This window comes from Dendrobates tinctorius, unplaced genomic scaffold (assembly GCF_039654945.1).
Source record: "Dendrobates tinctorius isolate UK_male_01 unplaced genomic scaffold, ASM3965494v1 ptg000090l, whole genome shotgun sequence".
Classification (NCBI taxonomy): domain Eukaryota; kingdom Metazoa; phylum Chordata; class Amphibia; order Anura; family Dendrobatidae; genus Dendrobates; species Dendrobates tinctorius.
In genome coordinates, this window is record NW_027361758.1 from 10,699,527 (window position 1) to 10,771,615 (window position 72,089).

At 44.1% G+C, this 72,089-nt stretch overlaps 2 protein-coding genes across 2 annotated transcripts; one reads left to right on the top strand and one right to left on the bottom strand.

Moving 5' to 3' along the window:
* Positions 1-17,654: 17,654 nt before the first annotated feature.
* Positions 17,655-23,209, bottom strand: SNRNP35 (small nuclear ribonucleoprotein U11/U12 subunit 35). The gene is made up of 2 exons (XM_073586109.1): positions 22,945-23,209; positions 17,655-18,858 (listed from the first exon to the last, which is right to left on the bottom strand). Exons 1-2 carry the CDS (start codon positions 23,192-23,194, stop codon positions 18,077-18,079), a joined length of 1,032 nt encoding a protein of 343 aa, XP_073442210.1. The 5' UTR covers positions 23,195-23,209; the 3' UTR covers positions 17,655-18,076.
* Positions 23,152-38,596, top strand: RILPL2 (Rab interacting lysosomal protein like 2). Its single transcript, XM_073586110.1, has 5 exons — positions 23,152-23,287; positions 27,180-27,508; positions 29,683-29,834; positions 29,955-30,068; positions 36,494-38,596. The coding sequence occupies exons 2-5, from the start codon at positions 27,203-27,205 to the stop codon at positions 36,531-36,533; spliced, it is 612 nt and encodes a 203-aa protein (XP_073442211.1). The 5' UTR covers positions 23,152-23,287; positions 27,180-27,202; the 3' UTR covers positions 36,534-38,596.
* The last annotated feature ends 33,493 nt before the right edge of the window (positions 38,597-72,089 follow it).

Sequence of the window (72,089 nt, forward strand, 5' to 3'; positions counted from 1 at the left end):
AATGAAGTGATTAAACAGAGTCAGCATGGGTTTGTAACTAATAAGTCATGTCAGACTAACTTAATTTCCTTCTATGACAGAATCACTGATTGGGTGGATCAGGGAAATGCTGTAGATATAGTATATCTTGACCAGCAAAGCATTTGACAAAGTATCTCACACAATCCTTATTGAAAAAACGGCTAAAGGGGGTTTTACACATAGCGATATCGCTATAACGTCACCGATTTTGTGACGTTATAGCGATATCGCTAGCAATATCGCTATGTGTGATACTTGCCTCCGACCGGCTCCCCCGCGGGTTATCGCTGATCGCGTGAGAATGTCTGGCTCCATTTCTCGTCGTCAGCTTCCTGCTGTGACGACGAGCGCCACGTGGAGGCGGGCGGGAGGACGTCAGGATCGCTGTGTGTGAAAGGTGAGTATCGTGTGCTGCGTCGCTGCTGCATCGCTGTGAGATCTTTCTGTGTGAAAGCTCACTAGCGATCATTTAGCGATGCACCAGCGATCCTGACCGGGTTGGATCGCTGGTCGGATTGCTGGTGCATCGCTAAATGTAAAAGGGCCTTAAGTATGGAATGGACAAGGCAACTGTTAGGTGGATTCATTACTGGCTTAGTGATCGGACCCAAAGAGTGGTCGTAAATGGCTGCACATCCAGTTGGAAGAATGTCTCAAGTGGGATACCACAGGGCTCTGTCCTGGGCCCTGTATTGTTCAACATCTTTATCAACGATTTAGATGAAGGAATTGAGGGTAAACTGATTAAATTTGCTGATGACACAAAGCTAGGACGGATTGCTAATACTAGAGAAGAGAGCGAGAGGATTCAAAAAGATATAAATAAACTGGAGCAGTGGGCAGCAACTAACAATGGCTTTCCCTTCACCCATGACAGCACACCTGAGAGAGGGATCCGCCCCGCCATGACAGGAACCTACTGAAATATAAGGGGCGGCACCTCTCCCCTGCTTCAGTTGGGTTCCTGTCCTGGAACGGAATCCCAGTCTGACAGCGGCGGTGCCTGTCATGGATGAAATGGGCCCAAGGCCGTCCCGGCGCGGGATGAGCAGGTCAGCTTACCTGCAGCGCCGGCCGTCGGTTCCTGGAAGCGCATTCACCCGGGATCCTCCTGCAGGCTCCGGGTTCGTGCGGGTGCGGCTAGGCGGCCTCTGTAGCGGGGCACTCCTCCGTGCCTCCCTCCCCTTGCGCGCGCGCCCCCGACCCTTCTCGGACACGTCAGGGAGAGCCGGGGGCGGTTTCCGACGTCAGCGGCACGTGGCACCCTGGGAGCGCGCTGGCTGACGTCACAGACGCGACGGCAAGATGGTGCCTGGTGCGACGCCGGCCGCATTAAGATGAATGGCGGCGGCCGGCGGTCGCGGGGGGAGGGGAAGAGAAAACGCTCACCGGACGGACCTATATAAAGGAGGAAGGGCGGCAAGGCGGCCAGGTAATACAATGGGGTCACAGCAGGAACATTCACCGTCTCCACCGTCCCTGCCCCCATCGCAAACCTCCACTTGGAAGCATGGCAGCCGTTCAAGCGGCAAAAGCAGCAGTCGCCTGAGCCACAGATCGAGAGATTCTTCGAGGTCGAGAGAGCACAGGCCACATGCTCCAACACAGCCTTCGAGTCCGGTACCCGACTTTATGGGTGGTGAGTGATCTCAGTGAATGCTAGACTAATGTTAATAGAGTCCTTCTTGTGTGTTATTTTTCCTTAGGGAAAAGCCAAAAAAGCCGGGAGCAAGAGAAATAATAGGGAGTGTGCCATATGTCAGAGCCCCCTAGCGAGAGATTGGCAAAAGGACCTTTGCGCCAGCTGTATCCAGCGAACTATGGCGGAGGAGGTGCCGAGCTTTGCAACTAACCTCAGATCAGTCATCAGGTCTGAGGTGGAAGGCTCACTTAAAGTGTTATTAAAGAAAAAGAGTAGGAAAGACTCCCCTAGTTCTTCATCAGACTCCTCCTCGGCTGAATATCAGGCCAAACACCTGTCCTCCTCGGATAGTGACACGGGTGGCAAGCCGTGTTTTCCGGTAGAGAATACGGATGCTCTCCTTAAAGCCATTAGGACAACCATGGGCCTACAGGAAGAGAAAACGACTAAGTACCTAGAAGACGTCATGTTCGGGGGGTTACAGAAAAGGAAAAAGCGCAGCTTTCCAGTCAATGAGAAAATCCAGGCACTCATTGAAAGAGAATGGAAGAAGCCTGAAAGATCAGGAAGCCTTCCTTCCTCCTCTAAAAGGAGATACCCCTTTGAGCCTAAAGACACGGAAATATGGGACAAGGTCCCAAAGATTGACGCAGCAGTGTCTAGATCGTCCAAAAAATCGGCCCTGCCCTAGGAAGACTCAGGTGTACTGAGAAACCCGCTAGATAAGAGGTAGGAGTCTGCTTTAAGACATACATGGGAAGCCGCAGCAGGAGGATTGAAACCGGCAATAGCAGACACCTGCACAGCTTGATCCTTAATGATTTGACTACAGCAGCTGGAAGAGAAACTCGCATCCAAGGTCTTGAGGGAAAAAATTCTGGCGGATATGTATCTTCTACATGGAGCAGCAGCTTTTTTGGCCGACACCTCTGCCGATTCCATGAGACTGACGGCGAGGGCAGCAGGATTATCAAACACCGCAAGGCATGCATTATGGCTTAAAGGTTGTCCAGGAGACCTACAATCAAAAGCTAAGTTGTGCTCTCTTCCATGTGATGGACAATTTCTATTTGGAAAAAATTTAGATGACATCCTGGAAAAAGCAAGTGATAGAAAGAAGGGCTTCCCCAGATTTCCAGGAGATCAAAGAAGGCCGTCCTTTCGGAGAGGAAAATTCAACAGGGGCCGTCCTCCGGGGGATCGGAAAAGATGGGAGGACAAAAGGAAGAAGGAGTCTGGATTCATGTTCGGCGGAGCGACCTCATCCGCAAAAAAATCCCCACAATGACGCCGGGATCCCGGTAGGGGAGAGACTGATGCTCTTTGGTCAGGCCTGGGAAGGTATCTCTTCCAATGCCTGGATCTTAAACATTATAAAAAAAGGCCTCAAAATCCCGTTTTTTTTCAACGGCCGAGAGCATCATTTGTGGTGACCCCCGTCAGGAAGGGGATAGATGAGCAGTTGGCCCTGGAGTCAGAAATCTTAAGTCTGCTAGACAAACGCGTCCTGACCGAAGTCCCAAGCGGACAGGAGAGAACGGGGTTCTACTCACCCCTCTTCCTAATAAAAAAAAGCCGGACCAGTCAATCTGGACGATTATAAACCTCAGAGGCCTCAATGGATAGAAAACCAGACCTTCAAAATGGAGTTGGTAACGTCGGCCATAAAACTATTACACCACAATTGTTTTGTGGCCATAGTCGATCTAAAGGATGCCTATTACCACATCCCGATCCATCCAGAGTATCAAAAATACTTAAGAGTAGCTCTCTACATCTAGGGAAATCTCAGGCATTTTCAATTCAGAGCCCTTCCATTCAGCATATCCATAACCCAGAGGGTGTTTACGAAAGTAGTAGCGGAGGTGACAGCCTTCCTCCGAATCCACAACACAATTATAATACTCTACTTGGACGATTTTCTAATAGTGGGCAACTCGGAACATCACTGCACACAGCAGGTAGAAAGGGTAACAAATACCCTACAGAGACTTGGCTGGATGGTGAATATCAAAATGTCAAGACTTCAACCCCTAAAGAGGCAGATATTTCTAGGGTTCATCCTGGACTCGGAACAACAAACTTGTCTGTTGGCAGAAGCAAAAGTTGAAAAGGTGAGGAATATGACCTTGGCAGCCCTAGACCAACCTCACACGACCCTGAGGGGCGCGATGTCCTTACTAGGCACCCTGACAGCTTGTATTCCAGCGGTCAGATCGACACAATTTCATACCCGTCAACTGCAGGCAGAAATCCTATCAGCACAGAAATCGCCAAGAGGGCGTTTGGAAGGAAGGCTGGAGCTTTCCTTAAAGGTCAAAAACTCTCAGATGGTGGTTAGACAGGACAAACCTGGTAGCAGGAACGTTATGGCACAGACCAGTGTCCGACGTGATCCTGACGGACGCAAGTTCCTCGGGGTGGGGGGCGCACCTAAGGGGACAGGCATCCCAGGGACCTTGGGGACACCAAGAGAAAAACGCATCCTCCAACCGAAGAGAACTACGGGCAGTAAACAAAGCCTTAAAAATCTTTTCCCAGCCTAGAAGGCCGCAATGTCCGGATCATGTCGGACAACAAAGTGACAGTGGCGTATATCAACCACAAGGGAGGGACAAGGTCACACTCCTTAATGAACGAGGCCAACAAAATCTTTCAGAGAGCAGAACGACCTCTACTCTCCCTAATGGCACTACACATAAGAGGGGTAGAAAACGTACAAGCCGACTTCCTAAGCCGCAATACGTTGAGGCAAGGAGAATGGGCCCTAAATCACTTGGTGTTCCAGAAGATAGTACAACTCTGGGGAGAGCCGGTAGTAGACCTCTTTGCCAACAAAAGCAACAGACAGGTAGAGAGAACCCAAAAGAAAAACCATGGGCGGAGGAAGCATTGCAAATTCCGTGTAATTTCAAACTTGGTTACGCCTTTCCTCCAGTAGCTCTAATCCCAGCAGTGGTGAAGAAAATAAGAGATGATCACGCCAGAGTGATCTTAATAGCCCCGTTCTGGCCGAAAAGGCCCTGGTTCTCGCTACTGCAAATGATGTCCCTCTCGGATCCATGGGTGCTACCAGAGATCCCAGATCTGCTAGCGCAGGGTCCAGTATTCCACACGCAAGTCAAGGGGTTCCATCTGACGGCGTGGAATTTGAAAGGTCGCTTTTAAGAAATAGAGGGTTCTCTCCTGGGTTGGTGGCTACACTGATGAAAAGTAGGAAGCCAGTAACAACTAACGTATACGGTAGAACATGGAATATGTTTCTGCAGTTCCTGGTGGAAGCCGTTAGACCAAAAACCCCCGATTAAGGCCATCTTGGAATTCTTACAGGCAGGACTACAGCTAGGCCTAGCAGTAAATACCCTTAAAGTGCAGGTGTCAGCACTAGGCGCTCTATATAACTGCAACAGAGCAGCAAACAGATGGGTAGCCAGATTCATTAAATCCTGCCATAGGTCTAGACCAATTCCATTACCAAGAATAGCCCCGTGGGATTTAAACCTGGTGTTAGAGGCTCTTATGAAAGAGCCATTCGAACCGGTTCAACAACTGCCAGTAAAATATCTTGCCCTAAAGACCATTATTTTAGTGGCCCTTACATCGGCCTGTAGAGTAAGTGACTTGCAGGCCCTCTCAGTGAATCCACCTTATACCCAGGTATGCCAGGACAGGGTGGCTTTAAAAACAGACCCTGCTTATTTACCGAAAGTGGTATCAGATTTCCACCCTAGCCAGGAGATTATCCTCCCCTCCTTCTGTGAGAATCCAAAAAACCCAGGGGAGGAGAAATTCCACAAACTAGATGTTAAAAGAGCCCTGTTAGACTATATATCAGTGACTAGCCAGAGGAGTATCAAAAGGGACTATTGACAGATGGATTAGGGAGGCCTTTAAGGGCCTGTCACACTAAGCGATATCGCTAGCAGTATCGCTATAACGTCACAGGTTTTTATGACGTTATAGCGATATTGCTAGCAATAACGCTATGTCTGATACTTACCTCCGACCGCTCCCCCTTTGGTTATCGCTGATCGCGCGAGAACGTCCTGGACCGTTTCTCGTCGTCAGCTTCCTGTGGCGCCGACGAGCAACGTGTGGACGCGGGCGGGAGGACGTCAGGATCGCCTCGTCTGACAGGTAAGTAGCGACCCCCGACCCCTGCTTTGTCGCCGGTGAGATCTGCCTGTGTGGCAGCTCACTAGCGACCACTTAGCGATGCACCAGCGATCCTGGCCGCGTCCTATCGCTGGTCGGGATCGCTGGTGCATCGCTAAGTGTGACAGTACCTTTAGTGTAGCCTACTCAGCTAGTGGTGTTCCGATTCCTGACGGCATCAAGGCTCATTCCACCAGAGCCATGGCGATCTCCTGGGCTGAAAAGGCAGAGGTATCGATTGAACAAATCTGTAAGGCTGCTACCTGGACCTCACCATCAACCTTTTTTAAGCACTATAGATTAAATCTATCCTCCTCTGCTGCTTTAACCTTTGGTAGAAGGGTGCTGCAAGTAGTGGTCCCTCCCTAAGGTGTTTCGAAGTCTCCAAAAATCTCTCAGGTGTGCCGTCATGGGTGAAGGGAACCCATGACAGCACCCGTATATCCCCCCCCCTTTTTCACCGTATGGATGTGCACGTTAGTAGGGTGTATTTGTGTGATGTGGTGTCGGGTAAACATGTGACTAACCGGGAAGTCTTCTCAATGCTCTGTAACCAACTGAAGCAGGGGAGAGGTGCCGCCCCTTATATTTCAGTAGGTTCCTGTCCTGGCGGGGCGGATCCCTCTCTCAGGTGTGCTGTCATGGGTTCCGGAAAAACCGGCTACCGGTAAGTAACCATGGTGGTTTTTAACAGGGAAAAATGCAAAGTACTACAGCTGGGCAATAAAAATGAAAAAAGCATATACAGAATGGGAGTAATAGGGCTAATCACCAGCACATGTGAAAAAGACTTGGGTATACTAACAGATCACAGACTGAATATGAGTCAACAGTGTGATGCAGCAGCAAAAAAGGCAAATGCAATTCTAGTATGTATTAAAGGAAGCATACAGTCTAGATCACGTGAAGTCATTATTGCCCTCTACTCCTCTTTGGTCAGACCTCATCTGGAATACTGTCCAGTTTTGGGCGCCACATTTTAAAAAAGACATCAACAAACTGGAGCAAGTTCAGAAAAGCGCGACCAGAAAGGTGACCGGTCTGCAAACCCTGTCTTATGAGGAAAGGTTGCAGGATTTGGGAATGTTTAGCTTGCAAAAGAGAAGACTGAGAGGAGTGTTATGAATGGGTCACCGAGGACAAAAAAACCTAAACATGCTAAGCCCAGAAAAACCAGAGAGGTTGGTAACTATGCAGATTGCAGATCCCTGATCCTACCACGCAACTAGCAGCAGCCGTGGAGCGTGCCTTCGATGAACCTAGACGCCTCGTCACGGCCGGAGGACTATATAAGCTTAACCCCTTCACTACCAAGGGTGGTTTGCACGTTAACTACCGGGCCAATTTTTACAATTCTGACCACTGTACCTTTATGAGGTCATAACTCTGGAACGCTTTCATGGATCCCGGTGATTCTGACATAGTTTTCTCGTGACATATTGTACTTCATGTTAGTGGTAAAATTGCATTCAAATAACTTGCCTTTATTTGTGAAAAAAACGGAAATTTGGCGAAAATTTAGAAAATTTCGCAATTTTCCAACTTTGAATTTTTATGCCCTTAAATCACAGCGATACGGCACACAAAAAACTTAATACATAACATTTCCCACATGTTTACTTTACATCAGCACAATTTTGGAACCAAAATTTTTTTTTGTTAGGAAGTTATAAGGGTTAAAAATTGACCAGCGATTTCTCATTTTTGCAACACCATTTTATTTTTAGGGACGACTTCACATTTGAAGCCACTTTGAGGGGTCTATATGATAGAAAATACCCAAAAGTGACACCATTCTAAAAACTGCACCACTTAAGATGCTTAAAACCACATTCAAGAAGTTTATTAACCCTTTAGGTGCGTCACAGGAATTTTTTTAATATTAAAAAAAAAATGAACATTTAACTTTTTTTCACAAAAAAAATACTTCAGGTTCAATTTTCTTTATTTTACCAAGGGTAACAGGAGAAATTGGACTGCAAAAGTTATTGAGCAATTTGTCCTGAGTACGCTGATACCTGATATGTGGGGGGAACCACTGTTTCGGCGCATGGCAGAGCTCAGAATGGAAGGAGCGCCGTTTGACTTTTTCAATGCAAAATTGGCTGGAATTCAGATCGGACGCCATGTCACGTTTGGCGAGCCCCTGATGTACCTAAACAGTGGAAACCCCCCCAAGTGACCCCATTTTGGAAACTAGACCCCCCAAGGAACTTATCTAGATATGTGGTGAGAATTTTGAACCCACAAGGGCTTCACAGAAGTTTATAACGTACAGCGGTACAATTAAAAAATCATATTTTTTCCACAAAAATGATCTTTTCACCCCCAATTTTTATTTTTCCAAGGGTAACAGGACCCTAAAAGTTATTGTGCAATTTGTCCTGAGTACGCTGATATCCCATATGTGGGTGTAAATGACTATTTGGGCGCATAGCAGAGCTCGGAAGGGAAGCAGCGCCATTTGACGTTTTTGGCTAGAATTGAGATCGGACACCATGTCGCGATTGGAAAACCCCTGATGTACCAAAACAGTGGAAACCCCCCACAAATGACACCATTTTGGAATCTAGACCCCCCAAGGAACTTATCTAGATGTGTGGTGAGAACTTTGAACCCCCAAGGGTTTCACAGAAGTTTATAACGTACAGCAGTACAATTAAAAAATCATATTTTTTCCACAAAAATGATCTTTTCACCCTCAATTCTTATTTTTCCAAAAGTAACAGGACCCTAAAAGATATTGTGCAATTTATCCTGAGTACGCTGATACCCCACATGTGGGTGTAAACCACTATTTGGGCGTATGGCAGAGCTCGGAAGGGAAGCGGCGCCATTTGACGTTTTTGGCTGGAATTGAGATCTGACACCATGTCGCGTTAGGAAAGCCCCTGATGTACCAAAACAGTAGAAACCCCCCACAAATGACACCATTTTGGAAACTAGACCCCCCAAGGAACTTATCTAGATGTGTGGTGAGCACTTTGAACCCCCCAGTGCTTCATTGAAGTTTATAACGTCCGGGCGTGAAAATAAAAAAATCGTATTTTTTCCACAAACATGATCTTTTAGTCCCCATTTTTTTATTTTCCCAAGGGTAACAGGAGAAATTGGACCCCAAAAGTTGTTGTCCAATTTGTCCTGAGTACGCTGATACCTCATATGTGGGAGAAAACTACTGTATGGGCACACGTCGGGGCTCGGAAGGGAAGTAGTGACGTTTTGGAATGCAGACTTTGATGGAATGGTCTGCGGGTGTCATGTTGCGTTTGGAGAGCCCCTGATGTACCTAAACAGTGGAAACACCCAACAAGTGACCCCATTTTGGAAACTAGACCCCCTAATGAGCTTATCTAGATGTGTGGTGAGCACTTTGAACCCCCCAGTGCTTCACAGAAGTTTATAACGACCGGGCGTGAAAATAAAAATATCGTATTTTTTCAACAAACATCATCTTTTAGTCACCATTTTTTTTATTTTCCCAAGGGTAACAGGAGAAATTGGACCCCAAAAGTTGTTGTCCAATTTGTCCTGAGTATGCTGATACCTCATATGTGGGAGAAAACTACTGTATGGGCACACGTCGGGGCTCGGAAGGGAAGTAGTGACGTTTTGGAATGCAGACTTTGGATTGGTCTGCGGGTGTCATGTGCGTTTCGAGAGCCCCTGATGTACCTAAACAGTGGAAACCCCCCACAAGTGACCCCATTTTGGAAACTAGACCCCCTAATGAACTTATCTAGATGTGTGGTGAGCACTTTGAACCCCCCAGTGCTTCACAGAAGTTTATAACGACCGTGCGTGAAAATAAAAATATCGTATTTTTTCAACAAACATCATCTTTTAGTCCCCATTTTTTTTATTTTCCCAAGGGTAACAGGAGAAATTGGACCCCAAAAGTTGTTGTCCAATTTGTCCTGAGTACGCTGATACCTCATATGTGGGAGAAAACTACTGTATGGGCACACGTCGGGGCTCGGAAGGGAAGTAGTGACGTTTTGGAATGCAGACTTTGATGGATTGGTATGCGGGTGTCATGTGCGTTTGGAGAGCCCCTGATGTACCTAAACTATTGAAACTCCCCACAAGTGACCCCATTTTGGAAACTAGACCCCCCACGGAGCTTATCTAGATGTGTGGAGAGCACTTTGAACCCCCAAGTGCTTCACAGAAGTTTATAGCGCCTGGGCGTGAAAATAAAAAAAACATTTTTTTCCGCAAAATTATATTTTTGCCCCCAATTTTTTATTTTCCTAAGGGTAACAGGAGAAATTGGACCCCAAAAGTTGTTTTGTAATTTGTCCTGAGTAGGCTGATACCCTACATGTGGGGGTAAAACACTGTTTGGGCACATGGCAGAGCTTGGAAGGGAAGGAGCACCATTTGACTTTTTCAACGCAGAATTGGCTGGAATTGAGATCAGACGCCATGTTGCCTTTGGAGAGCACCTGATGTGCCCAAACAGTGGAAAACCCCAATTATAACTCCAACCCTAACCTCAACACACCCCTAACCCTAATCTGAGCCCTAACCCTAGCCCTAACCCTACCCCTACCCCTAACCCTAGCCCTACCCCTAACCCTAGCCCTAACCCTAGCCCTAACCCTAGCGGGAAAATGGAAATAAATACATTTTCTTTTAGTTTTATTATTTTTCCCTAACTAAGGGGGTGATAACGGGGGGTTTGATTTACTATTTATGGCGGTTTTTATGTTTGGCGGCTGTCGCACGCTAAAAGACGCTTTTTATTGTAAAAATAGTTTTTGCATCACCACATATTGTGAGCTATAATTTTTCCGTATTTTGACCCACCGAGTCATGTGAGGTCTTATTTTTTGCGGGACGAGTTGACGTTTTTATTGGTACCATTTTCGGGCACGTGACATTTTTTGATCGCTTTTTATTCCGATTTTTGGGACGCAGAATGAACAAAAACCAGCGTTTCATGAATTTCTTTTGGGGGGTGCGTTTACACCGTTCCGCGTGCGGTAAATTTGATAACGCGTTTTTATTCTTCGGGTCAGTACGGTTACAGCGATACCTCATTTAGGTCGTTTTTTTATGTTTTGTCGGTTTTTTGCAATGAAAACAATTTTATATAAAAAATAATTATTTTTGTATCGCTTTATTCTGCGAGCTATAACTTTTTTATTTTTTTGAGGATGATGCTGTATGGTGGCTCGTTTTTTGCGGGACAAGATGACGTTTTCAGCGGTACCATGCATATTTATATGCGTCTTTTTGATCGCGCGTTATTGCACTTTTTGTTCGGTGGTATGATAATAAATCATTATTTTTTGCTTCGTTTTTTATTTTTTAAGGGCTTTGCTAAAGGGGTTAACTAATGGGACAGTTTTATAGGGCAGGTCATTACGGACGCGGCGATACCAAATATGTGTACTTTTATTGTTTTTGTTTTTTTTTATTTTGAAAAAATGGATTTATTGGGGAATATTTTTTTTTTTTTTTTACTAATTTATTTAGCGATTTTTTTTTAAATTATTTTTAACACTTTTTTTTTGTTACTTTATTACCTTGTCCCAGGTGGGACATCACTGTCCTGTGACAGATCGCTGATCTGTCACATCACAGATCACTGTGACAGATCAGCGATCTGTCACAGGCACTGCTGCAGACTTCCTCATGCCTGTGCTTTGCAGGCAGTGAGGAAGTCAGCTCCCTGCAGGCCCCCGTCGCCATCTTGGATCCGGGGGCCTGTAGGGAAAGAGCCCCCCGCAGCAGCGCTGCACATTGCGCTGCCGTGGGGGGCTCAGGGAAGCACGGAGGGAGCCCCCTCCCTGCCGATGCTTCCCTTTAACCCCCGGTACACCGCGATCGCGTTTGATCGCGGTGTGCAAGGGGTTAACGTGTCGGGGGCGGTCCGTGACCTCCCCTGACACATTGTGCCGGGTGTCAGCTATGATAATTAGCTGACACTCGGCCGCGATCAGCGGCGCTCACCACGTGGGCGCCGCTGATCGCGATGACGTAATATTCCGTCCATGGTAATTAGGTCCATGGTCACATGGACGGAATATTACGTCAATTGTAGGTAAGGGGTTAAAGCAAGAAAAGGGAAAACTGCCCCAGAGCAGACCCCAAAGGAATAGACAGCCCCCACACATGTATTGACGGTGAAACAAGATGAAAACACAAACACGGGTAGAAAAATAGGCTGAGAAAACGATGGGGCCCAAACTAACTAGAAAGGAGAGGAAAGGACAGACACTGTTTGCAATCTGCCCAAAACCCTACAAAATAATGTCCAACACTTCTGAAAACAAAATTAACCCTGAAGTCACTAGACTTCTGCCACTATATCAGCATTCTGAAATATTCTGAGACAGAGCAAAAAGAGGCCAATCTAATAAGGGACAAAAAGCAAATTGGCAAATACAGATAAATTAGAGTGGAAATTCAGCACAGCCCAAGCCGGGGCTGGCTGACCACACAAAAAACTGAATAGAACAACAAAATCAAGTGTGAACATTAACAGAGAAACTTAGCTTCAGCTGACTGGAACAGAGCTGAGAACCAAGACCTGACAAGCAGAAGGAATCACCAGCAACTGAATAGGGCGTCGGCTGTCTTAAATCCAATCTGAGACTCCTGAGATCCAATCGTCATCCTCATTCTCAGGTGGCAGATCTCCACCGATCAAAGGAGAACTCACAACTGGTGAACCAGAGAATGAACTCACAACAGAGGAGACTTAATAACTCTACAAATATCTCAAGGGCTGTCACATTGTAGAAGGATCATCTTTATTCTCATTTGCACAAGGAAAGACTAGAAGCAATGGGATAAAACTGAATGGGAGGAGACACAGATTAGATATTAGAAAAAACTTTTTGACAGTTATCAATGAGTGGAACAGACTGCCACAAGAGGTGGTGAGTTCTCCTTCAATAGAAATCTTCAAACAGAGGCTGGACAGACATCTGTCTGGGATGATTTAGCGAATCCTGCTTTGAGCAGGGGGTTGGACCAGATGGCCCAGGAGGTCCCTTCCAACTCTACGATCCTATGATTCTATGAAACAGAAAAAGTATCCTTGTTATCTGGTTTACACATTTTGTATTTTGTAACCTCTCTACAAACCATATCAAAACATTTAAAGAAAGCCAAATAATTAACAAGCCTTAACCATTCTACTGGACAGTCCCAAAAGCAGTGCAAAACGTCCCCAACGTGTGTTTCTTTTATTTATTCCATAGCTTTGTCAAGGGGAAGTAACTGGAGAAAGAAGCCCTGCAGGACATTATAACCCAGTGAACCATGGTGACATGGCCAACCATTCGGATCGGACTGTCTGCACATGAGCAGATCGCTACGCACGCCTCTCATCCACGCCCAGCCATCAAGGCGCATGTCTGGGAGCGAGTATGCACTACGGAGGCTCCCGGATAATCCATTATTTTTTTTAGGGGTGTGATCATTTATGAATTTAATCCTATACACTTTTGTGATCGGAGTGCGTGTGCAGCCTTTGCCGCTCTGCTCCCTTGTTCGTATCCCATGTGTGCTGCTGTGAGCATGTCCGGAAACCTTAATAATGTGCCCTCACTCCCGGACATGCACAGTGTGCAGCAATCTGCGCATGCGCCGACAGTCCAATCCGAATAGTTGGCCCTTAGCCATGTGATCGGGGTTCATGGGTTATAAGGTCCTGCAGGGCTTCTTTCTCCAGTTACTTTCCCTTGACAAAACTATGGAATAAATAAGCGAAACACACGTTGATGACGTTTTACACTTCTTTTGGGACTGTCCAGTAGAATGGTTAAGACTTTTCTATTTGGCATTCTTTAAATGTTTTCATATGGTTTGTGGAGGAGTTCAAAATACTATAGTGATCTATGTGTATAACAGAAAAACTATACTTTTTCTGTTTCCACCTCACCCAGTCATATTCTTGGACCATTCTTCTGGTACATCACCCTCTTTTTTTTGTATTGTTATGTGTCTGTCTTTTTCAGTCATTTGTTTTAATAATTTTTTTTGTACCAATAAAGGAAGTTTTTAGCCTTAAAACTCGACTTTATTCTCCATTTCTATATGATAGAGGAGTGGCTTTTTGATTTATGGTTTATTGTGGCCTGATATCTAGTTGCCATTATGTGCCTGGTTTTTGTGTTTACAATAAAAAATAATAAGACCAAGTCCCCAAGAATGGCCAAGCTTTACATAAAGTGCAAATCCACACTTACTCCAATTGAGACTCTGTTCTTATTTTGCATATTCAACCTATTTAGAAATGTGTGGGCATGTGTTGTCTGAATGGAGCCCAGAAGGGAATTAAAACTGGATTAGAAGTATAAAAGGACTTAGGTATTTTTAGAACACCTGCAGTGAGGGTCATTCAGATGTTTGTTTTTCGCATATGAGTGCTTGTGGCACTGGTACCTGTGATGGTCTATGAGGCCACTCACATGGCCGTAGCTTTTCGCTGAAGAAAGTCGCAAAGACGTGCTCTATTTTGATTTGAGGGTTGGATCAAAACCTGCAATACAAGTCTATAGGGCTGTAAAAAAAAATTGGACCTCACTTAAATGTCATCTAAGCGCGGTCAGATTTTCACGGACTGTCAAATGAGAACTTTTTTTTTTTTTTTACTCCCCACGTATAAGACATGATGACACTGAACAATCACTCTGATCAAAGTCTGGTCAAAATAATAATGTTTGAATCGTACGTGAGAGAAACTGATGGCCGACTCCTTAGGCTACGTTCCCACAATGAGTTTTTGGTATTTTACGCTGAGTACTTTTGAAAATATTTCACGTCACCTGTTTGACTTAATAGGTGGAGAAATGGTGCAGGAAATCTGCAACACCAAAAGGTCATCATGGGAACGCAGCCTTTATAGTCTTAATTATTGGGCAGAATGTTTTGCTGCATAGTTCTCCCTCCTAGCAATCCATTCAAGGTGCGTCTCGAAGATGAACACTGAAGATTCCTGTATGCCCGGGGCACACCGATAAGACAAGTGGCATGGGTTGGTAGGACACAGTGATCGCGATGGCTATCATAGTGTGGTTACAACAAACCCTGCGGTAAGCAGTTTCTCAAAGGCAGTGATGCAGCTGAATTTTGTGCTCCACCAATACAAAAATCAACCGCTGTTGTAGCTGCCTCTGTCCACGTGCTCTCTTTACACTTTACCCTTAGGAAGCTGGAAAATATCAGAATATAAGGTAGCTCTCGTCCCTGCTATGAGCCCACTTAGTCATTTTGCAAGTCCTGCTAATATTAGTTATGACCGCTAAACAAGCACATTAGGATGCCTCCTAAAATACTCCGGTGTGTAGTTCCCAAATAAAGTCCATGACGACAGGTTTAGCAGTGCTGTGCTCGGCCCTTCCACAATGCTAATATTTCAGTCTCCTCATAATAAGTGTAGAGAAGTCAGTAAATGCCGCACCTCCTCCACACATCAATTTGTCAAGATACAAAGATTTTTTTTTTTTTTAATATTAAACATTTAAAGTTTTAAATATCTTCCACATTGAAACACTAAGGAGAGCAGCTGCTGAAATTTACCATGACAACCGAGTATACGCTGGCTCGTATTACAACGGCAGTAAGTGTGGGCGGGGTCTGCGCACATGTGTGATGTCACTCATCTCGGCCCCCCCTCCCTTCTGGGTGTTTGCACATGGATAAAGGCAGGATGAAGTTTAGGATCACTGTGCAGAGCCATTTTGTTGGTGACTGTAAAGTAACACTGAGATGTGGATAGTGTCACTGAGGATGACCAGCAGCACCGATTCTGTTAGTTGGTGCTGCTCGCTGTATCACACTCTGGTATTAGATAAGCGGAGTATAATCACCCATGATGAGGATTAAACATGTGGCTCTGAAGGCTGCATCACCCATGATGGTTATTGCATACGCGGCTCTGTGGGCTGTATTACCCATGATTGGCATTGGATACGCGGCTCTGTGGGCTGCATCACCCGTGATGGGCATTGGATACGCGGCTCTGTGGGCTGCATCACCCGTGATGGGCATTGGAAATGCGGCTCTGCGGGCTGCATCACCCGTGATGGGCATTGGACACGCGGCTCTGTGGGCTGCATCACCTGTGATGGGCATTGGATACGCGGCTCTGCGGGCTGCATCACCCGTGATGGGCATTGGACACGCGGCTCTGTGGTCTGCATCACCCGTGATGGGCATTGGATACGCGGCTCTGCGGGCTGCATCACCCGTGATGGGCATTGGATACGCGGCTCTGCGGGCTGCGTCACCCGTGAAGGGCATTGGATACGCGGCTCTGCGGGCTGCGTCACCCGTGATGGGCATTGGACACGTGGCGCTGTGGGCTGTATCACCCGTGATGGGCATTGGATACGCGGCTCTGCGGGCTGCGTCACCCGTGATGGGCATTGGACACGTGGCTCTGTGGGCTGTATCACCCGTGATGGGCATTGGATACGCGGCTCTGTGGGCTGCATCACCCGTGATGGGCATTGGATACGCGGCTCTGTGGGCTGCATCACCCGTGATGGGCATTGGATACGCGGCTCTGCGGGCTGCATCACCCGTGATGGGCATTGGACACGCGGCTCTGTGGGCTGCATCACCCGTGATGGGCATTGGATACGTGGCTCTGCGGGCTGCATCACCCGTGATGGGCATTGGACACGCGGCTCTGTGGTCTGCATCACCCGTGATGGGCATTGGATACGCGGCTCTGCGGGCTGCATCACCCGTGATGGGCATTGGATACGCGGCTCTGCATCACCCGTGATGGGCATTGGATACGCGGCTCTGCGGGCTGCGTCACCCGTGATGGGCGTTGGGCACGTGGCTCTGTGGGCTGTATCACCCGTGATGGGCATTGGATACGCAGCTCTGTGGGCTGCATCACCCATGATGGGTATTGGATACGCGGCTCTGCAGGCTGCATCACCCATGATGGGGGTTACCGTAATTTAGATGTGCGAGTATCATGCTCAGACACTTACACATCAGCCCCCAACGGCTGCAGAAAAAGTTAATAAAGTCGCAACATTTCATTCTGTGTAAATTCTATAATCAATATTTCTTATCCTGAAGATTGTGACATTTTCCCCTTTAAATAAATCTGCTTTCTTACGACCTGGTATTTGGCTTTTACAAAACCTTTTTATTGATGCAGTCATATGCTAATTTCAGGAGTTTTTAGTGCATTTCTGCAGTACAAACACGTTTTTTTTCCTTGTAGATTTTCCGCACACAATGTAAATCTATATTGAAAATCTGCATATAACTCCGTGTACCCTTGAGAACTGGACACGTTGCGGATTGCTAAGGCTATGTGCACACGTTGCGGATTCTGCAGCGGTTTTGCCCCTGCGGAAACGCAACAGTTCTGCAGACATGGTACAGTACCATGTTAGCCTATGGCATTTCAAATCCGCTGTGCTCACGCTGCGGTTTTGCTGCTGTTTATAAACCGCAGCATGTCAATTCTTTGTGTGGATTCCGCAGCGGTTTCACACCTTTAACCTAGTAGAGGTGTGAAACCGCAGGTCACTTTATCTGCGGTTTTACCCGCGGATCCGCAGCGTGTGCACATAGCCTAACACGCACCGCAGGTTAGTTTAATCGCACAATTAGCGTGGGATTTCTATAAATCACATCTACATTGCTGGAATGATAAGATACAGTGTAATTTTGGTGAACAAAAAAAAAAAAAAACACAGGGTGGGAGCTTAACCTTTTTTAGTCTTAAAATTACAAGGAATAAAAAAAAATCCAGCTCACCATGATTGCATCTTGAGGGTGTTTGAAGTGCGCAAATGCCTTGTCAAGGCATGAAGAATGCAGAAATGAAGAAAATCCAGAGCCGTTTTGATGAAAATTTTTATTTTGGAACTCCACAATAGTATATGCAGTATGTAAAATAGGGGCAATGACCTGTCATACCCATGCACATGAATACCTAGTCACAGCACCACATGAAGCCCCCCCCAACAGTCCGCCCCGGAGCACAAGCATATCATAAACTGAAAATAAAGATTAAACAACAACCACAGACGAATTTCATCACCCAGGTATTATTTTAATCAGTAGAACGTTGCCAACCTGACCCTGTGTGTAGGTTACTGTGCACAATCCTGCTGACAGGTTCACTTTAAATATGGTGCAAAGGCATGTAAGGTGACTGGAACATTCAGCATACGTCTCCCCTCCTTGTGTGAGGCCACCCTCGTATGAAGTCTCCAATTTGTAGTTGTACAGTAACTGTACATTTGCATATACAAAACGTCTTCATGTTCTATTGTCTCGCTCTCCGCTTCGTTCCCTTTTGCTTTCTCTTCTTCTCCTGGTAGTGTCCTCTCTCTCGCGGTCTCGGCTCCGTTCCTCCTTGCCATGTCTCTCTGCAGTATGTTCTCTGTCGGATCTTTGTGACCACCTCTCTCTTCCGCTGTCTTTTGCATACTCTGCCCTCCTTTCTCTCCAGCCATAAGTGCTTTCTCTTGAGTGGAACCTGTGTCTGTTTTCTCCATAACCTTCTAGGCGGGCGTTACTTGGAAAAACTGGCAAATTAATTGGTTTCCTAAATGGTCTGTCACGGCCTCCAAACCTCAGCTGGCCTGACTCCTTTTTCCCACCAAATCCTCCTCCTAACCTGCGGGGCCTCCATCCCTTCAGAGATCTTTCCAGTTCAAAGTCCACAAAGACCTCCCGCTGGTCTATCACGAGTCTGTTGGCGTCTCTGTACGCTTTCTTTATGGCGTGGTCTTGTTTATATTCGACGAATGCATAACCCTTGGAGAAACCAGTGATGAAATCCCTGACCAGTCGGATCCTCTGGATGTCTCCATAACGAGAGAACACTTCTTTTAGTTTTTCCTCAGTTGTTTGTTGGCTTAAGCGGGCCACAAACAAAGTCAACTGGGGGTCTCCGACCACCCCTTTATTGGGAACATAACGGGACAACATTGCCCGAAGCACAGCACGGTCGTGAGGTTCTTCATCGGTGCCATCGATACTGCCAGCTTTAAGCGGATCATAAAACTTGGCTATAGGTGTCCATTCATTCATAGTTTCTAAAAGAAGGAAATGGAAATATTAGACAACCGAATAATCTATACCTGACTACTACAGATACAATGATTTTCGACAGAACGCCACTACTAATAATCAGCTTTTTTTGGATTGATGGCCGAAATTAATGTGGATATGATGCCTTAAAGGGATTGTCACTGATGAAATGAAAAGTCTGCAGTCATGTGCGTGGTCATGTCACGTGACCTCATGTATGTTATTTGCATAACTTCCATCACGTGCCGATTAGCCTCATCTCAGCGTTGAGAGACGCCAGGCGAGTCTAGTCAGGGCTCAACTGGAAATATGGAAGTCTCACGTGTGAGGTCACATGACAGACCGCAAGGGGACAGCGACCGCGCGCACATTATGTCTGCAGTCACACAGAGTGACTGCAGACTTTTCATTTCAACCTGGACATCCCCTTAACCCCTTCACGACCTTTGATGCCACGTAGGCGTCATGAAAAGTCGTGCCAGAACGACCCATGACGCCTATGTGGCGTCATGACTTTAAAGCCCCCCTGCGGGTCGGGTGACCTAGGTCACTGAAAGGTCACCCGACCCGCAGATACAGGGGGCTTTGTTCTTCACCACAGGGGGCGCGGCTTCGCCCCCACGTGGCTACGATCGCTCTGATCGGCTGTTAAAAGTGAAACAGCCAATCAGAGCGATAGTAATATTTCCTCAATGAAAATTGATGAAATATTACAATTCAGCCATGGCCGATGCTGCAGTAGCATCGGACATGGCTGGAGACCGTGATCCGACCCCCCCCCCCCCCCCCTCACGGGGCCGATCGGCCCCCGATACCGCCGCCGTCATCATCGGCCCCCCTCACCTTCCGACCCCCCCCGGTACCTCCTTTGATAAACTCTCACAGTGATCAAAATAGAATGAAGAGTAAATAAACCCCCCGTTTATCACCCCCATAGGCAGGATCAACTAATAAAATAAAGAAATTATTTTTATTTTTCCATTAGGGTTAGGGTTGGAAAGAGGGTTAGGGTTGGAAAGAGGGTTAGAACTAGGGTTGGGGTTAGGGTTATGGTTAGGGATGTGTTGGGGTTAGGGTTGGAGTTAGAATTGAGGGGTTTCCACTGTTTAGGCACATCAGGGGGTCTCCAAACGCGACATGGTGCAACCATTGATACCAGCCAATTTTGCGTTCAAAAAGTCAAACGGTGCTCCCTCCTTTCCAAGCCCCGACGTGTGCCCAAACAGTGGTTTACCCCAACATATGGGGTATCAGCGTACTCAGGAAAAATTGCACAACAACTTTGGTGGTCTAATTTCTCCTGTTACCCTTGGGAAAATAAAAAATTGGGGGCTAAAAAATTATTTTTTTTCAAAAGAAATGATTTTTTTATTTTCACGTCTCTGCGTTATAAACGTCTGTGAAGCACTTGGGGGTTCCAAGTGCTCACCAGACATCTAGATAAGTTCCTTGGAAAGTCTAGTTTCCAAAATGGGGTCACTTGTGGGGGTTTCTACCCGTTTAGGCACATCAGGGGCTCTGCAAACGTAACGACGACCGCAGACCTTTCCATCAAAGTCTGCATTTCAAATGTCACTACTTCCATTCTCAGCCCTTACGTGCGCCCAAACAATGGTTCCTCCCCACATATGGGGTATCAGCGTACTCAGGACAAACTGGACAACAACTTTTGGAGTAAAATTTCTCCTGTTACCCTTGGGAAAATAAAAATTTGCGAGCTAAAAAAAATAAATCATTTTTTATTTTCACAGCTTTGCGTTATAAACTTCTGTGAAGCACTTGGGAGTTCAAAGTGCTCACCACACATCTAGATAAGTTCCTTGGGGGGGGTCTAATTTCCAAAATGGGGTCACTTGTGGGGGGTTCCACAGTTTAGGCACACCAGGGGCTCTTCAAATGTAACATGATGCCCGCAGACCATTCCATCAAAGTCAGCATTTCATAATGCCACTACTTCCCTTCCGAGCCACGACGTGTGCCCAAACAGTGGTCCCCACCCACATATGGGGTATCAGCGTACTCAGGACAAACTGGACAACAACTTTTGGGGTCCAATTTATCCTGTTACCCTTGTGGAAAAAAAAATTGCTGGCTAAAAATCATTTTTTTTAGCAAAAAAAATGATTCTTTGATTTCACGGCTCTGCGTTATAAACTTCTGTGAAGCACTTGGGGCTTCAAAGTGCTCACCACACATCTAGATAAGTTCCTTGGGGGGTCTAGTTTCCAAAATGGGGTCATTTGTGGGGAGTTTCCACAGTTTAGGTACATCAGGGGCTCTGCAAATGTAACATGATGCCTGCAGACAATTCCATCAAAGTCTGCATTCCAAAACGTCACTACTTCCCTTCCGAGCCCCGATGTGTGCCCAAACAGTGGCCCCCACCCACATATGGGGTACCAGCGTACTCAGGACAAACTGGACAACAACTTTTGGGGTCCAGTTTCTCCTGGTACCCTTGTGAAAATAAAAAATTGTGCACTAAAAAATAAATTTTTGAATTAAAAATATTTTTTATTTTCACGGCACTGCGTTATAAGCTTTTGTGAAGCACTTGGGGATTCAAAGTGCTCACTATGCATCTAGAAAAGTTCCTTAGGGGGTCTAGTTTCCAAAATGGGGTTATTTGTGGGGGAGCTCCAATGTTTAGGCACACAGGGGCTCTCCAAACACGACATGGTGTCCGCTAACGATTAGAGGTAATTTTAATTTCAAAAAGTCAAATGGGGTTCCTTCCCTTCGGAGCCCTGCCGTGTGCCCAAACAGTGGTTCCCCCCCACATATGGGGTACCAGTGTACTCAGAACACATTGCACTACAACTTTTGTGGTCCAATTTCTCCTGTTACCCTTGCGAAAATAAAAAATAGCGTGCTAAAAAAAAATCATTTTTGAGGAAAAAAAAAAGATTTTTTATTTCCACTGCTCTGCGTTATAAACTTCTGTGAAGCACCTGGAGGTTCACAGTGCTCACCACACATCTAGAGAAGATCCATAAGGGGTCTAGTTTCCAAAATGGGGTCACTTGTGGGGGTTTTCACTGTTTAGGCACACAGGGGCTCTCCAAACGCGACATGGTGTCCGATAACGATTGGAGCTAATTTTCCATTCAAAAAGTCAACTAGCGCTCCTTCCCTTCCGGACCCTGCCATGCGCCCAAACAGTGGTTTATGACCACATATGAGGTATCGGTGTACTCAGGAGAAACTACCCAACAAATTTTAGGATCCATTTTATCCTGTTACCCATGTGAAAATGAAAAGATTGATGCTAAAAGAAAATTTTTGTTGTAAAAATTAAAATGTCCATTTTTCTTTCCACGTTGCTTTAGTTCCTGCGAAACACCTGAAGGGTTAATAATCTTCTTGAATGTAGTTTTGAGTAGCTTGAGGGGTGCAGTTTTTAGAATGGTGTCACTTTGGGGTATCTTCTATCAAAAAGACCCCTCAAAGTGATTTCAAATGTTATGTAGTCCCTAAAAATAATGGTGTTGTAAAAATGAGAAATCGCTGGTCAACTTTTAACCCTTATAACTTCCTAACAAAAAAAAAATGTTTCCAAAATTGTGCTGATGTGAAGTAGACATGTGGGAAATGTTATTTAGTAACTATTCTGTGTCACATAACTCTCTGGTTTAACAGAATAAAAATTCAAAATGTGAAAATTGCAAAATTTTCTAAATTTTTACCAAATTTCTGATTTTTTCACAAATAAATGCAAAAATTATCAACCTAAATTTACCACTAACATGAAGCCCAATATGTCACGAAAAAACAATCTCAGAATCGCTAGGATGCGTTGAAGCGTTCCTGAGTTATTACCTCATAAAGGGACACTGGTCAGAATTGCAAAAAATGGCCAGGTCATTAAGGTCAAAATAGGCTGGGTCGTGAAGGGGTTAAAGGCCTTCTACAGATCTGAGAACAGTCGGGCATTCCTGAGAGGCGGCCACAGGCCTTTCTGTAAAGATGAAGGCGATGATAAGCCTAGAGAATGCCAATGTGGAGGGAAGGGTGGCGGGCGACTACAGAGAAAGCCAGAGCGCCGCCACTGCTGCAGATGGTGAGGAGCCGGAATAGCAGGCGGAGCTTACCTGTACGGTCACGGTGTGCCCAGCGAGCAGAGGGGAAGGTCAGCAAAGTGTTAACAATGCGCCTAAAGAAAAAAAAAAAAGGGTTTGGTACCGTGCTAACACGGCAGCACCGTGCCACTGACGCTGGGAATGTACCAATCAGAGCCTTACGTAACCCCCAACGCGCGCAGCTATTGGATGGCCTATACCGAGGCGTGGAACGCATGACTAACCCGGTGATAGGGCGTGGACTAAAGCTTGCCGTCTCCATGACAACCGCCAGCAGAGTCACCTGCTGAGTCTAGAAAGTGACTTGAGGAAGTGACCGAGCTGGGGGCTCAGCGGAGGCGACTGCGACATTGTGGTAAGAGACTTGTCCACGTTAGCGAACATTAGATATCAATCCTGGGGAATGGAAAACACAACATGGCTGTTGCCTGCCCTCCTATCACTGGAGGTATAGCGTGTGTATATATATCAGCTCTGCATGGAGTCACCTGCACCATTGCACTGGTATATATATATATATATATATATATATATATATATATATAATGTGTATCATATCTATCAATCTGAAATAGCATGCCAATATATATCTACACATATATATATATCGTGTGTGTTGTATCTTCCATGAATGTACAGGAAATATCATCAGCACAGTGTGGGGCCGGCGTCACAGCGGCGTATAACATCGGATGCGATCTGCTGCGAGTGGGATCCCAGTGTCAGTGCTCTGTGCTCTCACATGACAGGATGGGAGCACAGGTAATGTCTCCATCTCCTCCATGGCCTGACTCTGCATAGATCAGACGCATGGGGGCGATATCCGAGTGCACTGCGATGTATCGCACGCACCTGTAGACTTGTATGGGTGCGAGTGAGCCGAGTCTCGCTGCCAATCACAGCCTGATAATCGCAGCCATGATCTGCCCCATAGAGTAACATTGGGCCAAGTGCTGTGCGATGTTTTATCACATAGCGCTCGGCTGTGTTATACGGGAGTGTGACTCCAGCCTAAGGGTGCAAATCCAAATGTGACCTCAAAAAGGTCTATAATAGATAATATCCAAAAAGCAGCAGCACTTCTCCAAGATGTGAAAAAACATAAGGTTATTGTGAGCTGAGACAGCTTCTAGGAGGAACTGAAACCTGGTATTGGATATGCACTAATAAAGGCTCCTTAATGTTCTCATTTATTGGAGGAGTGCTGCCATTTTTGCATATTATCTATCCATATATACTTATCTGTCTGTAATCGTATGCGGATATATATGTGTGTGCACGCGTTTTATACGTATGTATATATACCGTATATGCATATATATGTGTGTGTGTGCGCGCGCGTGTGTGTATTGTGGTAGATTGGCTCACCGGGCTCTCACAGTGGTAGACACAGGAACACTTCTTGGGTTTGGGTTAATGTTCTGCTGGTTTATTGGAACATAAACATGGCCTTTCTGGCATGATAAGATCTATCACACTCCATATGCCAGCAGGGTTCACCTAAACACTTGTATGGAGCTTCAGGCCTCCACACTCAGACAGACAAACAATTCAGTTGCAGGACATTGAACTAGCTGAACCACACCCTTGGGGTGGACATATGGTGAGTGGTGGTCCCACCCATCTCTTACAGCTACTCACAAAAAACCCAACCCTGTCATGGCCGATTAATCCCTCTCAACACACAGTATGCTGGAGAGAAATTTCTGGTTTTCACATCGCAGAAGATAGCAATCTTTATGATGCATATTTTCCCTCGCATACATTGCCAGTGACCCTGTCACAAAATATATATGTATATAATGGTGCATATGACATAATGGAACGTTGATCGTGTAAATACTTGCCCTTTTAGTGCAGGTATAACAATAAGCAATCAGTTTCCACTTAATTTCTAATAATCTGTTTGGCCACTGCAGCTTTCATGATGTGTTTGCTCCTTCTTTACACTCCAGGCAACTGCAGTATAACATATCACTGGTAATATACCTTATAAAGACCCTATAAAAACATGGAGCTGCTGTCTGTCAATAATGATTGTATGCCGCCATAACCGTTCTGATCGTCTGACAAGCAAGAAGCTTGTAGTCATGAGTGATTTTTCTTACCAACAACATTGCTTTTCAGCCCATCTAAATAAATCTTTAATGAGCCGCTATGGACACAGAACAACTGTTGTAACCAAGTACCAGCGTTCGGTGCTTCATGGCGGGGCCAGTCACTTATACATGCCTTCCCATCTGATTGTTGTCCCGCTATCTCCGCCCTCCCCCCTTATTTGATTGACAGCTCTGGCTTCATAGACCCCGAGAAGTGAGGAGATAGATGGAAAACAAGCAGGTGGGAAGGTGTATATAAATGATTGGCCACACCAAGGGTGCACCAAGCGCCTGTGTTTTGAACAGCTGACCGATACAGCTCAACCGGAATCAGCGTAGGGTTTAATCAAATAATTACCAAATTGCTGAATGGGAAATAGACCCTAACTAAAGCTCCTTAGATTCTAAAGTATGACTTTTAATGACTAATTATAATAATAATAATAATAAAAAAGAAATTGTGCTCATTAAAAATACAGAGTCCACAACAGTTATTGATGTCCTGATTTGGTGTGTTGCTAGTATACATCAACGTAATACCTCCTCAAGCAGTGTGATTGTAACTGCTGGGGGCTATTACTACAGTGGTAGATATTGGGAAGTAGTTCCCCATTAGTGTACAGATCTAGTTATGATAGCTGGTCTCACATGAGGGTAGGTTTTATTCAATTCCTCCCTTTATGCGAGTTATAGTAAATCAATTCAATGGCTATTAACCTTTTATGGGGCGCATATTTTTAGTGCTTCCCCATGTGAAACCTATCATTAGCTTTCAGGACATAAATTATTATTATATTTTAGCCTTGGTGGCCACTGATCACTCTGGCACTTTGCTATGGTGTGGACTATCTGATCTAATAACAACCTGCTGCGCCCCCCCCGACATGTTCCGCCATTACTGGCTTCTTCAGGGTATGGGACTGTAAAGGTTGCAAATGAAAGACTTTCCCACAGGCAGAAGCAGTCTGTCTATGATGAGAAACATGTTTGTGCTTCTGTGCGGCCTGTGGGCAGGTCTTTCCTTGGTTTCTGTGGCTTAGAGCAGGAAGATAAGACTCTGCCTACAGTCCCGCCGAAGCTCGAGCATCTCATTAACTGAAAACGTCTAACACTGATTATACGAGAACCACAAGACGGATTTCTTCACCCCAGGTATCATTTTAATCAGTGCAACAACGCCAACGTGACACTGTCTGTAGTTTACTTAGCAGAATCCTGCTGACAGGTTCCCTTTAGGGTCCCGTTTCACTTAGCGACGCACCAGCGATCCCGAAAACGTTACGACCTGGTAGGGATCGCTGGTGTGTCACTAAATGATCGCTAGTACGCTGCCAAACAGGCAGATCTCTTCAGCGACTCAGCAACGATCCAGCGATCAAACACAGTGATGCGTGCTGGCCAGCTGGACGCCGACGACGGAAAATGGCCCAGGACATTCCTGTACGATCATCAGTGATATCCAGCAGGGGGGCCGGTCGCTGCTGCGTGTCACATGTGGCGAGATCGCTGTTGTGTCACAAAATCGGTGACGCATTAGCGTTCTCGCTAGCGATCTCGCTATGTGAGACCGGGGCTTTAAATGTGTAAAAAAGAAATAAATAAGAAGGTGCACAATGTGCTTAGTAAATGAAAAGCATTAGATTTGTATTTGAAATAACATAGATTAGGCGTTATTCACACAGGAGCTCACTGCTCTTATCCAAGAAAGATGGGAAGCATTAGGCTGAATTCACATGTGTCCAATTTGTCGCAGACATTTCTGAAATTGAAATTCAGTTCCATTCACCTGAATGTGGTCATACAGTTGGATGGGGAAGTTGCAAAAATTTGAATACAACCACATGGGTTGAAAATGGTAGGGATTTTTTAGGCAACTTTCCATGTGGAAAATCTACCGAAGAATACAGCTGGCATGTCGATTAGATTTTAACCAGCCTCGTCCACATGCTGCAGATTTTTTCTACACGGCAATAAACAAACAAAGCATACTTTCACATCGCAGCATTAGTAACAAAGGTGGCTGAGGATGTGTGCCCAGTGTCCACATTAGCACATCATTCCTGGAGATCTATCATATATGTATATTACTTCATTCCCTTTGATATCTTCTCAGTTGTCATGCAATATTTTGGTTCATTTCTTTGGCAGGAAGTAAGTAGGTTATAGAAAAGATGGAAATTGAACAAGAGGACATGCCCCCCAAAACAGCATTTGAAAAGGACCCCTTTGAAATGACAGTAGAAGATGTGTACGATATCTCGCACGTAATAGGACAAGATCTTATGAAGATCGGCAAAGAAGCCCGAGGTGTAACAGACCTAATAGCCGATCTTCAGTTTAAAATTGTACGTGTTCTGGAGGTCCTGGAAACACTGGTGAACCAGTCAAGTCTTACTACGGAGGAACTGAAGATGGAAAGGGACAACCTAAAGGGAGAGGTGGAAAGACTGATGAGAGAAGGTCTGCAGGCTGATCAGGTATCTGAGGATTCTTTAGTTGAGTTTTATGTGTAGATGGATCATTCTTCTCTCAAGATTTTCTTGTTTCTAACCCACAAAATTTGTGATGAAAAAAATACTCGAGTTTAAAGGGACTGTCCGGGCTAAGGATGAAAGCCTGCAGACTCCTTAATTCTGACAGCGTGCAATGCACACGCTGTCAGGATTCTCCAGTGTTGCCAGTGCAAGCGTTTATGCGATTTGCATACTTGTCATATGCTGATCAGACATGTTTGTCTTCTTTTGATAGAAATGCGCTTAGACAGGAAGAATCCTAACAGTGTACGCAACACACGCTGTCAGGATTCAAAAGTGTGCCATCACATGTGACTGCAGACTTTCATCCCAAGACTGGACAACACCTTTAGAGCTCGCAGCTTATATGCTCCCTTATCTTCTTGATTTGTTGTGATGGTTCCTGGTTATGATGGGAACATTACATGGGTCTAAATTACATCAATGTTCACAACCTTATGTTTTTTTTATAGTATCTAGGAATGCGTGAACATTGATTTATGATTTTGGATTTTCACACAGTTGTAGATGTGACTATTCTGGTGCATTTATTGTGCTTTTGATACTGATGTTGTTTTAGTAAGAATATTGTAACCATCTTACAGTACTTTATTTCTGCATTTCTAATAACCTTCAACAAATGCAGTTGTTACACACGTGGTCAAAATTGTTGATACCCTCTCGACAGGTATTTTGGCCCACTCCTCAAGAGCAAACTGCTCCAGTTGTCTCATGTTTAAAGGTTGCCTTTTCCAGACGGCATGTTTCAGCTCTTTCCAAAGATGCTCAATAGGATTTAGGTCAGGGCTCACAGAAGGCCACTTCAGAATAGTCCAATGTTTTCCTCTTAGCCATTCTTGGGTGTTTTTAGCTGTGTGTTTTGGGTCATTATCCTGTTGCAAGACCCATGACCTGCGACTGAGACCAAGCTTTCTGACACTGGGCAGCACATTTCTCTCTAGAATCCCTTGATAGTATTGAGATTTCATTGTACCCTGCTTAGATTCTAGACACACTGTGCTAGATGCAGCAAAGCAACCCCAGAACATAACAGAGCCTCCTCCATGTTTCATAGTAGGAACAGTGTTCTTTTCTTGATATGCTTCATTTTTCCATCTGGGAACATAGAGTTGATATGCCTTGCCAAAAAGATCCATTTTTGTCTCATCTGTCCATAGGACATTCTCCCAGAAGCTTTGTGGCTTGTCAACATGTAATTTGACAAATTCCAGTCTGGCTTTATTATGATTATTTTTCAACAGTGGTGTCCTCCTTGGTCATCTCCCATGAAGTCCACTTTGGCTCATACTAAGACGGATGGTGCGATCTGACACTGATGTTCCTTGAGCTTGAAGTTTACGTTTAATGTGTTTAGAAGTTTTTCTGGGCTCTTTTGTTACCATTCGTATTATCTGTCTCTTTGATTTGTCATCAATTTTCCTCCTGCGGCCACATCCAGAGAGGTTGGCTACAGTCCCATGGAGCTTAAATTTCTGCATAATATGTGCAACTGTAGTCACAGGAACATCAAGCTGCTTGCAGATGGTCTTATAACTTTTACCTTTAACATGTTTGTCTATAATTTTCTTTCTAATCTCCTGAGACAACTCTTTCCTTCGCTTTCTCTGGTCCATGTTGAGTGTGATACCATGTCACCAAACAGCACAGTGAGTATCTGTAGCCCTCTATCCAGGCCCACTCACTGATTCCAAGATTGTAGACACCTGCGATGCTAATTAGTGGACACACCTTGATTTAACATGTCCATTTTGTCACATTATTTTCAGGGGTACCATCATTTCTGTCCAAGCCTATTTCAGGAGTTTTATTTATTTTTTTTTTAAATTCTGTGGAAGCATGGTTGAAAAGCAATGTGTGACTTTAATTGTTGATTTTCATAGATTTTTGATTTATTATTACTTTTGTCAGATTCAGGTTATTTCTGTGACCTTCGTGGGTTTTTCTGTCACTAAACGAGGGGTACCAACAATTTTGACCACGTGTGTAAATGACATATACATAGTGTCCATCAAGATAAATAAGTTATAACAGGGATTTATAGGAAGAGTTTGAATATCTCTCATTTATCAAGATGCACGGATTTATTTATTTATTTATTTTTTTGCTTTATTTTGCAGACTGACCTTGGACCTGACAAAATGATTATAGATCTCACAGACCCAAACCGGCCACGATTTACATTACAAGAGCTAAGGGCGGTGCTGCAGGAGCGGAATAAGCTGAAGGTTCAGCTCTTGGTTGCACAAGATGAATTGCATTGCTATAAAAGGTCATTCCCCTGCGTGAGCTTTGAGGCCTCCGAAAAATTTCAAACTAATTAAAATTATTTTTAATATTAAAATTGTATTCTTCCAAGTTAAGGAATAACCTTCTCCAATCCTCTGTACAGTGGTATCATTCCTCCAACTGAAGACCACATCGTGACTTTGGAAAATGAATCCATAATCACCAGTTCTCCAAGACCAAACGACAGCAGCAAAGATAAGTCAACGATAAGGCGCCTGTAAGTGTTACTCTTTTCTGTACATTGTGGTTGGGATTTCTGTGAAAGATTAGAATTATCCCTTTGCACTCATTTTATTTTTTCTGTCAGCACAGAATGACTGTTCAAAACAAGTACAGGCGCTCATGGCACGGCCAAACAATTAAGTGCGCCTTCCCACACCCGCTTCTTTGATTGACAGCTCTGGCTTCATAGAGTCAGAAAAGGGCAGAGATGAATGGAAAGCAAGCAGGTGATGAGGTGTACTTAATTGTTTCGCCATGTCATGATCGCCTGCACTTGGTTTAACCCCTTCCTGACATCCGACGTACTATCCCGTCCACGGTACCCGGGCCCGTATGACCGTGGACGGGATAGTACGTCTACCGCGATCAGCGGCGCCCACGTGGTGAGCGCCGCTGATCGCGGCCGGGTGTCAGCTGATTATCACAGCTGACACCCCGCACTATGTGTCAGGGGCGGTCACGGACTGCCCCCGACACGTTAACCCCTTGCACACCGCGATCAAACATGATCGCGGTGTACCGGGAGTTAAAGGGAAGCATCGGCAGGGAGGGGGCTCCCTCCGTGCTTCCCTGAGCCCCCCACGGCAGCGCAATGTGCAGCGCTGCTGCGGGGGGCTCCTATCCTCCAGGCCCCCGAATCCAAGATGGCGACGGGGGCCTTCGGGGACCTGAGGAAGCTGGCTTCCTCAGTGCCTGCAAAGCGCAGGCAAGAGGAAGTCTGCTTCGATGCCTGTGACAGATTGCTGATCTGTCACAGTGATCTGTGATGTGACAGATCAGCGATCTGTCACAGGACAGTGATGTCCCACCTGGGACTATGTAATAAAGTAAAAGAAAAATAAAAAAAAAATGTAAAAATAAATTAAAAAAAATTGCCAAATAAATTAGTAAAAAAAAAAAAAATATTCCCCAATAAATTCATTTTTTGAAAATAATAAAAAAAAAAACAATAAAAGTACACATATTAAGTATCGCCGCGTCCGTAATGACCTGCCCTATAAAACTGTCCCATTAGTTAACCCTTTTAGCGAACCCCTTAAAAAATAAAAAACGAAGCAAAAAATAATGATTTATTATCATACCGCCAAACAAAAAGTGTAATAACGCGCGATCAAAAAGACGCATATAAATATCCATGGTACCGCTGAAAACGTCATCTTGTCCCGCAAAAAAGGAGGCGCCACACAGCATCATCAGCGAAAAAATAAAAAAGTTATAGCTCACAGAATAAAGCGATGCAAAAATAATTATTTTTTTATATAAAATAGTTTTCATTGCATAAAACCGACAAAAACATAAAAAAACGACCTAAATGAGGTATCGCTGTAACCGTACTGACCCGAAGAATAAAACCGCTTTATCAATTTTACCGCACGCGGAACGGTGTAAACGCACCCCCCCAAAAGAAATTCATGAAACGCTGGTTTTTGTTCATTCTGCGTCCCAAAAATAGGAATAAAAAGCGATCAAAAAATGTCACGTGCCCGAAAATGGTACCAATAAAAACGTCAACTCGTCCCGCAAAAAATAAGACCTCACATGACTCAGTGGGTCAAAATACGGAAAAATTATAGCTCTCAAAATGTGGTGATGCAAAAACTATTTTACAATAAAAAGCGTCTTTTAGCGTGTGACAGCCGCCAAACATAAAAACCGCCATAAATAGTAAGTCAAACCCCCCGTTATCACCCCCTTAGTTAGGGAAAAATAATAAAACTAAAAAAAAAGTATTTATCTCCATTTTCCCGTTAGGGTAAGGCTGTGTGCACACGCTGCGGATTAGGTGCGGATTCATCCGCGCGGATTTTGTAAAATCCGCAGGTGAAACCGCAGGTCAAAAGACCTGCGGTTTTACCTGCAGATTGCTCTGCGGTTTTGTCCTGCGGTTTTTCATCTCCTCAATAGAGGAGATGGCAAACCGCAGGAGAGTCCGCAGAAAGAATTGACATGTCAATTCTTTCTGCGGATTGAAAACCGCAGATAATCCGCGCGGAAAATTCCGCACCGTCTGCACTGCGGTTTTTGATTCCCATAGGGAATCATGGTACTGGGGTCCGCAGCAGCCAAAACCGCTGCGGAACCGCAGCAAAATCCGCAGCGTGTGCACACAGCCTTAGGGTTAGGGCTAGGGTTAGGGCTAGGGTTAGGGCTCAGATTAGGGTTAGGGGTGTGTTGGGGTTAGGGTTGGAGTTATAATTGGGGGTTTCCACTGTTTGGGCACATCAGGGGCTCTCCAAATGCAACATGGCGTCTGATCTCAATTCCAGCCAATTCTGAGTTGAAAAAGTCAAATGGTGCTCCTTCCCTTCCAAGCTCTGCCATGCGCCCAAACAGTGTTTTACCCCCACATGTAGGGTATCAGCCTACTCAGGACAAATTGCAAAACAATTTTTGGGGTCCAATTTCTCCTGTTACCCTTAGGAAAATAAAAAATTGGGGGCAAAAATATCATTTTTGTGGAAAAAAATGATTTTTTTATTTTCACGTCCGAGTGTTATAAACTTCTGTGAAGCACTTGGGGGTTCAAAGTGCTCACCACACATCTAGATAAGTTCCGTGGGGGGTCTAGTGTCCAAAATGGGGTCACTTGTGGGGAGTTTCAATAGTTTAGGTACATCAGGGGCTCTCCAAACGCACATGACACCCGCAGACCATTCCATCAAAGTCTGCATTCCAAAACGTCACTGCTTCCCTTCCGAGCCCCGACGTGTGTCCATACAGTAGTTTTCTCCCACATATGGGGTGTCAGCGTACTCAGGCCAAATTGGACAACAACTTTTGGGGTCCAATTTCTCCTGTTACCCTTGGGAAAATGAAAAAATTGGGGACTAATTGATCATGTTTCTGGAAAAAATACGATTTTTTTATTTTCATGCCCTGGCATTATAAACTTCTGTGAAGCCCTTGGGGGTTCAAAGTGCTCACCTCACATCTAGATAAGTTCCTTAGTGGGTCTAGTTTTCAAAATGGGGTCATTTGTGGGGGGTTTCCACTGTTTAGGTACATTAGGGGCTCTCCAAAGGCAACATGACACCCGCAGACCATTCCATCAAAGTCTGCATACCAAAACGTCACTACTTCCCTTCCGAGCCCCGACGTGTGCCCATACAGTAGTTTTCACCCACATATGGGGTATCAGCATACTCAGGACAAATTGGACAACAACTTTTGGGGTCCAATTTCTCCTGGTACCCTTGGGAAAATAAAAAAATGGTGACTAAAAGATCATGTTTGTGGAAAAAATACGAATTATTTATTTTCACGCCCGGGCATTATAAACTTCTGTGAAGCACTGGGGGGGTCAAAGTGCTCACCACACATCTAGATAAGTTCCTTAGGGGGTCTAGTTTCCAAAATGGTGTCATTTGTGGGGTGTTTCCACTGTTTTGGTACATCAGGAGTTTTCCAAACGCGACATGGTGTCCGATCTCAATTCCAGCCAAAAACGTCAAATGGCGCTGCTTCCCTTCCGAGCTCTGCCATGCGCCCAAATAGTGGTTTACCCCCACATGTGGGGTATCAGTGTACTCAGAACAAATTGCACAATAACTTTTACGGTCCTGTTACCCTTGGAAAAATAAGAATTGAGGGTGAAAAGATCATTTTTGTGGAAAAAATATGATTTTTTAATTGTATGGCTTTATGTTATAAACTTCTGTGAAGCCCATGGGGGTTCAAAGTTCTCACCACACATCTAGATAAGTTCCTTAGGGGGTCTAGTTTCCAAAATGGTGTCATTTGTGGGGGATTTCCACTGTTTTGGTACATCAGGGGTTTTCCAAACGCGACATGGTGTCCGATCTCAATTCCAGGCAAAAAACGTCAAATGGTGCTGCTTCCCTTCCGAGCTCTGCCATGCGCCCAAATAGTGGTTTACCCCCACATGTGGGGTATCAGCCTACTCAGGACAAATTGCACAATAACTTTTAGGGTCCTGTTACCCTTGGAAAAATAAGAATTGAGGGTGAAAAGATCATTTTTGTGGAAAAAATATGATTTTTTTAATTGTATGGCTGTATGTTATAAACTTCTGTGAAGCCCATGGGGGTTCAAAGTTCTCACCACACATCTAGATAAGTTCCTTAGGGGGTCTAGTTTCCAAAATGGTGTCATTTGTGGGGGGTTTCCACTGTTTTGGTACATCAGGGGTTTTCCAAACGCGACATGGTGTCCGATCTCAATTCCAGCCAAAAACGTCAAATGGCATTGCTTCCCTTCCGAGCTCTGCCATGCGCCCAAATAGTGGTTTACCCCCACATGTGGGGTATCAGCGTACTCAGGACAAATTGCACAACAACTTTTAGGGTCCTGTTTCCCTTGGGAAAATAAAAATTGGGGTGAAAAGATCATTTTTGTGGAAAAAATATGATTTTTTAATTGTACCGCTGTACGTTATAAACTTCTGTAAAGCCCTTGTGGGTTCAAAGTTCTCACCACATATCTAGATAAGTTCCTTGGGGGGTCTAGTTTCCAAAATGGGGTCACTTGTAGGGGGTTTCCACTGTTTAGGTACATCAGGGACTCTCCAAACGTGACATGGCGTCCGATCTGAATTCCAGCCAATTTTGCATTGAAAAAGTCAAACGGCGCTCCTTCCATTCTGAGCTCTGCCATGCGCCGAAACAGTCGTTCCCCCCCACAAATCAGGTATCAGCGTACTCAGGACAAATTGCACAATAACTTTTGCAGTCCAATTTCTCCTGTTACCCTTGGTAAAATAAAAAAAATTGAACCTGAAGTATTTTTTTTGTGAAAAAAAGTTAGATGTTCATTTCTTTTTAAATATTCAAAAAAAATTCCTGTGACGCACCTAATGGGTTAATAAACTTCTTGAATGTGGTTTTGAGCACCTTAAGGGGTTCAGTTTTTAGAATGGTGTCACTTTTGGGTATTTTCTATCATATAGACCCCTCAAAGTGGCTTCAAATGTGATGTGGCCCTAAAAATAAAATGGTGTTGTAAAAATGAGAAATCGCTGGTCAACTTTTAACCCTTATAACTTCCTAACAAAAAAAAATTTTGGTTCCAAAATTGTGCTGATGTAAAGTAAACATGTGGGAAATGTTACTTATCAAGTTTTTTGTGTGCCGTATCTCTGTGATTTAAGGGCATAAAAATTCAAAGTTGGAAAATTGCGAAATTTTCAAAATTTTTGCCAAATTTCCATTTTTTTCACAAATAAACGCAAGTTATTTGAATGAAATTTTACCACTAACATGAAGTACAATATGTCACGAGAAAACAATGTCAGAATCACCGGGATCAATGGAAGCGTTCCAGAGTTATGACCTCATAAAGGTACAGTGGTCAGAATTGTAAAAATTGGCCCGGTCATGAACGTGCAAACCACCCTTGGGGGTGAAGGGGTTAAACAGTCATTCTGAAAATTTTGTAAAAAAAAAACATCCGTGCAACTTTTTGACTTGTGACTATTTTAGATTTGTGATTTCACTCTAAAATGAAACTCCAGGTTGTAGACAAGTCGCACACAAGAGAAATGTCGTTTGCGGCTTGCATTGAAGTCCATGGCCACTGTGCAACTTGTGACCAGCGACGGGACATCCAACATATTTGGAAACATTTGCCACTGTGTGTTGCACTAAGTCACAGGTCACAATGTGACACTATAGGCTATTATTAAATCCAATATTGCAATGTGTCACTGCAATTTCAGCCTTGTGACAAGTCGCCATAGCCTAACTACTTGGTTATTTTTGACAGATTCTTAAAGAGACTCTGTCACCTCATTTTTGCATTATTAGATGCGGTCACCGCCATCAGGGGTTATCTACAGCATTCTGTAATGCTGTAGATAAGCCCCCGATGAAACCTGAAAGATAAGAAAAACGAGTTAGAATATACTCACCCCGGGGTCCGGTCTGGACCGATGGGTGTCGCAGTCCGGCGCCTCCCATCTTCTAGCGATGACGTCCCCTTCCTTATGTCTGCCGCTGCTCCTGCGCAGGCGTACTTTAACTGCCCTGTTGAGGGCAGAGTAAAGTACTGCAGTGTGCAGGCGCCGGGAAAGGTCAGAGAAGTTCGGCGCCTGCGCACTGCAGTACTTTACTCTGCCCTCAACAGGGCAGAGTAAGTACGCCTGCGCAGGAACCGTGGCAGAAGTAAGGAGGAGGACGTCATTGCTAGAAGATGGGACACCCGTCCAATCGGACCCCGGGGTGAGTATAATCTAACTTGTTTTTCTTATCTTTCGGGTTACATCGGGGGATTATCTACAGCATTACAGAATGTTGTAGATAAGCACCTGATGGCGGTGGCTGCATCTCATAGGGCAAAAACGAGGTGACAGATTCCCTTTAAAAACAAATTCCGGAAGCCCACTGCACCCCCACATGTGGCCATAACCTATAAAACACATCTGAACAGTATGATAAGACTAGTAATTCTGTCTTTTTTGTGCAGGTTTTCTCCATTTAAACAAGACAAACAAGAACATCAGTAATGCTATTTTCTGTATTTTTACCTGGAGTATTTTTATAAGATCATTTGTATAATGTGTTTGTTGTAGATGGTAAGTTTCCCAAACCTGGACTTTTCACTAACAAGGGCCTTAGTCTATAAAGTGTGTACAAAAATATGATTAAGAAGAGAGAAGATGATTTTACTTTTTATTCCTCAGTGAACTGGTCCAGAAATCGGAACATGCAGCTTATGTGTTAAACTGGGCATTTGTCTATTTCCAGATAGGTCTACTATTTACTAGTGTTACTATTTGCGATTAAGTCTATGTTCACATTGATATTTGTGGTGTATGTTAAAGGGGTTTTCCATTTCTAATATATTGAGGACATATCCATGGGATATATGGATCACCCAACACCCCTACCAATCTGCTTTTACAACCTTTGGTGGCATCCGGATACATGCATGTGGAACAGAGCTGTACTGTACATCTGTATTCAATGTGTAGTGGCCTCTTCCAGGTACTGCAGAACCGCTCCAATGACAATCCCTTTAAAAGGGTAACTTTGCTTTTAAGTAACTTTTCAGAACAAAGTGTCCTGTGCGTGTACATGAGGATTATTACCATTTCTGACCATTATATGACGTCTATTATGCATTCTCACCAGTTTTCCCCTCTCTATGCTCTATCTGTAACTTGCAATCCACTGTTTCCGTGGGGGGGAAGATGAGCTGAAGTGATTTCTCCCATAGATGGCACAGAGGAGCAGAGTACTTGCTCTTCATTCACTATTTAGCTCTTAGTGACAAGCTTCCATAGCATGGAGGAGATTATACAGCAGAGCCGAGCTGTGTTGATCTGTATAAACCTCTGATGTGAGGTAAAACACTTGTTTCAGAGCTCTACTTGATTTTTTTTCTGTCTGCCTCTCTGTTCTCTACCCTGTTGCTCACGCCCCCTCTTCAGAGGATAAAGTGCGTGTCATACGACAACCCGCAGTCCCTCGTCTTTGGGCAAAATGGACTTAAGCTGATTTTTCATTGAATGGCGAGATCAAGAGGTGGTGAAGGATAAGTGGGGAAGAAGGCTGATTTCTCTAAGTTACATTACAAAGGTTCCAATGATGTGTCACTTTGTGTCACAACTGCTGCATCCAGTAAACTAAGTGACACATCATTGGAATCAGGGTCTCCTCTAAATTATGCAGCTCTCAGCTCTGCTTAATTGCTAAATCTAAAGACTCTGTGTTAGAATGGCTGCACCCAGTAAACTGAGTTTTTAGGTGAAGCAGAGCTCAAAAGCTGCCCCTGCCCACACCTCAGGTTTTGGTGTACATTATCTATTGACAGTGAGCTGTTTATCAGAGGAGGGGGCATGGTCAGACCACTTGGCAAGAGGCAACTAGTCTGTGCAGTGATGATGTCATGTTGATAAAACATTCACTGTATAAAAACAACAACACACAGACTAATAAGTGAGATATCACTGAAATCAGTGTCTCTGCACCTACAATATATTATGCTGTTCTCAGATTACATAGCAAAAACCTTCAGACAGATTAAATTTAAGCATGTATGTGGAAAATTAGCAGAGGTCAAAAAGAGAATCCCCTTGCTTTTGCCCAGCCAGTATAAAATGTAGAGAATAACACAGTAGATTTTGCAAATCTAAAATCTTGTGTATAGTATATAATTTTTTTTAAATAATGGGACCCTGTTGGAGATGTAACTTACTGTATGCCAGTGCGATATTGTCAGCGGTTTATGCCAGAGGACATTACAGTGATGATACCAGAGCCTAACCTCGCTTTTGGAACATGATTCATGCAACAGATTTAAAGAGAAAAAGAAAAAAAATCATTCCAAAAATTCTGTTTAATATAAAGTGTCTGATCTGCCTATATCTACGTTCATTGTATTATGCTGTGTATTATTCTTGTGTGCTAACACTGGCAGAGTATCCAGATTGTATTTGTTTTCTTGTAAGAAGGACGAATTATGACATTTACAAAATTAGTTACAATTACTTTGTGTTGTTTTTTTTTCTTGTGAACATGCCTTAAATTTGGTCTTTACTGCCAATAAAACTTAGAATTTTGCAAATGGCATTTTATTTGTCTAGGTGTAGCAAGAACTGAACTGCATTTAAAGGTGGTAATCTAATTCCGTACATTTCAGCATCGGGAGGCGAATGGAGTCGTTGAGGTCATGTCTGCTGATTCTTGCATGGTTGATTGTGCAAGCGACTGGTATTTTGTACCTGTCTCATTTATTAGGAGAGTTGCTTGTTACCTTCCACTTGCACATGCGACCCACCAAATCTCAGAAGACGTGACCTCAGTGGCTCTGCTCTCTTCCTCACGTAGAAGTTATCAGAGCTGGAATGCACTTTTAGTGGTCCTTATTACTGCTGCTGTAAAGGTCTTGGGATCCTAATATACCTTCATATGCCTCCATTATCATGGCCTGTGCCATCAGATTCAGTATTATGGAGATATTTTCCACTATATGGCCAAGATCACACTAGGTGTATATGCTGCGTTTTTTTTTCTGCAGCAAAATCTGCACTCTTGGCAGAAAAGAAGCAGGCTCAAAAACACATGTTTTGGCGTGTTTTTGGTGCATTTTTTCAGGATCCCAAAATTCAGCTTTGCTTCCATCACAGAAGCATGAACACAGGTCACCAATACATATGTTCATGAAAAAATACATAAATATAAATGTAACAGCTGGGGGAGGTGAATTGGTATGGAATGATTTACCTAAGACACTGGCAGTGCATTTAGTTTCTAGGACACTGTAAAACTTTCACATTTTTGTTACCCATAGAGTTGCTCACGCGTTGTGCAATCTCACACCTTGGTCAGCCACAGGCATTGTTCAATCTCACACTTTTGTGGGATAAGGTTTACTTTGTACACGTCAATAATTTAATGAAACTGTACTAATCCAAACTGCCATCTCAGGTGACCAAGACAAGATGGTAAACCTGGAAAAATCACAAAAATAAATGGGCTTCATATACTGCTGTACTTGATTTTTTTCATTACTCATTGCTTTCAATGGATGAAAAACTGACTGAAAAAAACAGAATAAATGCTGAAAGAAGTGACAAAAAAATCAATGTATGTGTATGAGATTTCTGAAATCTCAATAGGCTTTGCTGGTACTGTAAAATGCAGCTGAAAATTAGCATAGAAGAAAATAATAGTGTGAACTTAGCCTAAGCATTGCTTCAGGATGATGGTGTATGGAATCTCAATATGACAGGACTCCATAGTTCCAGAGGCATGCCATAGGCCTTGTATATGTTTCATTCTCAAGGCTCTACTTTAAAGGGAACATAAAAAGCAAAAAACACAAATATCCTGAACTAAAAGTAAAAAATATACTGCAAATAATGCATAAAGGTAATAATAATAATAATAATAATAATAATGGTATTTAGTAAACATAATTTTGATCAAAATAATGTACAAGCCATCCCGCCACGTCACGGCAACCCCTGTGGGACAGTCCTAACTCTTGTATTTAAAACCTTATCACTTGCCAAGTGGCGTGAATGTGAATAAGGGTCGAGCGGCTGAACCACTAGTAACAGCTTAGGCCAGACTGGATGGCTTTCCCAGCTCAGAAAAAGGGCGGTCACACCCATATATGCACTGAATGCACAATGAAATGAATAAACAAATCTGAACTGAGAAAAGTAAGTTAATGTGTATGCACAATGTAAGTGCATGTTAATACATGACCATTAACCAGAGAAAACAAAAAGCAAAAAACACAAATATCCTGAACTAAAAAGTAAAATATATACTGCAAATAATGCATAAAGGTAGTAATAATAATAAGGGTATTTTGATCAAAATTATGTTTACTAAATACCCTTATTATTATTATTTCTCTGGTTAATGGTCATGTGTTAATATGCACTTACATTGTGCATACACATTAACTTACTTTTCTCAGTTCAGATTTGTTTTTTAAAGGGAACATGTCAGATGATTCTTGCTGCCCAAACTGTGATCACAGCCATATATGTTTGTCTTTGAAACGCTGCGGAGTATCAGAGAAAATCATGCTTTTAATAGCCACCAAGCCACGCTATTGACTAGTCATACAGGCAGGTCCCCGGCGACTTCTCTGCCTAGACTTGAGGGGATACGGCAGAGTTTTAAATATGTTAAGGATTCATCAGAGAAAAGGGAGAACTGCACATTTAGCAGTAAATAATTATTTTGTCATCGGCTTTTAAAAGTTACATGTGACCATATGTAATATGTAGGGCCAAACTTGCATTTGAAAAAAAAGAAAAAAGGGGGAGAGAAGGGTTCCCATTTAACTTTAAAAAGAAAAAAAAAGTGCTTTAAGTAATAAAAACAACAATCTAATATTTCACGTTGATGTGCTAATCACTGTAACTGCAAAGACAGCAGTAGACCCAGGGAGGGTAATTACAAGCCTAAGCTGCTCTCTACACCACCTAGGAGACTCCGAAACTGCTATCTCTACAACACCTAGTAGACGCACTTATATATCACACATATATATACACGCCAGTCCTGGTGTATCCTAACACATATGAAACACTGATGCTGTATATACACTTCTTAAAGAGAACCTGTCAGCTTGTTTTTCGGCAATAAGCTGCGGCCACTGCCTTTCGGGGCATTCTGTAATGCTGTAGATAAGCCCCCGATGTAACGTGAAAGAGAAGAAAAACAAGTTTTATTATACTCACACGGGGGCGGTCTGGTCCTATGGGCGTTGCGGTTCCGGGGTTCTCATCTTCATGCGATGACGTCCTCTTTGCTTCATGTCACGGCTCCTGCGCAGGTGTACTGATCTGCCCTGTTGATGGCAGAGCAAAGTACTACAGTGTGCAGGCGCCGGGAAAGGTCAGAGAGGTCCAGTGTCTGCGCACTGCAGTACTTTGCTCTGCCCTCAACAGAGCAGATCAGTACGCCTGCGCAGGAGCTGCAACACGAAGCTAGGAGAAGGACGTAATCGCATGAAGATGGGAGGTGCCGGACCTGGACCTGCGACACCCATCGGACCAGACCGCCCCCGGGTGAGTATAATAAAACTTGTTTTTCTTCTATTTCAGGTTACATTACAGAATGCTGTAGATAAACCCCGAAAGACAGTGGCCACAGCTTATTGCGGAAAAACGAGCTGACAGGTTCCCTTTAAAAAAATAAAGGGAAAACTAAAATACCACATCCTAGATATCACTAAATGAAATTTTATAGCTGCAAATCTATATTCATTACATAGTGGAATGTGTTGAGATGAGTAATAAAACCTAAAAATGATCAAGGTGAAACAAAATGAATATCCCATGGAGGTCTCAATTTGGAATGATACTCAAAATCAAAATGGAAAATCAAATTACAGGCTGATCCAACTTCAGTGGAAATGCCTCATGACAAGGAAATGATGCTCAGTAGTGTGTGTGTGGCCTCCACGTGCCTGTATGACCTGCCTACAACGCCTGGGCATGCTCATGATGAGATGGCACATGTTCTCCTGAGGGATCTCCTCCCAGACCCGAATTAAAGCATCCGCCAACTCCTGGACAGTCTGTGGTGCAATGTGATGTTGGTGGGTGGAACAAGACATGTCCCAGATGTGCTCAATTAGATTCAGGTCTGGGGAACTGGCAGGCCAGTCCATAGCATCAATGCCTTCATCATGCAGAAACTGCTGACACACTTCAGCCACTTGAGGCCTAGCGTTGTCATGCATCAGAAGGAACCCAAGGCCCACTGTTCCTGCCTATGGTCTCACAATAGGTCTGAGGATCTCATCCCAGTACCTAATGGCAGTGAGGGTACCTCTGGCTAGCACATAGAGAGCTGTGCGGCACTCCAAAGAAATGCCTCCTCACACCATTCCTGACCCACTGCCAAACTGGTCATGCTGGAGGATGTTGCAGGCAGCAGAACGTTCTCCACGGTGTCTCCAGACTCTGTCACATGTGCTCCGTGTGAACCTGCTCTCATCCGTGAAGAGCACAGGGTACCAATGTTGAATCTGCCAAACTTGGTGTTCTCTGTCAGATGCCAATCAACCTGCACGTTGTTGGGCTGTAAGCACAACACCCACTTGTGGATGTTAGGCCCTCATACCACCCTCATGAAGTCTGTTTCTGACAGTTTGAGCAGACACATGGATGTTAGTGGCCTGCTGGAGGTCCTTTTGCAAGGCTCTGGCACTGCTCCTCCTTGCACAAAGGAGGTAGCGGTCTTGTAGCTGGGTTGTTGCCCTCCTATGGCCCCATCCATGTCTCCTGGTATTTGATCCATGCACTGGACACTGCTGAAAGACACAGCTACTCTTCTTGCCATAGCTTGCATTGATGTGCCATCCTGGATGAGTTGCACTACCTGAGCAACTTTTGTGGGTTGTAGACACTGCCTCATGCTACTGTAGCATAAGTTGAGGATCCAAGAAAAGCACTACTGAGCATCCGCGCTGCTTTAGTGATAAGAATTCTTCAGAAATCCATATAAATCTTTCAAGTTCTTTATTATATGTACTACAGAAACTACGCGTTTTGAGGTGACAAACCGCACCTCTTCTTCAGGTTACAGTACAGAGTTGTGATCGGTCTATACAAATGACAGCCTTATATGCTGTGTGGGCGTAACCCCCCGTTGTGAGAGAAGGGCGTCAACCTGCACATGCTGCACATAAAGATATTTGAAAAAGACAAAGCAAAGTGACATATATATATAGAAAAACATATATTCCGGATAGTGATAGTATTGTGTATCCTATTCAGACAATCAATGCAATAATATGGACTTTTATACTTAAATAAAAATATATGAAATATGTAGAACACAAAAAAAAAAAAAAAAAAAAAAGAACAAGAGAGGATAAGAACCAGTTTCATTGTGGTGAGTTTGAGACAAATGTCTGGTGGCTTCACCACTGAGCTATCATGAGTGATGAGCTACCAGTGGTGAGGAGTAGTGGAGAGTAATTACTCATGTGATATAACTAGTGAAGATAGAGAGTGCAAAAAGTTTCCTTTCACCAATAGTAGTGATAAATGGGAGTGTATAAAAGGAGCTATATTTGGAGAAATTATGTATTTTAAACCGATGTATTTTTTTTTTTTTTATGTTGCCATTCACATGGCAGATCTATGAAAGAACTAGAAGCATATTGCCACAATTCCCAGTGTGCAAATATGCGAGTGAAAAATATAAAACCAAAGTGTTTAATTCAAAATGTGTTTTAAAATTATTTAGAAAATTATTTAAAAATAATTTTGTGGGGAAGTTTTTAAATCCCAAAAACCAAGTGAATGAAAGGACTGATACAAATTAAAAACAAATGTATTTAAATATGAGAATTAGCGGTGAACCCAACTGTAATATAATTATGTCCACCAGAGGGAGTAGTGTTGAGTGAACTAGAATGACCCAGGAGATCCCTGAGGTATATCCCGGCCAAGAGTGTAGTAGGGGAAAAAAAAAAAAAAAAACCCATTAAGAAATGTATCTCACGTAACATATATTATTTTCTCATAAAACTTCTTCTCAATTCACCAGATAAAATGTGAGGATAATTTAGTACACTTTAAAATTTTTTTACAAATAAATTAATATATTAAATATATAGAAAAATATGAAAAACATTCCTCAAGGTAAGACTTATATAAAAATATCGCATATTTCATTTAAACCTTTTGGATTAATAGTATCGAGTCGATAAATCCAATAAATTTCTTTTCTACTAAGTTGTAGAAATCTATTCGGAGCATTTTCAGGTATATGGTCAATGGGAATAAATGTTAGAGAAGAAAAATCATTTTTATGATGTAGGGCACAATGTCTAGATAGTCCATGTTTCATATAGCCAATCCTCACATTGTGCCTGTGGGAGTTCATCCTTTTTCGAAAACACTGAGTAGTTCGTCCCACGTATTGTTTTCCACACATACATTGTATTAAATATATAATAAAACTTGATTCACAAGTGAGATTGGCTTTAATAGTAAAAGTTTCACCCGTTGATGTTGAATTTAAAAGGGTTTTTTTATGACCAATGCCCCTACAGCACAAACATTTCTTTTTCCCACATTTATAAATTCCTGGTGGTACTGTAGTTGTCACAGAGATTTTTTGTCCTCTCCATCTACTCGGAGCCACAAGGTTTCTAATATTGGGTGGTCTCCTGAAGGTAACACCTGGGGTTTTCGGTAAAATGGTTTTTAAGATGGGGTCATTTAAAAGAATATGCCAATTATCCTTTAAAATTTCACGCATTTCCTTATGGTATTTATTAAAAGTGGTAATAAAATTAAGATTATAACCGTCAGTATTAGTTATTAATCTTTTTAGCTAAAAGTGATTTTTGATCATAATTATTTTGCACATGACCCAGGGATTCCTTTATTAGTTTCTTAGGATATTTTTTTTCCTCAAATCTTTCTTCTAGTATTTTAGCTTGGTTTAAAAAATCAATTTCAGTAGTACAATTTCTCCTAATTCGTTTAAACTGGTTCACAGGTATGTTTACCAGCCATTTGTTATAATGGCCACTGTGGTAATGCAAGAAGCTATTCGCATCCACTTTCTTAAAGTATGTTCTTGTATTAATTTGAAGGTTTTCAATATAAATATTAAGATCTAAAAAGTTAATTTCTTTCTCATTGTGGCATGGAGAAAAGGACATCCCCCAATCATTATTATTCAGATCTATGACAAAATTCTCAATATTCCCTTTACTACTGTCCCATATTATGAAGATGTCATCAATAAAACGTTTAAAAATTTTTATACAATCGTAAAAGCGTGATTTATAAATAAAAATCTCTTCGAATCTCCCCATGAAGAGATTTGCGAAAGTTGGCGCCACTTTTGACCCCATTGCCATTCCCTTCTCTTGGTGATAGGTGTTTTTTAACCCCTTCCTGACATCAGACGTACTATCCCGTCCATGGGACCCGGTCCCCTATGCCCATGGACGGGATAGTACGTCTACCGCGATCAGCGGCGCCCACGTGGTGAGCACCGCTGATCGCGGCCGGGTGTCAGCTGATTATCACAGCTGACACCCGGCACAATGTGTCAGGGGAGGTCACGGACTGCCCCCGACACGTTAACCCCTTGCACACCGCAATCAAACATGATCGCGGTGTACCGGGGGTTAAAGGGAAGCATCAGCAGGGAGGGGGCTCCCTCCGTGCTTCCCTGAGCCCCCCACGGCAGCGCAATGTGCAGCGCTGCTGCGGGGGGCTCCTTTCCTGCAGGCCCCCGGATCCAAGATGGAGACGGGGGCCTGCAGGAAGCTGGCTTCCTCAGTGCCTGCAAAGCGCAGGCATGAGGAAGCCTGCTGCACTGCCTGTGACAGATCGCTGATCTGTCACAGTGATCTGTGATGTGACAGATCAGCGATCTGTTACAGGACAGTGATGTCCCATATTAGGTATCGCCGCGTCCGTAACGACCCGCCCTATAAAACTGTCCCATTAGTTAACCCCTTTAGCGAACCCCTTAAAAAATAAAAATAAAAAACGAAGCAAAAAATAATGATTTATTATCATACCGCCAAACCAAAAGTGTAATGACGCGCGATCAAAAAGACACATATAAATATGCATGGTACTGCTGAAAACGTCATCTTGTCCCGCAAAAAACGAGCCGCCACACAGCATCATCAGCGAAAAAATAAAAAAGTTATAGCTCGCAGAATAAAGCGATGCAAAAATAATTATTTTTTATATAAAATAGTTTTCATTGCATAAAACCGACAAAACATAAAAAAAAACTACCTAAATGAGGTATCGCTGTAACCGTACTGACCCGAAGAATAAAACCGCTTTATCAATTTTATCGCACGCAGAACGGTGTAAACGCACCCCCCCAAAAGATATTCATGAAACGCTGGTTTTTGTTCATTCTGCATCCCAAAAATCGGAATAAAAAGCGATCAAAAAATGTCACGTGCCCGAAAATGGTACCAATAAAAACGTCAACTCGTCCCGCAAAAAATAAGACCTAACATGACTCGGTTGGTCAAAATACGGAAAAATTATAGCTCTCAATATGTGGTGATGCAAAAACTATTTTTACAATAAAAAGCGTATTTTAGCGTGCGATAGCTGCCAAACATAAAAACCCGCCATAAATAGTAAATCAAACCCCCCGTTATCACCCCCTTAGTTAGGGAAAAATAATAAAATAAAAAAAAGTATTTATTTCCATTTTTCCATTAGGGTTAGGGCTAGGGTTAGGGCTGAGATTAGGGTTAGGGGTGTGTTGGGGTTCGGGTTGGAGTTAGAATTGGGGGTTTCCACTGTTTGGGCACATCAGGGGCTCTCCAAATGCAACATGGCGTCTGATCTCAATTCCAGCCAATTCTAAGTTGAAAAAGTCAAATGGTGCTCCTTCCCTTCCAAGCTCTGCCATGCGCCCAAACAGTGTTTTACCCCCACATGTAGGGTATCAGCCTTACCCAGGTCAAATTGCAAAACAATTTTTGGGGTCAAATTTCTCCTGTTACCCTTAGGAAAATAAAAAATTGGGGGCAAAAATATCATTTTTGTGGAAAAAAAAGATTTTTTTATTTTCACGTCCGAGCGTTATAAACTTCTGTGAAGCACTTGGGGGTTCAAAGTGCTCACCACACATCTAGATAAGTTCCGTGGGGGGTCTAGTGTCCAAAATGGGGTCACTTGTGGGGAGTTTCAATAGTTTAGGTACATCAGGGGCTCTCCAAACGCACATGACACCCGCAGACCATTCCATCAAAGTCTGCATTCCAAAACGTCACTACTTCCCTTCCGAGCCCTGACGTGTGTCCATACAGTAGTTTTCTCCCACATATGGGGTATCAGCATACTCAGGACAAATTGGACAACAACTTTTGGGGTCCAATTTCTCCTGGTACCCTTGGGAAAATAAAAAAATGGTGACTAAAAGATCATGTTTGTGGAAAAAATATGAATTTTTTATTTTCACGCCCGGGCGTTATAAACTTCTGTGAAGCACTGGGGGGTTCAAAGTGCTCACCACACATCTAGATAAGTTTCTTAGGGGGTCTAGTTTCCAAAATGGTGTCATTTGTGGGGGGTTTCAACTGTTTTGGTACATCAGAGGTTTTCCAATCGCGACATGATGTCCGATCTCAATTCCAGCCAAAAACTTCAAATGGCGCTGCTTCCCTTCCGAGCTCTGCCATGCGCCCAAATAGTGGTTTACCCCCACATGTGGGGTATCAGCGTACTCAGGACAAATTGCACAATAACTTTTAGGGTCCTGTTACCCTTTGGAAAATAAAAATTGGGGTGAAAAGATCATTTTTGTGGAAAAAATGATTTTTTAATTGTACCGCTGTACGTTATAAACTTCTGTAAAGCCCTTGTGGGTTCAAAGTTCTCACCACATATCTAGATAAGTTCCTTGGGGGGTCTAGTTTCCAAAATGGGGTCACTTGTAGGGGGTTTCCACTGTTTAGGTACATCAGGGACTCTCCAAACGTGACATGGCGTCCGATCTGAATTCCAGCCAATTTTGCATTGAAAAAGTCAAACGGCGCTCCTTCCATTCTGAGCTCTGCCATGCGCCGAAACAGTCGTTCCCCCCACAAATCAGGTATCAGCGTACTCAGGACAAATTGCACAATAACTTTTGCAGTCCAATTTCTCCTGTTACCCTTGGTAAAATACAAAAAATTGAACCTGAAGTATTTTTTTGTGAAAAAAAGTTAGATGTTCATTTTTTTTAAATTTTCAAAAAAATTCCTGTGACGCACCTAAAGGGTTAATAAACTTCTTGAATGTGGTTTTGAGCACCTTAAGGGGTGCAGTTTTTAGAATGGTGTCACTTTTGGGTATTTTCTATCATATAGACCCCTCAAAGTGGCTTCAAATGTGATGTGGTCCTAAAAATAAAATGGTGTTGTAAAAATGAGAAATCACCGGTCAACTTTTAACCCTCATAACTTCCTAACAAAAAAAAAATTTTGGTTCCAAAATTGTGCTGATGTAAAGTAAACATGTGGGAAATGTTAGTTATCAAGTTTTTTGTGTGCTGTATCTCTGTGATTTAAGGGCATAAAAATTCAAAGTTGGAAAATTGCAAAATTTTCAAAATTTTTGCCAAATTTCTGTTTTTCTCACAAATAAACGCAAGTTATTTGAATGAAATTTTACCACTATCATGAAGTACAATATGTTACGAGAAAACATTGTCAGAATCACCGGGATCCATGGAAGCGTTCCAGAGTTATTACCTCATAAAGGTACAGTGGTCAGAATTGTAAAAATTGGCCTGGTCATGAACGTGCAAACCACCCTTGGGGTGAAGGGGTTAAAAAAGTAAAATAGTTGTTCTTAAGAATAAAAAATAATCCCTCATAAATAAACCTCTTGTGCCACTGAAAAACGCTCATCATTTCTAACATAATGATAAAAGCTTGTTAATCCCAATTCATGTTGAATATTTGAGTATAGGGCTGCTACATCTAAGGTAAAAAATGTATAGGATTTTTTCCATGTAAATTCATTCAATAATTCTATAAGATGAGATGAATCCCTCAAGTAGCTGGGTAAATTGGTCACATGTACTTTCATTAATTTATCTATACATCATAAAAATGATTTTTCTTCTCTAACATTTATTCCCATTGACCATATACCTGAAAATGCTCCGAATAGATTTCTGCAACTTAGTAGAAAAGAAATTTATTGGATTTATCGACTCGATACTATTAATCCAAAAGGTTTAAATGAAATATGCGATATTTTTATATAAGTCTTACCTTGAGGAATGTTTTTCATATTTTTCTGTATATTTAATATATTAATTTATTTGTAAAAAATTTTTAAAGTGTACTAAATTATCCTCACATTTTATCTGGTGAATTGAGAAGAAGTTTTATGAGAAAATAATATATGTTACGTGAGATGCATTTCTTAATGGGTTTTTTTTTTTTTTTTTTCCCCCTACTACACTCTTGGCCGGGATATACCTCAGGGATCTCCTGGGTCATTCTAGTTCACTCAACACTACTCCCTCTGGTGGACATAATTATATTACAGTTGGGTTCACCGCTAATTCTCATTTTTAAATACATTTGTTTTTAATTTGTGTCAGTCCTTTCATTCAGTTGGTTTTTGGGATTTAAAAACTTCCCCATAAAATTATTTTTAAATAATTTTCTAAATAATTTTAAAACACATTTTGAATTAAACACTTTGGTTTTATATTTTTCACTCGATATTTGCACACTGGGAATTGTGGCAATATGCTTCTAGTTCTTTCATAGATCTGCCATGTGAATGGCAACATAAAAAAAAAAAAAAAATACCGTACATCGGTTTAAAATACATAATTTCTCCAAATATAGCTCCTTTTATACACTCCCATTTATTGCTACTATTGGTGAAAGGAAACTTTTTGCACTCTCTATCTTCACTAGTTATATCACATGAGTAATTACTCTCCACTACTCCTCACCACTGGTAGCTCATCACTCATGATAGCTCTGGTGAAATCGCCAGACATTTGTCTCAAACTCATCACAATGAAACTGGTTCTTATCCTCTCTTTTTTTTTTTGTGTTCTACATATTTCATATATTTCTTTTTATTTAATTATAAAAGTCCATGTTATTGTATTGATTGTCTGAATAGGATACACAATACTATCACTATCCGGAATATATGTTTCTCTAATATATATATATGTCACTTTGCTTGTCTTTTTCAAATATCTTTATGTGCAGGTTGACGCCCTTTTCTCACAACGGGGGGTTACGCCCACACAGCATATAAAGCTGTCATTTGTATAGACCGATCACAACTCTGTACCGAAACCTGAAGAAGAGGTGCGGTTTGTCACCTCGAAACGCGTAGTTTCTGTAGTACATATAATAAAGAACTTGAAAGATTTATATGGATTTCTGAAGAATTCTTATCACTAAAGCAGCGCGGATGCTCAGAAGTGCTTTTCTTGGATCCTCAACTTATGATACCTAGTGGACGCTGTCCACCTGCACGAGCTCTGCAGCAGCTATATGTCTGTAACAAACGTTGAGAGTGGTTGTGTCTGAACACAACCCATAAAGGGTGAGTACTCCAGAGTACTTTTATATTTTAATTGATAGGTGAAGTCCTATGTCTGCGCCCCCGCCCTTCTTTTCTCTCATGCTACTGTAGTGGAGAGCTATGACAGAATGCAAAAGTGACAAACAGCCAAAAAGGATGAGAACAGAGAAATGGTCTGTGGTCACCCCCTGCAGAACCACTCCCTTATATGTGTTGTCTTGCTAATTGCCTATCATTTCTACCTGTTGTCTATTCCGTTTGCACAAAAGCAGGAGAAATTTATTCACTATCAGTAGTGCTTCATGACTGGACAGGTTGATTTCACAGAAGGGTGATTGACTTGGAGATTCAATGTGTTCCCATTATTTTTTTTTGAGACACAGGGACTGATGTATATACATCACTTAGACTCTGTGACTGGTATATATACATCACATAGGAAACATATATACACTAGTCTTAGTCACCTATGTTTTGTATATACACCAGGCCCTATCGCCTAGGCTTGTTTTCATACATCACAAAAGGTTACACAGGCTGTTATATTCATTACATTAGGAGACACAGCCACTGCTTCCTTCATCATTGGAATGGGAGAGCAGGGCGCTAACTCCGCCCACAAAGAACATGCTGATGCTAGCACTAACCAGCATCAGGGCGTAATCATTCATATCGCGTCCCACAGTGAACGCTATGTGCGCGTGCTCATAGTGCAGGGAGGAATTAACGGGCCGGCTGGAAAAACAAGGCCAGTGGCCCAAGCACTGCGGTCACCAGGAATCTGCTCAGGGCTGGAAGAAGTTACATTGCAGGCCAGAGGTTCCACCCCTCTACCATAGACCAATCAAAGGATGTATAGTGTACTTAATCATAAAATGCAAAGTAGTCCTGAGCACTGCAGTGCAAGAAATCCCCCACACACAACAACAGAGGGGCATGACATTGCAGCATATCACAAAGATTGTGTACAGAAAGGTTCAAAATAGCAATCAGGGTCCAGAACAGACAAAACACATTTCCCATGGAGTGCTTTGTCCATTGGTGATTGGTATAAGCCTTTTACATTGTTTCATGTGACTGTTCCTACTAAATATATACAGGTGCTTCTCGTAGTGGTCACAGAGGATGAGGATAATGAGGATATCCTCCAAACTTTACACAGTTATTACTCCTCCATATATTCATCTAAAAGCAATGCCGTAAATGAAGATATCGAAGAGTTCCCTAAAAGTATCCCATTAACAACTGAAGATAGAGATTTTTCTAGTGAGTTTCTAACCTTAGAAGAATTGGAAGAGGCACTTCAAGAGGTTCAAAATGAAAAGGCACCGGGATTAGACGAGATACCAAGGGAATTTCTTTGAAATATATCGCAATATATTTTTACCTAAATTGTTAAATGTCTTTGAAGAAACAGTTAAAACTGGTTCTCTTCCGGAATCTATGAAGGAAGCTGTAATAATCCTATTAAAACCAGGGACGTACCCATGTCAGTGTTGATTCTTACTTCTCTCAACTGATGTTAAATTACTGGCAAAAGCATGGCCCTACAGCAGGGGTCCCCAACCGCCGGTCCGTGGCCCAGCACCGGGCCTCTGCAGTGCCCTTGCCGGTCCGCGGACACAAGGGGAGCCAGGGGCGGTCAGTGGCGTAGCGGGGGCTGGGGCGGCACGCAGCAATTCTTAAACTGCCCTCATGTGTAGCGGCGGCCAGGGAGCGATCAAGCAGCTCCGCTGCCTGCAAGAGGGAATAGCAGGAGCGGAGCTGCAAGGACCCATCCAGCTTCCTGCCCGCTGCCCGCGCTTCCTGTCTCTGACTGATACAGAGAGGAGCGCGCTGCTGCGTCAGAGCGAGGAAGCGCGGGCGATGCTGCGACAGGTGAGAGGAGAGAGGTGGTGTGTGTACGTGTGTGTGTGTGTGTGTGTGTGTGTGTGTGTGGAGGTGGAGCCTGGCCCTGGAGGAGATGGGGACATGAGGAGAAGACCGTGATGGGGAGAGAAGGCCATGAGGGGGTAATGGGAGAAGGCCATGATGGGGGTGATGGAGAGACGTCAGTGATGGGGTGAAGGCAATGATGGGGAGAAGGCAGTGATGGAGAGACGGCAGTGATGGAGAGACGGCAGTGATGGAGAGACGGCAGTGATGGAGAGACGGCAGTGATGGGGAGAAAGCAATGATGGGGTGAAGGCAATGATGGAGAGATGGCAATGATGGAGAGACGGCAATGATGGGGTGAAGGCAATGATGGGGAGACGGGAGTGATGGGGTGAAGGCAATGATGGAGAGACAGCAGTGATGGGGTGAAGGCAATGACGGAGAGACGGCAGTGATGGGGTGAAGGCAATGACGGAGAGACGGCAGTGATGGGGTGAAGGCAATGATGGAGAGACGGCAGTGATGGGGTGAAGGCAATGATGGAGAGACGGCAGTGATGGGGTGAAGGCAATGATGGAGAGACGGCAGTGATGGGGTGAAGGCAATGATGGAGAGACGGCAGTGATGGGGAGAAGGCAATGATGGAGAGACGGCAGTGATGGGGAGAAGGCAATGATGGAGAGACGGCAGTGATGGGGAGAAGGCAATGATGGAGAGATGGCAGTGATGGGGTGAACTCAATGATGGAGAGATGGCAGTGATGGGGAGAAGGCAATGATGGAGAGATGGCAGTGATGAGGAGAAGGGAGTGATGGGGTGATGGAGCAGGCAAGAATGGGGTGATGGAGCAGGCAAGGATGGGGGTGATGGAGCACTCATTCAAAACCTATGGTGAGTTGAGTCACATTATAAATGTTATTTAATTATAAGTATGCACTGCTACACTACAACCGCGTCCATAGCCCCGCCCCCTTATGACCAAAGCCCCGCCCCTGCCACACCTCCATCCCCACCCTACCGGGCCATGGAAGAATGGTCTTCCTTGAAACCGGTCCCTGGTGCAAAAAAGGTTGGGGACCACTGCCCTACAGGACCGATATCAGTAAATAAATGACACCACACACTTTAATAATGGAAGAAAAGTGGCCGTGAGTTTATTTTGGGCTAATAATAAATAACCAAACCGTTAATATTGGATAATTTTATGGATTTATTTACCATACCAGAGAAACAATCCGCCCCTTAACGGGCGATTTTCCCAAAAGCCAGGGCTCACTGAGACATGGCCCCCCCAAACCACACAGCGACTTCTCTACCATAGAATGCAAATCCAAAATAAAAATGTCCAGTCCAATGTCAGACAAATGAACCAAGTCCTGTCTATATAAGCCAGAAATAAAACCCTCAAGCTCTGTGTGCCGAAAAGAAAAACCATTAATCAATGGTAAGAAATTTTGAATGCCCCTGTTAACCCTTATACGTATCTTGTTCATGAAATATAAACCATTCCTCTTCCATAAAAGTCTGGGTATGATCTCCGAGAAAACGAAGTCCGTATTAGGAAAGTATTGTTTCAAAACCGAAACATCCAATCTCATTAATGCGAGCAGGTCCAAAGTCTTCATTTTCCCTAGATCATTACCACCAATATGAAATATAACTAAATCAGGACATGGAAAAAAACCTATAACATTTCTTAAACTCTAAAACAAAACTTGACCACTTCATTCCTCGAATGCTGTGCCAATAAATCTGAACTGAAGTAGGGCTGAATAAGTTCTCGGAATAATAGCGAAGCTTAGCCCTCTTCTGGGCCCAAAACACAAAGGAATGGCCGATGATCCAAACAACCAAAGGGTCTAAAATTAAATAAAGTGTTAGTAATCATATAACTCATGACGAATGTATAATTCAAATCTTTTTGAATCCCATCTACCCAAACTTTTTATTCTTGAATCTGAAAGGCCAGCCCTGGCCGCTTCCGTAGCAGCCCCAATTCTAAATGAGTGGGAGGTAATTCTTAAGTTCTCTTTTCCCAAAAAACGCAGACATTTCTTTAACAAAAAATTAAATTGGAAAATGGTAGCAGGGGAACGATCTGAATGTAAAAATTAAGGACCTTGCACTTTAGGACGGATTTCAACCCATTTTTTTAAATTACTGACAGGGCATAGGACCGAGTCAGGGAAAACATCAATCTTCAATCTAGCCCCCCTTCCCAATTGATCTGTTTTTGATTTTCTTATAAAGAAAATTATATACAGCTCGTGAAGCTCAACATCAGAAATCATCAGTCCGGAAGGTTCCGACTTTTTTGAAGAAATTAACTCGCCTATACGCAAAGCACCAAAAAACGCAATTAAAAATGCTGTAGAAAATAACGATGTTTTGTACGGATTCAAGCAAACTGAAGGGATAAGCATAGATTTTTTAACAATGGTAAAGAAATTGGACGTCTCGCATCCAGCTTGAAATTGTTTTTCCTAAATCCTTTCAAAAATTGCTTCAAAGGAAAGAAAGCTGTCAAAGGTGGGGAGCCTAAGAGTTTGAGAAAGAATGAAACACCAGCGGATCAATTTAGTTACTGCTGAATAGGACAATCCTTTAAGTACTAAATATTCAGCAAATTTTAAACCAGATATTGGATCCGAAGTTTTTGGATCCAAATCATATAAGTTACAAAAATTGTACCATTTTAATCATGCAGCCGAGTAATCGGCCCATGATCTTTCAGATAACGACTGTTGAATGTTGAATGAAATAAGGTATCAGATTGATATCAAGTCCCAAAATTCTTGAGGGCAAGGTGTTGCTTCGACAGTTGCCTCTGGAACCTGTTGGCAAAAAATTACTCGATGACTTGTCAATAAGGATTCCGCAGCATCTTTCCAATGACTAGAGCCAACATTTGCCTTAATCCAAATGTTAAATTTTAGGCAGAGGAGTGTCAATTGTCTCAAGATTATTGAAGCCTATCTATTCTTCAATGAAAGGGTGTTGACGGACAACAAAAAAACCTTGATTTTCTGAAAGTAAAACAATCCTAGAGTTCCGCATAAATCTTCCCCAAAGAAAAATACCTACTAGGACTGAAAATAATTCCAAAACCATGGAATTTTGATTCAAACCTATAGCTATCCATTGAAAGGGCAACCTCTGAACAGTCCATTGAGAGGAGAAATGAATTACACAACCCGCCGTGGGGTGAACAGAAAAATTGAATGGAAAAGAATCCACAGATATAAAAGCCGACTGCAAACAAGATTTTCCGTTAAAATCCGATAAAAATTTTTGCCAAATCCTGGCATCTTCCTTCAACTCCACACCAACTCGGATATGAGACTTGGGAGACGATAGACCTTTCGTAGCTTCGTAAAGGCGTCCTGAAAACGGCCTGCCTATGGGAATAATTCTGAGTGCAAAGTTCAGCAATCCTAATAAAGACTGCAAATCTTTTAGCATAACCTTTTCCTTGCTAATAAATTTCGACAAAGCATCATGCAGTTTTGAAACCTTGTCCAAAGGGAGCCTTGATTCCATCATGGTAGAATCTAAAGTAATACCCAAAAAGTTGATACATTTGGAAGGTAGTACCGTTTTTTCTTGCGCAATTGGAATGCCAAAAAATTCACATAGTTCTACAAAACCGGAAAGAGCATGTAAGCAATCTGGGTATGAAGCTGGTCCCACAAACAAAAAATCATCCAAATAATGTAGCATTCCTACATTGCTAGTAGTAGATTCTAAGACCCAATGTAAAAAAAGAAAATGTTTCAAAGTAAAAGCAAGACAGAGAAAAGCCCATAGGCAAACATTTGTCGAAGAAAAATTCATTATTGAAATAAAACCCTAAAGAGTTAAATCCCATTGGATGCACCGGAAGGAGTCTGAACGCAGATTTAATGTCAGATTTTGACATTAAAGCGTTCCGGCCAAATTTTTTTAGTAAGAGAATGGCTGAATCAAAAGAGGCATATGTAACTGAGCTCGCTGCTTTGTCAATTTGATCATTCAATGAATTACCATGTGGGTACGATAGGTGATGTATTAAATGGAAAGAGCCTTGCTCTTTCTTGGGAACAATGCCTAACGGAGAAATCCGAAAATTTTTGAAAGGAGGAGAAGCAAAGGGACCGGCAAATCTACCTAGCGAGATCTCATTCAAAATTTTTTCACTTGCCACCTGTGGGTGCAACCTTATTGAAGGGGGATTGTTAAACAATTGAACAGCCAACATCCTCAAAGGGTGGTACGTAAAACCCTTCTGAAAAACCGTCAAACAATAATTTGCTAATCTCCTTGTTTGGATAAATGCTTAGCCAATAGCGCATGTTTTCCACCTTCACCGGAGTCAAGGCCTTTTGTGTTATCGTCCTTAGCAGTTGACAGCTGGGTTGACTGCTCTTTGAAACACTTTGAGGCAGGATGGGAATTCCCACAAAAAGAGCATTCATGTTTCAATTTACAGTTGTGACTCCACTTCCAAAAGGAGTCATTGAATGCAAAGCAAAATCCTTTAACACCCGGGGTGGAAAATTGTCTGGAAAAAGCCTGTCTTTGGGGAAGCATCAAATTAATCCACAGTCCGACATCCTTAGTCTCCCAGTGAACTTCAGGGTGAACGGCCAGTTTCTGTCTAAATGCTTCATCGTAATGAAGCCAAGCTAATCCACCAAAATTTCTATATGCCGCAAGGATTATGATCAAATGTTGAAGAAGACTACTACATAAATTTGGGTATTTCTCGCCAATGACAGCAGAATAAATGGAAAATGCTTGGATCCAATTATTGAAGGACTTGACTGAGCCCTTTCTAGAGGAGTCTGACTCAAATTTATCGTCTTTTTTTTCCAATTTATTTGGCTGTTCTCTGCGAGGAATAAGAGAATAAATCGACGTACTGTCCATGCCAAATAAGTTCCTTAATAGCGGAACTTAAATGGAATCCAAGTGGTGATAATTCACAAACTATAGCTTCTTTAAACGTATTCTTATTTGCATTGCCTCTCAAAGGGACAGGATTATTAATTAAATCAATACTAGCTGGCGGCTGAGGAATTGGAGCGATAGCTCCGCCTAAAGCCTCTACCAGAACATCCATGGTTTAAGGATACTGTAGACTGTTCTGCTGTACAGCCTGCGCTCGAGCCCTCCATGTTGGGCGAGCGCAGCTGAGAGGTGCCTGCAGGTGAATAGTCATCTTCCTCAGATGATGTCGCTTTCTGCGCTGGGGGCAGTGTGGTAGCCGCCGCGGTGCTTTTACGACCGCAGAACCCGTCTGCCCTGCCGGCGGAATCAGCTGACATACCCGGCCTTTGATGATGACGACGACGACCGGTGTCCCGCGTTGGGCTGCGGGATTTCGTGGTAGGAGGACGGCGAGACTGTCTATTTTGCTCCCTGACAGGAAGTCTGGAGCACCGCGGTGATGTATTAGGAGAATAGGCTGCCGGGGGTCTCCTACTTCTCCCTACAGATGGGGGTGCCGCGGTTGAGGCTGGCCCGGAGTCTGGAGCTGGGTACATGGAGCTGAGGTAGGAGAGGCAGCGTCAGGTCCTGCGGATGAAGGTCTAGTCACCAGGCAGTTTTTTAGCCATTCCAGACCTCCCTCTTCGCCGGCTCTTGCTAAAAGTTGCTGAAGAAGAGCTTCTATCTTTATAAGGAATCTTCTTTCTTCAGGAAAATGTTGTCTGAGGTCAGGGCCGGCGTTATGGGCAGGCAGACCAGGCAGCTGCCTAGGGCCCCCGCTCCTCCAGGGGCCCCCAGCCAGCGGCACATCACACAGCCACTATGGGGCCCCTGTGAGGCAGGAGGGCCCGCCTGCCCCCAGCGCCGACTCCCGCCGCCGCACTGAAGGAGGCAGTGATGGGGGAGAGAGCGTCAGCTGACGCTCCCTCTCCCATCATTCCCCGCTCTGCCTCTGACACAGCGGGGGCGCAATGACGTCATCGCGCTCTCACTGTGTGCAGGAGGAGACAGGAGCAGCCAGCAGCGCGGGCATGAGGAGAAGGTGAGGAGTGTTTTTTTTTTTTTTTTTTAAATCAGTGCGAGTACTAGACTGTGGGGCCACTTTGGGGGGACTATATACCATGCTGGGGGGCGCTATATACCATGCTGGGGGGCTATATACCATGCTGGGAGGGCCATATACCATGCTGGGCTGTATTATACCATGCTGGGGGGACTATATGTATACCATGCTCGGCTGTATTATACCATGCTGGGGGGGCTATATACCATGCTGGGGGGGCTATATACCATGCTGGGCTGTATTATACCATGCTGGGGGGGCTATATACCATGCTGGGCTGTATTATACCATGCTGGGGGGGCTATATACCATGCTGGGCTGTATTATACCATGCTGGGGGGGGCTATATACCATGCTGGGCTGTATTATACCATGCTGGGGGGCTATATACCATGCTGGGCTGTATTATACCATGCTGGGGGGCTATATACCATGCTGGGGGGGCTATATACCATGCTGGGCTGTATTATACCAGGCTGAGCTGTATTATACCAGTCTGGGGGGGGCTATATACCATGCTGGGCTGTATTATACCATGCTGGGGGGGCTATATACCATGCTGGGCTGTATTATACCATGCTGGGGGGGCTATATACCATGCTGGGCTGTATTATACCATGCTGGGGGGGCTATATACCATGCTGGGCTGTATTATACCAGGCTGGGGGGGCTATATACCATGCTGGGCTGTATTATACCATGCTGGGGGGGCTATATACCATGCTGGGCTGTATTATACCATGCTGGGGGGGGCTATATACCATGCTGGGCTGTATTATACCATGCTGGGGGGCTATATACCATGCTGGGCTGTATTATACCATGCTGGGGGGGCTATATACCATGCTGGGCTGTATTATACCATGCTGGGGGGGCTATATACCATGCTGGGCTGTATTATACCATGCTGGGGGGGGCTATATACCATGCTGGGCTGTATTATACCATGCTGGGGGGCTATATACCATGCTGGGCTGTATTATACCATGCTGGGGGGGCTATATACCATGCTGGGCTGTATTATACCATGCTGGGGGGGCTATATACCATGCTGGGCTGTATTATACCATGCTGGGGGGGCTATATACCATGCTGGGCTGAATTATACCAGGCTGGGGGGGGGGCTATATACAATGCTGGGCTGTATTATACCGTGCTGGGGGCTATATACCATGCTGGGCTGTATTATACCATGCTGGGGGGGCTATATACCATTCTGGGGGGCTATATACCACGCTGGGCTGTATTATACCATTCTGGGGGGGGCTATATACCATGCTGGCCTGTATTACACCATTCTGGGGGGGCTATATACAGTACCATGCTGGGCTGTATTATACCATACTGGGCTGCATTATTCCATTCTGGGGTGCTATATATCATGCTGGGCTGTATTATACCATGCTGGGGGGATATATACCATGCTGGGCTGTATTATACCATACTGGGCTGTATTATTCCATTCTGGGGTGCTATATACCATGCTGGGCTGTATTATACCATGCTGGGCTGTATTATACCATGCTGGGCTGTATTATACCATGCTGGGCTGTATTATACCATGCTGGGTGGGCTGTATTATACAGCCCAGCATGGTATACAGCCTGTATACCATGGTGGGCTGTATACCATGGTGGGCTGGGCTGTATACTATGCGGTGTGTTATATACCATGTAGGGTACATTTTACACTATATTCTATAGGGGGAGGCTGTGTTAAATAATATGAAGGGCTACATTATATTCTATGGGGAGGTGGGCTGTATTATATTCTATGGGGGACGCTGTATTATAGTTATTATATGAGGAGGGCTACATTGTATTCTATGGAGGGGCTACATTATACTATATAAGGGGCTTCATTATATCCCATGAGGGGGTTGCCATATATTCTATGGAGGGGCTGCATTATACTATATGGGGGGTGGGACTGCATTATATACTATGGGGAGTTACATTATATTCTGTGGAGTGGCTGCATTATATTCTATGGGGGTTACATTATATTGTATGGCGGGGCTGCATTATACTCTGTGGGGTGGCTGCATTATACTATATGTGGGCTGCATTATGCTGTATCGAGGACTATGGGGAATACATTATATGAAGAACTATGGGGTGCATTATGCTATGGGAAGTGATTTGTACTACATGGGTGACTATGGCGGTGCATTATACTATATGGAGTGTATTATACGGAGGACTGAGCAGTGTATTTTAATATATGGAGGGCTATGAGGAGTGTAGTATACTATATGGAGGACTGAGCAGTGTATTTTAATATATGGAGAGCTATAAGGAGTGTATTATACTATATGGAGGACTTTGGGGCAGATTATATTATATGGAGGACTATGGGGTGTAAACTGTAGATGTCCTGCTGATAACATGATACTGTATGGTGATCTGTTAGGGTGGTTTCACATTAACGTTGCAGGCCGCTAAGCCCCCCGCTCTCTGCCGCACCTCCTTCGGTAGCTCCGCCTACGGGCGCATGACGCTTTAGCACTGGGGACGCACACGGCCGCCGATAAGCCCCGCCACCTGCCGCGCCTCCTCTGGTAGCTCCGCCTATGTGCGCATGACGCTGCATGCGTCCTGCATCCCCTATCTTTAGCACTGGGGACGCAGGCTGTGGGCAGGTATGTGTTTGGCGGTGCATGCGTCCTTTTGACGGTGCGCCGAGTGCACCAAATTGCAACAGGTTGCGTTTGGCGCTGGTCGGCGCACCGTCAAAAGGACGCATGCGCTGCCAAACGCATATCTGCGCACGGCCTGCGTCCCCAGTGCTAAAGATAGGGGACGCAGGACGCATGCAGCGTCATGCGCCTGTAGGCGGAGCTACCGGAGGAGGCGCGGCAGGTGGCGGGGCTTAGCGGCGGCCGTGTGCAGGCTGATGCTGCGGCCTGAAACGCTAATGTGAAACCACCCTTAGGGTGTGTGCACACGTTGCGGATTAGTCTGCGGCTTTTTCTGCAGAGAATCCATATCTCTTGGCAGAAACTGCAGGGTAAAACACATGCATTTTTTCTGCGGATTCCTAGCATGTGTACAGCGGATTTGATGCAGGTTCTAGTGCGGTTTGGCAGTGCGGATGAGAGATTGATTTGTATGTCCCGGAACATACACTGCAGCTGCGGTCCCGCAAAAAAGACGTAACATGCTGCGGAAAATAAACCGCAGCAAATCGGTGCGGAATTTTCCGCAGCATGTGCACGGCGGATTTGGTTTTCCATAGGTTTACATTGTACTGTAAACTGCATGGAAACTGCGGCGTAACCGCAGCAAAAACCGCAACGTGTGCACACACCCTTAGTGATCGTTCTGTTCCCATCATTCTTTCTCAGATGGTGGAAAGAGGCCGGGAAACAAGCATTGAACAACTTCAATTTTGACGATCATTTAGCGGCCCGAACTCAGTGCATGTAAATACAATCGAAATGCTTCTGTGTGATGTGCAGTATGTTAGCATTTGGGGCCCCATTTTAAACTTTGCCTAGGGCCCCACTTTGCCTAAAACCGGCCCTGTCTGAGGTAAAAACTGCCAATGCAGGGCTTTTTATAAACACACAAAAACCACCAAATTTCTCCAGCCAATCCTGGCCCGTTAAAACGTCGCCAAGGAAACCAGTCAGAAACCAGATATGCCCTTCTCCACAAACCATACTGAGGGCGCCCAGCCCACTTTTAACCCTTTTTTTAAAATTAAAACAATAAACATTATTACAGCCCGTATGGCCATGGGACCCCCCCCCCCTTATGTATTCCTTTATTGCGTGGGGGGGCTGACATTGGTAATTACTTTTGACAGTCTGTTGGCCAAAGTGATTAATGAAGACAAAACTGGCTTTATGCCAAACAAATCCACATCAGTTTATTTGAGACGCTTTTTTTGGGGTTTACAACTAAGCTCAGAGTCTACCGGGTCCAGAGCAGTCTTTTCCCTTACCAACAGACTTGTCCCTAGAAAATACTCAGATACAGGTAAGCAAATATTTTTAAATATCTTGGGGTAGTGGTTACAGCCAGGCCCCAGGAATACTATTCTCTTAACCTGGCTCCCATATTGCTAAAATTCAGACCTAAAATAGACACTTGGTGTCAACTTCCAATGTCAGTAATCGGGAGAGGCAAATTTGATGAAAATGATTCTCATGCCTCAACTTTTATATCTCTTACATAATACCCCAGTATCAATCCCCACCCAGAACCTTCTTTTATAAAATTCATAGCTTGTTCTGAAAATTTACATGGAAAAAGAAATAGGACAGAATTAAACTAGAGACCCTGCAGAGAGGAAAAGATAATGGTGGACTGGCTATTCCAAATGCCTGGATCTACTTCTTGGCCTCACAAATGCAACAGCTTCTCAGTTAGGGAACAACTGAGCACTATGAAATATCGGGTCAACTACTTAGAGAAGAAACTAAATGGAAACTGCTAATGTCAGAATTAGGCCAGGGTCAGACTTGCAAGAAACTCATACGAGTCTCACACCTGAACACCCGGCACTGCCACCGGCACTTGGGACCGGAGCGTTCAGCTGCATAGAAATACATGCAGCCACACACTCCGGTCCAAAGAGCTGACGGCAGTGCCGGGTGTTCAGGTGCGAGACTCATGCGAGTATCTCGCAAGTCTGACCACGGCCTTAGACATGGAACCTCCTCAAGAGAATGTCCCAATCTGCCCATGCTAAACCGGATATATAAAGTGTGGGATAGAGGCAAGAATATGCTGGGAATTGGTAAATTCACAAACTACACATCTCTATGGTATAACTACAACATTCCAGAGATATACACGATAAAAGACTTTAACAATTGGAAAGATAAGGGGATTTTTCTTTTGTCACAACTGCTTAATGAGGGATTTAAAAACTTTGAACAAATAAGAGCAAGATACGATCTTATTCACAAAATGTTTTATTCATTTTCGAAAATAAGTCCTGCGTATAATTCACAACTCAGAGCAAATGACATTATAAATAAACACTATAATTTATACAATTGCTTCTGCAATAGACACAAAGGGGTTAATTTCCCATATATATAAGCAGCTTATGGCTGTGCAATTAGAAAAGTATCCTATCACAGCCAAAGTAAAGTGGAAAGATGTGGTCCCCTATCTGAGAAACAACGGAAAGAGGTGCTGGATCTAATTCCTAAACTATCCTTGTCTGAATCACAAAGACGGTCCCAAATCTCTCTTATTCATAGCGTATATAAGACCCCCAGTATCCTATTTAAAATTGGTATAAGAGTGAACAACATGTGTTCAAGATGCAGGAAAAAAGACGCTCACCTAATGCACATGATATGGGAGTGTGTGAACATTGGAAACTATTGGAAGGGGTAGCTGACTTAATAAAATCTGTGTTCGGAATCCATATATCGTTGGAACCTAGAATCTACATACTATGCCTGAACAAGGGGGAGGGGGGCTGGATTTGGATTCCCTATAGCTGTAGCCATCTCCCGAGTGCAGTTTCAAGTTAGAAAACTGTTAGTACTACACTGGATAGAAAAATCTCCCCCCCCAACAACGATAGAAGAATTAAAATCCAAAACTAAATAATGACTTCTGTACAGAAAGGGGAACATATTAAAAGAAACGCTCTAAAAAAATGTATGCGATATGGGAACTGTGGTTAACTATTCCGGGGATTGCATCGGAAAGCCTTCTCAGAAACACTATGATAGCGTACCGTCTGTACCTTTCACTGTCATAAACCTGTAAAATCTCCTAAGTCATCTCAGATTTCTAACTCACCTACCCAGTGTTAGGGTCCTGCTTCACTTAGCGACGATACGACCTGGCAGGGATCGCTGGTGCGTCGCTAAATGGTCACTAGCAAGCTGCCAAACAGGCAGATCTCTTCAGCGACGCAGCAACGATCCAGCGATAAAACACTGCGATGCATGCTGGCTAGCGGGACGCCGACGACGAAAAAAATGGTCTAGGACATTCCTGCACGATTATTTATATAGCGCCATTAATTCCATGGTGCTGTACATGAGAGGGGGGGGGGGGGGGGGGGGAGTTACATACAAAGTTATAGATATCATTAACAGTAAACAAATTTACAATGACAGACTGGTACAGAGGGGAGGGGACCCTGTCCTTGTGGACTTACATTCTATGGGATAGTGGGGAAGAGACAGAAGGTCGGGGGTGCAGCAGCTCTGGTGGTGATGAGGCGGCGGCTCGGGCAGTGGTGAGGCGGCAGAATGGTTATTGCAGGCTGTAAGCTTTCCTGAAAAGATGGATTTTCAGGTTCCGTTTGAAGGATCCAAGGGTGGTGGATAATCGGACGTGTTGAGGCATGGAATTCCAGAGGATAGGGGATATTCGGGAGAAATCTTGGAGGTGGTGTGAGGAACAAATAAGTGTGGAGGAGAGTAGGCGGATCGAAGATTACGTGAGGGAAAATGTTGGGAGATTAGTTCAGAGATATAGGGAGGGGATAGGTTTTGGATGGCTTTGTAGGTCAGTGTTAGTAGTTTGAACTGGATGCGTTGGTGAATTGGGAGCCAGTGGAGGGATTTGCAGAGGGGAGAGACAGGGGAGTAGCAAGGAGAGAGGTGGATTAGTCGGGCAGCAGAGTTGAGGACAGAATGGAGTGGTGCAAGAGAGTTAGCAGGGAGGCCACAGAGGAGAGTGTTGCAGTAGCCAAGGCGGGAGATAATGAGGGCATGTACAAGAGTTTTAGTAGATTGAGGGCTGAGGAAGGGACGGATTCTGGAAATATTTTTGAGTTGGAGGCGACAGGAGGTGTCGAGTTTGGACGTGTGGTTTGAAGGACAGGGCAGAGTCGAGAGTTACTCCAAGACAGCAGATTTCAGGTGCGGGAGAGAGCGTGATGCCATTTATCATAATAGATAGATCAGGTAGGGAAGATACGCGAGATGGAGGAAAGATCACGATCAGCGATATCCAGCAGGGGGGCCGGTCGCTGCTGCGTGTCACATGTAGCGAGATCGCTGTTGCGTCACAAAATTGGTGGCGCATTAGCTATCTCGCTATGCGAGACGGAGCCTTTAGATTTTGGTTCTGGGAAACAAATGGGTCTTAGATAACTGTCTAAATGCTGTGATTTTAACACAGTAGGTGTCCAGCTTAATAGAGGACAAGGGAACTGAACATTCATGAAAAGCACACAATGTGGAGGAAAGAAACCACCACAGACAAGGTTATATGTTTTACTCTATTATATCAATTTAAAATAAAAAAAATTAAAAAAAAGTCTGCTATGTAACAGTTTACAGGGGCCAAGGTTACTAATAGGTAATCTATAACCTATCTCCTCCATATGTCTTAACTAATCTCCCGGTACCTTCCCTCACGTAATCTCTGGTCGCCCCAAGGCCTCCTGTCCTCCACACTTATTCGCTCCTCACCCAACCGCCTCCAAGACTTCTCCCGAATATCCCCCATCCTCTGGAATTCTTTGTCCCAACACGTCCGACTAGCAACCATTCGAATCTTTCAGACGGAACCTGAAAACCCACCTCTTCAGGAAAGCTTACAGCCTGCTGTGACCCCGCTACCTCCTCACCACTACCGGAGCTACCGCCTCAACCAACACCAGACCTGCTGCAACCCCCCAACCTACTGTCTTCTTCCCCACCACCCTGCAGAATGTAAACCCGCAAGGGTAGGATCATTTCCCCTCTGTATCCCCTGTGATTGTTAGTTTGTTTAATGTAAGGGTATGTTTCCACGGTCTGGATACACAGCACTTTGAATGCAGCGGAAAGCCCGCTCCGCCCAAAGCACTGCCCCCTTTTTTATGAGCGGTGAAAACGCAGGTGTTCATTGAACACATGCGGAATCACCACATCATATACTGGGCTATTTATCTTGTGGCGACGGAGTGTCTCCGGAAGATAAATAGATATACTGCAGTCTAGAAAGACGTGCCGTGTGTCCGGTTTTGTGGGTGTGTCACCCGCGTTTTTTGTACACATAGTAGAGACAGGATTTCCTAAAATCCCCTCCACTATGCTGTAACATCTGGATGCTGCGGGTTGAACGCTGCGGCTGTACATAGTGTTCAATCCGCAGCAAATTCTGAACAACTACGCTACGTGGAAACATACCCTAAGTGATCTGTAATTTGTATGTAACCCCCCCTTCTCATGTACAGCACCATGGAATCAATGGTGCTATATACACTCACTGGCCACTTTATTAGGTACACCTGTCCAACTGTGTGTTAAGACTTAATTTCTAATCAGCCAATCACATGGCGGCAACTCAGTGCATTTAGGCATGTAGACATGGTCAAGACAATCTCCTGCAGTTCAAACCGAGCATCAGTATGGGGAAGAAAGGTGATTTGAGTGCCTTTGAACGTGGCATGATTGTTGGTGCCAGAAGGGCTGGTCTGAGAATTTCAGAAACTGCTGATCTACTGGGATTTTCACGCACAACCATCTCTAGGGTTTACAGAGAATGGTCCGAAAAAGAAAAAAAATCCAGTGAGCGGCAGTTCTGTGGCCGGAAATGCCATGTTGATGCCAGAGGTCAGAGGAGAATGGGCATACTGGTTCAAGCTGATAGAAAGGCAACAGTGACTCAAATTGCCACCCGTTACAACCAAGGTAGGCAGAAGAGCATCTCTGAACGCACAGTGCGTCGAACTTTGAGGCAGATGGGCTACAGCAGCAGAAGACCACACTGGGTACCACTCCTCTCAGCTAAGAACAGGAAACTGAGGCTACAATTTGCACAAGCTCATCGAAATTGGACAGTAGAAGATTGGAAAAACGTTGCCTGGTCTGATGAGTCTCGATTTCTGCTGTGACATTCGGATGGTAGGGTCAGAATTTGGCGTAAACAACATGAAAGCATGGATCCATCCTGCCTTGTATCAACGGTTCAGGCTGGTGGTGGTGGTGTCATGGTGTGGGGAATTTTTTCTGGGCACTCTTTGGGCCCCTTGGTACCAATTGAGCATCGTTGCAACGCCACAGCCTACCTGAGTATTGTTGCTGACCATGTCCATCCCTTTATGACCACAATGTACCCAACATCTGATGGCTACTTTCAGCAGGATAATGCGCCATGTCATAAAGCTCGAATCATCTCAGATTGGTTTCTTGAACATGACAATGAGTTTACTGTACTCAAATGGCCTCCTCAGTCACCAGATCTCAATCCAATAGAGCATCTTTGGGATGTGGTGGAACGGGAGATTCGCATCAGGGATGTGCAGCCGACAAATCTGCGCCAACTGTGTGATGCCATCATGTCAATATGGTCCAAAATCTCTGAGGAATGCTTCCAGCACCTTGTTGAATCTCTGCCACGAAGAATTGAGGCAGTTCTGAAGGCAAAAGGGGGTCCAACCCCTTACTAGCATGGTGTACCTAATAAAGTGGCCAGTGAGTGTAAATAGGTTACTAATAGTGCTATTGATGAACAAAAATAGAACAATTGGTCACATTTGGATACAAAAATAATGAAAGCAGCAATGTAAAATATCAAATATTCAGTGAGATGATAGTATTAATGAAAATACAGATATAAAGTGCCTTCTGCAAATAAAGTTTCCAACACGATCATAAGACACACCAAGATGCTTTCAAAAGCATAAATGCTGAACCAAAATATGGCTAATGATAACATCTACAAAACATATTGTAGCAATAGCACTATGAATGAGGCAAGTGCAAAATATAACAGCGTACTGGTGGTGAGTCACTGTGAGCTCTATAGCCGATGGATTAAGCAAAATGAGGCTAAGTTTGTCTAGACCAAGAATGAATGAGAGGCAATGAGCAAGAAGCACTTGCAGTATTAAATAGCTGATAACCTTGGCGTCCCCATCGCCCCAATTCACGTTTCGTTAATCCTCTCCTGAGGAAGACTATATAATAATGTTATATATTTTACTTGGATTATACTCTGTCTGTGGTGGTTTCTTTCTTCCATATTGTGTGCTTTTCACATATGCTGCAATTCCCTATATTTTGGTGCAATACACGAGCAGTCAGATGGTAATCATTTAGATTTGCATTCACGTATGTAAATAGTAGTAAGCAAATCATAATGCCTACGATGAATGTTAATGTGATCGTTTTGTATTTGGTTTGAAAGGTTGTGTTTTTTTTATATGTAAATATATCTTGATATTTTTCACAATAAAAATGATCTGATTGAAAAAAAAATATTATACAGGTGCTTCTCACAAAATTAGAATATCAAAAACACCAAGGTTACTTACCGGTAGCCGTTTTTTCCGGAGCCCATGACGGCACACATGAGAGAGGGGATCCGCCCAGTCAGGACAGGAACCCTACTGAAGATAAAAGGGCGGTACCTCTCCCTCGCTTCAGTTGGTTTACAGAGCATGAGAGGCCCCCCGGGTTAGTACACATGGTAAAACTATCACCACATTATATCTAACTAAAAAAACAACACCCAAACTATAGTGCACACCAAAGGAGTGATAAGGGGGGGGGGAATATACAGGTGCCGTCATGGGCTCCGGAAAAAACTGCTACCGGTAAGTAACCTTGGTGTTTTCCTGTCTCCCATGAAGGCACACGAGACTTTTGTAGAATAAGACACCTTAGGGAGGGACCACCACTTGCAGCACCCTTCTACCAAAGGTTAGGTCAGTAGAGGAAGATAGATCAAGTTGGTAGTGCTTAAAAGAGGTCGAAGATGAGGACCAAGTAGCGGCTTTACAAATTTGTTCACTCAATACCTCAGCCTTCTCTGCCCAGGAGGTAGCCATGGCTCTGGTGGAGTGAGCCTTGATGCCTTCTGGAACCGGAGCGCCACTTGCAGAGTAGGATAACAATGGCCTCCCTGATCCATCTGGCAATGGTACTCTTAGCTATCCCATGCCCTTTTCTACTACCCTGAAAGGCTAAAACAAGGGACTGATCTTTCCTCCACTGACTAGTTATTGATATATACTGTAATATGGCCCTCCTTACATCTAATGTATGGAACTTTTGCTCCCCAGGGTTTCTAGGATTATTACAGAAAGATGGCAAGGAGATTTGAGTCCTGCGAAACTTCTGGACTACCTTGGGGAGGTAGGCCGGGTATGGCCTTAGAACCACTCGATCATCCAAGATCTGCGTATATGGAGGGCATATAGATAGAGCTTGCAGGTCGCTCACTCTACGGGCCGATGTTAAGGCTACCAGTAACAGTTTTAAGTGTGAGTAGTTTTGGCGACAGCTCTAATAATGGTTCAAAGGGATCCTTGGTTAAAGCCTCTAAGACTAGGTTGAGGTCCCAGGGAGGCATGTTTGGGATAATGACCGGCCTAGACCTGCCACAAGATTTTATGTACCGGGACACCCACCTATTGGCTGCTAGGTTGCAGTTATATAGGCCCCCCAGAGCTGAGACTTGGACTTTTAGGGTGTTAGTGGCTAACCCAAGTTGCAGCCCTGACTGTAGGAATTCTAGAAGAGGTCCCACTGGAGCTACATCCCCTAAAGTTTCCCCCAGGAGGTCTAGGAACTTTTTCCATGTTCTACCGTAGATTTGGTATGTTATAGGTTGCCTACTTTTTAACAGGGTGGAGACTAACCCTGGAGAGAATCCCTGGCGACTCAGTAGCGCCCTCTCAAATTCCAGGCTGCTAGATGGAAGCCCTTCACCTGAGAGTGGACCACTGGTCCCTGGGAAAGCAGGTCTGGAACCTCCGGTAGTATCCATGGATCTGTCATTGACATGAGTCTCAGAAGGGAGAACCAAGGCCTCCTCGGCCAAAATGGAGCTCGATCCTCCCCGATTTTCCGGACCACTACCGGGATCATTGTTATCGGGGAAATGCATAGGCCAGGATAAACTTCCAGGGTATTTGTAGGGCATCTACTGCGAAGGGGTTTTCTCTTGGATTTAGTGAGCAGAACTTCCTGACCTTTCTGTTGCGTGCGGTGGCGAACTGGTCTATTTCTGGTTTGCCCCAGGCTTTAACTATTTGTTGGAAGACTTGGGGGTTTAGGGACCATTCCCCCTGTCTTAGGTGCCTGCGACTCAGGAAGTCTGCCTGTGTATTTTCTACCTCCTTTATATGCAGTGCTGTGATGGATAACAGATGTTGTTCTGCTAATTGGAAAAGTAGATCTGATATTTCCATGAGGCCCCGAGATCTCGTTCCTCCCTGGTGGTTGATGTAGGCTACCACTGCCTGATTGTCCGTCATGACTCAAGGGTGGCGGCCCTGAAGCAAGGGGAGAAAATGTTTCACGGCTTTCTCTACCGCGCATAGTTCTTTTACGTTTGAACCGTGATCTTTTTGTAGCGAGGACCAGGTTCCCTGTATTGAGTGGGATCTTAGGTGTGCTCCCCATCCCGTGGCACTCGCATCCGTTGTGATGATGTCGTCGACTGGTTTTTGCCACGGAACACCGCCTGTTAGATGCTTTTTCTACAGTCCACCAGAGCAGGGAATCTCTTACAGCCACTGAGAGACATAGTTCGCACTCTAAATGCCTTTTCAATTGTTTCTGTGCTAACAGAACCTCCCACTGTAGTGGTCTTAAGTGGTACTGTGCCCACGCTACCACGGGTATGCATGATGTCAACAAGCCTAAAAGGACATTGCGTTCCTCAGTGTCATAGCTGGCCTTTGTATTGCTGTGTGAGCTAGGCCCCTTATCTTGGTTACTTTGTTCTCTGGCAGGAGGCAGCGTTGTCACTCGGAATCCAGTATTAACCCTAGGAAGGATTGCACCTTTACTGGTGTTAATCTTGACTTGGGGATATTTACTATCCATCCTAGTCCTACTAAGGTTGATATCACTTCCTTCACTTGGTGTGTGCAGTGGGTCTCCGACCTCCCTACGACAAGAAAGTCGTCCAGGTATGGGACGATCACTATGTCCCGGGAACGAAGAAAAGACATTACTTCGGCCATCGCTTTGGTGAACACTCTGGGGGCTGTAGACAAGCCGAACAGAAGGGCTGTGTATTGGTAGTGCTTTACCTGACCTTGGACATAGAGCGCTACTCTCAAGTATTTTTGATACTCCTGATGAATTGGGATGTGATAGTAGGCATCTTTTAAGTCTATCACTGCCATGAGGCAGTGCTTGAACAGGACCTTTGTGGCGGTATTGACTCCATTTTGAAGGAGCAATTGTCTACCCACTGATTGAGTCTCCTCAGGTTGACTATGGCTCTCCAAGAGCCGTCTGGTTTTTGTATTAAAAAGTGTGTGTGTGTGTGTCCTCTTCTTGCACTGGGACTTCTTGTAGGACTTGTTTTTGCACTAGTCCCAGGACTTCCGTCTCCAGAGCCAGCTGCTGCTCTTGGGCTCTCATTATAAAGGTGTGCCTGGGCGGACGGGTGAATTTTATTTTTAAGCCGTCCTTGATTATGTTTAGGACCCATGTACTGGGGGAGATATTTGCCCAGGTGGAAAGGAAGAGAGAAAGCCTTCCCCCTACCTCCGACCTGATGTCATTGGGGAGATTTTTTGGAGGAAGTAGAGGGCCCTTTAAAGAAAGGAGAGGATTGGGTTATATGTTTAAAGTCCCAATTTTTCTTATCTCCCATGGGACGCCCCCCTGTTAAATCTTCTCCGAAAGGGCTGCTTTTTGGGTTCTCCCGGAAATTGGGGAAAGCCTTTCTTCCTATCCCCCGCAT

Coding starts and splice junctions, on each gene's coding strand:
- RILPL2 (XM_073586110.1), top strand. CDS start 27,203: ATGGAAATTGAACAAGAGGACATGCCCCCCAAAACAGCATTTGAAAAG. Junction 27,509..29,682: donor AAGGTCTGCAGGCTGATCAG/GTATCTGAGGAT, acceptor TTTATTTTGCAG/ACTGACCTTGGACCTGACAA. Junction 30,069..36,493: donor AAGTCAACGATAAGGCGCCT/GTAAGTGTTACT, acceptor TTTTTTGTGCAG/GTTTTCTCCATTTAAACAAG.
- SNRNP35 (XM_073586109.1), bottom strand. CDS start 23,194: ATGGAGACGGCAAGCTTTAGTCCACGCCCTATCACCGGGTTAGTCATG. Junction 18,859..22,944: donor GGCACACCGTGACCGTACAG/GTAAGCTCCGCC, acceptor TCCTTCTTTTAG/AAACTATGAATGAATGGACA.